The sequence below is a fragment of the Epinephelus fuscoguttatus genome, linkage group LG13, assembly GCF_011397635.1.
Source record: "Epinephelus fuscoguttatus linkage group LG13, E.fuscoguttatus.final_Chr_v1".
NCBI lineage: Eukaryota > Metazoa > Chordata > Actinopteri > Perciformes > Serranidae > Epinephelus > Epinephelus fuscoguttatus.
The window spans coordinates 20,350,071-20,405,841 of NC_064764.1; the positions used below are offsets into that span (position 1 = coordinate 20,350,071).

The 55,771-nt window shown below is 39.8% G+C and overlaps 4 protein-coding genes across 4 annotated transcripts; 1 reads left to right on the top strand and 3 right to left on the bottom strand.

The window, feature by feature from the left end:
* Positions 1 to 8,987: 8,987 nt before the first annotated feature.
* On the top strand, positions 8,988 to 18,665 carry LOC125900011 (polypeptide N-acetylgalactosaminyltransferase 5). Its single transcript, XM_049594746.1, has 10 exons — positions 8,988 to 10,558; positions 10,637 to 10,803; positions 13,344 to 13,463; positions 14,623 to 14,758; positions 14,861 to 14,980; positions 15,071 to 15,188; positions 16,312 to 16,641; positions 16,961 to 17,041; positions 17,451 to 17,603; positions 17,829 to 18,665. The coding sequence occupies exons 1-10, from the start codon at positions 9,474 to 9,476 to the stop codon at positions 17,964 to 17,966; spliced, it is 2,448 nt and encodes an 815-aa protein (XP_049450703.1). The 5' UTR covers positions 8,988 to 9,473; the 3' UTR covers positions 17,967 to 18,665.
* Positions 18,666 to 18,720: 55 nt separating this feature from the next.
* Positions 18,721 to 22,915, bottom strand: LOC125900012 (uncharacterized). The gene is made up of 2 exons (XM_049594747.1): positions 22,168 to 22,915; positions 18,721 to 19,520 (listed from the first exon to the last, which is right to left on the bottom strand). The coding sequence occupies exons 1-2, from the start codon at positions 22,712 to 22,714 to the stop codon at positions 19,183 to 19,185; spliced, it is 885 nt and encodes a 294-aa protein (XP_049450704.1). The 5' UTR covers positions 22,715 to 22,915; the 3' UTR covers positions 18,721 to 19,182.
* A 1,981-nt stretch (positions 22,916 to 24,896) lies between these two features.
* On the bottom strand, positions 24,897 to 28,427 carry LOC125899679 (cytohesin 1 interacting protein). The gene is made up of 8 exons (XM_049594139.1): positions 28,180 to 28,427; positions 27,792 to 27,841; positions 27,585 to 27,639; positions 27,349 to 27,451; positions 27,048 to 27,141; positions 26,860 to 26,926; positions 26,395 to 26,461; positions 24,897 to 26,171 (listed from the first exon to the last, which is right to left on the bottom strand). Exons 1-8 carry the CDS (start codon positions 28,345 to 28,347, stop codon positions 25,702 to 25,704), a joined length of 1,074 nt encoding a protein of 357 aa, XP_049450096.1. The 5' UTR covers positions 28,348 to 28,427; the 3' UTR covers positions 24,897 to 25,701.
* A 3,035-nt stretch (positions 28,428 to 31,462) lies between these two features.
* LOC125899604 (activin receptor type-1C) lies at positions 31,463 to 52,913 on the bottom strand. The gene is made up of 9 exons (XM_049594029.1): positions 52,639 to 52,913; positions 45,467 to 45,697; positions 38,978 to 39,220; positions 38,646 to 38,876; positions 38,377 to 38,544; positions 37,877 to 38,033; positions 36,922 to 37,046; positions 36,562 to 36,692; positions 31,463 to 35,040 (listed from the first exon to the last, which is right to left on the bottom strand). The coding sequence occupies exons 1-9, from the start codon at positions 52,706 to 52,708 to the stop codon at positions 34,915 to 34,917; spliced, it is 1,482 nt and encodes a 493-aa protein (XP_049449986.1). The 5' UTR covers positions 52,709 to 52,913; the 3' UTR covers positions 31,463 to 34,914.
* Between the last annotated feature and the right edge of the window lie 2,858 nt (positions 52,914 to 55,771).

Sequence of the window (55,771 nt, forward strand, 5' to 3'; positions counted from 1 at the left end):
TATCTGAGATTTGTCCTATTTACGGGAGTAGTGAACAACGTTTCTATTGATAAGAACCTTATGGGATAGTAATGATTGTTGCAGGTTATTCAAACCATCAGGTGTAACCAGAGAAAATGAGTTATGGCTGGTGAAAAACTTTAGGGTTTGATTGCAAGACATATGAAAATATAAATTAATAGTCTTAAGTTTCTTTCTTTGGCAAATGACACTGGTATTATTGGAATAATGCTCTTCGAGGTGTCAGGAATCAGGAATTAATAGACTCCATAGGGGCAATCGTTCTGGCCTCCCCGTCATCAGATATTTCGTGATAATGCGCACTTCATTGGGCACTATTCTTCACGATAATATCGGCATGTCATCAGTATAGGCAGATATTGGCTTTAAAATGACCTATTGGAATCAGCCAACATGCTGATGATATTGGAACATCATCTGTATCAGCCAATATTGGCTTTATAATTAACTATTAGCATCAGTCAACCTGCTTTTTCTTTTTTCATTTTGCACAATGAATGAATATTACATACATTGAAAAGCATTCAATTTCATGTCTCCATCTGCTGGTGGGCCATTACGATAAGAGTGTGCATGCATAATATGATGTTAATCTACTACAGAAGAGACTTGATGATCACTTAAATTAGGTGGAGAAAAAAGTGGACATATCAATATCGGTATTGGTTATCAGCCTAATAAGTTGTTACATATCGGCATATCAGATATTGGTAAAAAAAAAAAATTCAATATCATGCATCCCTAGTAAATTGGGTTGACACCTCTGAATGATAAATATGTGAAACTGGCAACTGCGTTCTTCTCGGGATCTAAAGATGTGTTTCTTCGGGAAATGAAGAACATGAACTCTTTAACCTTGAAACTGAAAATGTTTTAAAACATCTATATGGAGTAATGTGCTGCTTCAAGAATTGTATAAGATCAGGAGAGTAATATCAGACAACTTATTAAAAGAGCTCTGTTATGATGATATGAAGTAAAGTATCTCACAACTCCTTCCAGGTAGTTATGTATACTTGTTTTATTCTCCCTGTGTGAAGTTCACAAACCTCAGCTGAACTTTGCTCAAACCATCTTCAGGCCTTTTGCATTTCCTCAGACTAACAGGAGAGTGACAGCTTGTCCACAAACCACGGGCAGCCTTACTAGGAAAAGGAATATCCGCCCCTCTATAGTGATAGAGCAGCTCTGATAGCTCCTTTATTATGGAAAATTATTTTAAACAGCATAAAACGGCAGAGGCTCATTTTTTCCATGTTTCTGCCACTATCACTCCAGCTATTGATAAGATGTCTAAATTTATTGCAGAATAATTCTGCAGGAAAAGAGATAAAAGGTTGCTGAATAAAATATGAGGCGAAGGCTGTAAATTGTAGCAATGCATATCATTTCATTCAAATGTAGGACGCAATTACCATCTGCTACACTCATCAGTCCCCTCCTTTATGACTTAATTATATGTTTAATGCTATCAGATCAAGGAAAGGGCAAAACAGATGAATGAGAGAGAAAGAGAAAAGATTCCGCAACAAGACAAAAGGCAGATGAAAAGTAACATAAAAGGATGGAATTGATTTCATTCACCAGGAAATAGAAAAAGTTAATTTAGATACAATGTTCCCTCATCTCCTGCGCCTTTGTAAGATAATAAGCCCAGCGCGTTGCCAATAGGTCTCATACCAGCCAAACAAAAGAAGTCAAGTTCCTCAAAACTGAAAGACTTCCTGCGTTCATGTTGAGAAGACGGCGAGTTGGGGAATTGTTCAAAGTGTTATATGATCATTGCAATAATTTCAGTCCATGACATCAATGTAGTATCTTCATAAAACTTACAGTTCAGCAGTGGTGAGTCACAGAAGACTATAACCTATTCTCCATTATTTTACTTGTCTTTTAAAAGCAGCTGTGCATTTATATTGTTTTCTATTGTATTTTATATATATTATTATTCATTATCTAGCTTTAATTGAGCACTATAAAACTAAGCGTCTCCTGTTTTAGTGTCTTTGTGTGACTTCATTGCCAGGGTGAAATGAAACTTCACAACACTGAAACTTTTTGTTTGGATGCAAATCGTGTACGGCAGTGTTCACAAAGAAAACTGGGGTTGTCCAAATGGCTGTGGGCTAAAAAGCTAGCCAGTGGGCATCCCAGGTGCCAGCGGGCACTGTCCTAACTGTGTACCTTTGGCCAGAACTCATTATAGGGTGACATTTAGGACTGCTGCTGTCCATGCCAAGTCAGCCCTCTGGATTGAGACAAATTATGTAGTTATTTTTTATGTCAGACATTAAGTCATGTCCAGTGGGAGCCAAATCAGTATCACCTTCATGTCACCTGGAAAAAAAAAATGATAAAGGCTTTGGACACCTTAAACAGGGGCGTTAGTCAACTTGTTTTGTGAAATATTTGGTCGTACAAAACAAGATTGAATTATGATCTGGGTTGCAGATGCTTCAACGGTAATATGAAATGTTAAATTATCAGCTTTTATTATTTTTAATTTAATTACTTATTCTCACAGCATTCATTAAACACTAAATCACAATTCTGTTTAACTGTGAAATCCTAATTCTCTCTGTCTGTCTGCGGATCCAAGAAAAATAGAGATACAGTCACGTCATAAAGGAAATTTTCTACCTGCAGAAGGTGCAGTGGCTTCCTTTGCTCTGTGGCAAATATTTCTTCCACACCTGAAGAAACGCACAAAATAAAAAGAATTAGTTAGCAGCCTAAAATTCGCCGTAAACAAATTACTAAAGCATCACAAGGGTTTATGACACAAAAAATCTCAAGAGGTGCATGCTATGACGTAAAATAATGCCCATATACTTATCACATCATTGATGACTCTTTTTATGATTATCTTGGGTTTTTACACATTATTAGTATCCATAAAACCATATTTCACTGGTGCATGTCAACACTTTAAGCCTATTTTACAGCTACTGGATATATTGCAAAGGGAATAAGGCAACATGAGTCCTTGCTGCAGATTCCTCCATGAAGCCAAATGCTCACCATCTCAACATAGTGCATAACATGAACAGAACTAAAGCTCCATCTTGTGGACTAAAACAAGTACAACAAACAGGCCACCCTGAGAGCTTCTCAGGTTTCTACAATTACAGATTTGGCAGCATATGCTTCCATTAAAGTCCTTGAAATTATAAAATATGTGTAAGATGATGTATAAACAGACAAAAACAAGGTGTTTATTAAGTGTGTAAATGAGTGTGAGTGTAATGATGCAGTATCTGTTTGAGGAACAAGTAAAACTCTGCAGTAAAGCGATGCATAAATATTTTATGGTGCACTCATGTAGCGGGAGAAACATTCTTTATTTGAGGACGCCATAAATACATCAAGCAGGAGACATATAAGCGGCTAAACAGAACAATTAAACACTGATGAAACAGTCACTAAGTGAGCAGTCCGCACTAGCTTGCAGGTACCTCACAAAGCATGAAATGAATCAAAGTTGTTTATTTGCTTTGTATTAGCGGGCAAATTATAGATAATTGCTCATTTGATGTATTCAGAGTAAAGCATTCATATGATGCATATGCTGCAGATATTTTCCACACAAACTTCAAGATGTAACAAACAGAAAAGAAAAAAAATGGGATGTAATTGATTATAAGTTAATTGTGCAAAGGTCTCCCTGATGGGAACCATCTGTCAAAACAAGCTGTACATTCACTAATTCTAATCATAATTAATTAAATGGCTAACAAATTACATACATCATAGTTAGCACAGGGGGGGAAACTACCGCAGGAACTGTTATGAAACAAATTATCTTTAACAATGAAAGAAAATTACATCACATAACTAAATATTATACTCGTTTCCGCAAGCCATATTTCTTAATGAATTCTCTAATTAATTTAATTCACACAATGTGCATAATTTGGAGCTGAAAATGTCAGTGGGTCAGACTTAACCATATTGTTGCTGGCTGTCTATTTCAACGAGTGCCATATTAGCACAACATGACCTCTATGTAAATTACACAGACCAACTGTTGTAATTTTAATTCCAGGGGTCTAATTAACATGTTCTAAAGATATCATACAAGTGCATTTAGCTCATTTTACACATGCCAGCGGTGTCAACGCAAGATTTCCCTTCGACTTAATTCTGTGTAATCCCTTTGATGGGAAACATCAGGACGGTTTATGTTACAGATGTCAATTATGACAGAAAGGCTTTTATATTTTTTTCGTGCCTCTTGTATTAAGCGCTGAACTTTCCAGTCAGGGTGACTCATCACTCTTAAAACTGTGAGCATTTACAGACTCTGTGACTGAGCTCATTCAGAAAGCACTTAGATGTATTTCTAACAGAGGTGCATCTTTCTCCCAATAACTCACTCTATCATACCGAGGTCAACAATCAAAATCAGTAACAGTGATACTCAAAAGATGACTCTGGAGTGGAAAAACAATACCCCCTAGATCAATATAGTGCGGTTAATGATCGTCAGCAGTGAAGAACTGTTGTTTGATTCTTTTCTAGTGGTTTTCAAGTGGAACTGCTCCAATAAAAAATACTATTTCTGTATGAGAACCTGTGAAGGACCATTTGTTTCAGGGTGCAGGGACAGCATTTAGACAGGTCAAAATGCATCACACATTTAAATGTACAGGTATTAAATTAAATATAAATCATTTATGGACTGTGGGTGGACATTTAGCAATAGTTGGAATCTAGCAAGTTTACTTACATGTCATGTTAATACTGTTATTTTGATTGACTTCAGTTTATTGTTTTTATCTCTTTTTTATTTTAGCTATTAGTTTAAGTCCTTATTTATTTTATTTTATTATTTTTTTCTGTCTGATGTTGTTCAGGGAGCTTGGTTTTTAGGATGTTTATTTATTTATTTATTTATTTATTTAGAGGTGGTTCGGTATTGTTGAAAAATTTGGAATTCAATAAACTTAAGTCATAAAATTTATATATATAAATAATCAACTTCACAGTGCACCAGGGCTCCAAATTCTTATTTTCATCACCAATTTATCTGCTGATTATTTTCCTAATTCTTGGTCTGTCAAATGTAAGAAAATGACCTAGTTAAAAATGATAATACAATTTCCAAGTGTCTCAGGTGATGTCTTTAAATTGCTTGTTTTTTCCAACCAACAAATGAAAATTAAAATATGTTCAAACCATGCAAAACAGCAAATCTCCACATGTGAGAAGCTTAAATGAAAACACTTTAAACAATATATCAATTATGAATATGATTTCCTAATCGTCAATTAATCAACTAATCATTCAGCTCCACACTCAGCTCTATACACCTGTGTGTTTGCACATTGTTTCACCTCAGGTTTTGTCACTATAAATGAAATCCTGTGTAACTCCACACTGCTGATGGACTCTCGCTGCTGTATACTCTGTCTCCTCTGTCTCACTGGTGTTTTCTCCTCCAATGCTGTTCCCATTCAGTTTAGAGAAAATACAATCAAATTTACCAAATGATGCCATCACGAGTGCGGATGCAGAAATGGATGAATACATGAATAAATTGCCCAGTGGATGGAACATATAAGCTAACACATGCATTGCAGGGCTCGGGGGCTGTCCTGAGGCCAATCATTTAGCTAACACACTAATGAAAGCGTGTGTAGTGCGGCTAAGGGCAGCCACCATGGGAGGTACCACTCCCCTCCCTCCTCATGTTGGGGAGCGTTAATAGGCTGGATAGAGCCAATGGGACTCCCAGGAGAGGCCTGCTGATGAAGAGGAAAACCTGTCATTGCCTTCGCTAATCACTGCATAATGGCTGCAGTAACACAGGTTTTACAAATGTGATTGTGTATCCTTACACACGTGTGTTCATGTGTGCATTGTGTGTGTGAGTGTGTGAGAAATACTGACATTATAGCATATTGGTAATCTCACTAAAATGTTCAATGGGTAATGTATTATGTTTCTGCTTGGTAGTGTGCATGTTTGTTACCAAAGATGTTTGGTAAAACTGCAATTTTATATGACAAATGTAGGAAAATTATGAAATATGAAAGCATAAAATATGAAAATGTACCTGTTTGTTTTGTTTCCTGTCATTAAAGATCTAAATATCTTAACATACTGACCTTTATGTCTCTATATACAGGAACATAAACTCAAAAACAAATAAATTAAAGTTGAAACAACACTCAGACTGATCAATAAGTTGATTGTTCTGATAACTGATTAATTGCTGAGTCCTTTTTCAATTTCCAGCTTCTCCAGTGTGATGATTTGCTGCTTTTCTCTGATTTATAACCATCATTGTATTGAATATGTGGACTTTCAAGGCTGTGGGTCACAAAACACGTGAATCATATCTTGAAGTATATGTTTGTGGTCATACACATAGGAAGGTAATAAAAGTAGAAGGACACAATAGAAAGAATCCCTATAGACATTCTCTGGACTAGGCCAGCCCAAATGATTATTCACTTCATGGTTGAAACAGTTGCAGCTACGTTTAACCATCTAAGTTGTAATTGTGGCGACTCTGGGTCTCTTAATGTTTTTGCATGTGGTGCACATTGATAAAACTCACCTGCACTGAGTGTGACTGCACACACACATTCCACATCAATCGCAGAGGTAAATCAAGTTGAGCCACATTTAAGGTGTGTGACCTGCATTGTTGACCGTGCAGGTCTGACTGGTTTGAGACACTGGAATCGAAGTATTAACTTGTGACGTCAGAGCTTTTCTAAACACAGTGTGCACACACACACACACACACACACACACACACACACACACACACACACACACACCATTGACTCAAGAATTTCATACCCGGCCCTATCAGTCACTGTCAGGCTGCACATTCAGCTTTAAATATAGCTTCCAGTTTGACGCCGGTGGCTTTACTTTCTGCCGACGTAATGTCAAGTTTTTAAAACTAACGAGTTAAGAAGTCGCTTCCGGTTTAGACCTACACAGTAAAGTTGTCATTATAGAGACAGGGACACAAAACACTTGCTCTGAAGGTCTCACTGCCTTTATCATTAGGATCCCCCATCTTAATAAAAACATTAAAAGTAGCCATTATAAACGGAAACCTTTTCTCCTATAAACCGGTACAAAACAGGCACAAATCAGTGCAGAAAAATTCACTAGGATGCAAGAAATTTAATGTTTGATGCACAAAATTTCTTGGAGACAAACCCCCAGAACATTTCATGTGCCCCCCAAATTTGAAAGACATACCAACACCCATAGTAGAGATTATCAGTGTTGTGGAAAGTTTAGATATCTGCATTAGCATGGCAACCAGCAGACTCTCAAGAAGGACCATGTGATTTGCAGTGTAGTTTACTAAACTACTAGCCTAGATATGTCACAATGAGAGGTCATTCAGCTACAACCAAACTACATCACAGGATCACAATCTAAATCTGGAATTACATATTGTTACATGATGATATAACTACTTCGCAAAGTGAAGGTGAGTTTGATTTGGGACTATGGCAGGGCAGTCGTCACCTTGGCAGCCTGAGTATGTTTCAAAGAGAGGAGCAGTTATTGGGGTGTAAATTTGGGGAGGAAATTCGTGGTATTTATTCACAGACATCTTGGTTGCAAACCAGAGGTGATTTTAATCAAATATCAGGTGGTCATTAAATGACAAGCCTGACCAGTGAGCTGTAGTATTGTACTGTACTGCATGGCAAAAAAAAAAAGTAATTATTAAACTACAGAAAAACTACATGACCCAAAGTAGTTAACTACTAAGCAAATACTAACTAACTGAACTACATGTAGCCTAACTACTCCTCAACACTGATGAGTTGGTCAGAAGCTCCTGACCAAGTTAAAGGTCCCATGTTATGCCCATTTTCAGGTTCATACTTGTATTTCTGGTTTCTACTAGAATATGTTAGCATGATGTAATGTTTAGCAAGCACATTTTTTTCATACCATCTGCCTGAGTATATCTTTGTTCACCCTCTGTCTGAAATGCTCCAATTTAGCATCTGTCTCTTTGAGCCACCCTTCCCAGTCTGCTCTCTCTTGTCAGTATTTTCAGGTTTTCTACATCTGCATGCTTGGCATCTAGGCACCGTCACTGTAGCCAGAGAATAACTGTAATGTCACGGTGGCAGCAGTTGCAGCTAGTTGCTAGCAGTCTTAGCGGCTCGTTTAAAGGCACAGTTTCTGATTAAAGACTGCGAGCATTTCTCTTCTAATTGAGCATTTTGATACAATCACAGTATTTATGTATCACCTATACCTGCTTTATAATTTTTTTTTAAAAGAAATTGGACTTTTAATAATGTAGCACCTTTAGTTTATAGTAAATGGTAAATGGATTGCACTTGTAAAGCACTTTTCTAGTCTTCCAACCACTCAAAGCTCTTTAACACTACATGTGACATTCACCCATTCACACACAGTCACACACTGGTGGCTGAGGCTACCGTACAAGCTCTCACACACCGATGAAACTGCCATCAGGAGCAATTTGGGGTTCAGTATCTTGCCCAAGGGAGTAATATAAAGTGACCTTGAGACCTCAACTCACTGTAACTTCAGAAAACACAAACAAAGTAAGGAAACATCTTCACTAGTTTCACAGCACATACACAACATTTAGGATAAATAGACTCCCGCAAATAGAGAAAACACAAGTAGTAGCATAGATGAAAACATAAAGCATAAATAGGACACATTAAAAAGGGATGAATATGGCTGAGACACAGTTGTTGTTGCTGCCAATTTGACTCATAAAGATATTGAGTGGGGTCAAAAATAAGCTTAATTTAATTTCGTTTTTTATTTTATTTATTTATTTATTTATTATTTTGTGGGACAAGAAGTGTGTGCTACTTTGAGTGTTGCATATTTCAGATTTGCTACTCCCTGTTTTAATGGCTGCATGTTGAACGCTTTATTTTGGAGGGTAGACACCACACTTCCGGTACCGCTCTAGCTTTTTCCGGCTAGCTTGCCGTTAGCTCCGCGTAGGCCGAGATTGTCCTGCCAATCTGTCCAATCAGAGTTTACTGACAGGGTGGAAGTTGATGGTCGCTACGTCCTCATACAAAACCGTGTGTCAGTCAAAGTTGTGGCGTGGAGACTCGAACAACCCGACAACTTTAGCTAACTTTCTTTTAGTGACGAAGAAGTTTTTGCGGCACGGACACAATGTCCCCCAACGGTTGGAGGTGAATGGAGTGACACGGTATGAGAAAATAACCTCACATTGTACCTTTGTGCTCGGCTACAGTTGTGTCCGACACTGCTGTAATCCATGAATGGCAACACCGACTACCGCTTCTGCTTCGTGTAATATTTCTAGCATGCCACGCAGGCAGCTAACTTCTCCAAAGACAAGAAAACTTTGCCCACAGCTCAGAAGTGGCCCACACAGTATGATACTTTGACGTTTTGTATGTTTTCGCGTGGATTTCCTTTTTTTAAAAAAGCCGAGAATGATGAAGGTGAGGAGATACTTGAGGGGGAGTGGGAGGGTACTCGCGTTTGTGTTCATAGCCTCTGTCATTTGGCTGCTGCTCGACATGGCAGCACTCAAGTTATCAATAAACGATGTGAACAGTCAGCTGCTGAAGGAGAAAGTGATAAGAGAGAGGGAGATTTTTAAACAGCAGCAGTTCAGGGTGACCCAGGGGATGAGAAGGGGGTTCAAGCACCCAGTTCAGAGGGTGGACTTTGATGTTACACATGCTGGGAAAGGACCACTTAGCTCAAGCGTCAAACTGGCCCAAGTATACAGACATGGAGGTAAGATACAGAATCAAATTTTAGAGGATAACAAAGTGGACTCTTTTCATAACCAAGGAGATGACCACCCTAAACCTGCTGCTAATGAACATAAAGATGGACCTGCCTTACAGCATGTCACACCAAAGCAGGATGTTCCTGCACAGAAAAAAGCCGTAAACCTGGATGTGAATGGGACAAAAGTAGAGAAAAGTAGAGCTATGGATGGCTCTATTAAAGTGGTGTTACCTGTAGTAGTGCCTAATGCAACTCTAGTGCCTCCTGGTGCTCAGGAAAACGAACATGCTCCCCTGCCACCCGTCAACACGGGAGACATTGTACAAAACGCTCAGGACAAAGCTGATTCAAAAGGCAAGGATGACCCTGAGAGCAAGACTGGGACAAAAGTGAGTCAGCTTCCACACCCTGGTAACACAACATCTAAACCTCAAATCAAGGATGCAGAACAAAAGGTTTTAGATAATAAAACAGAGGAGAAACATGACCTAAAGGCAGCGAAGGAAACCCCCAAACCTGCAATCAAGCTCCAAGCAGCAGAGGGCTCCAAGGATAACGCCACTGCCGTCAGAAAACCAGGTGTCCACAAAGTGCTCGCTCTGGATGTGACGAACGCACCCAGAGATGCCAACGCAGTGGGCCAGTTTGGTCAGGCAGCAGTTGTGGCCTTTAACGAAGATATTGAAGTGAAGAAGAGATGGGACGAAGGGCATTTTAATGTCTACCTGAGTGACAAGATCCCGGTCGACCGTGCCATCCCAGACACCAGGCCTGATATGTGAGTCCTGTTCTGCATATTTTATCTCTCTAAGTGCTTTGACTACCAAACTGAGTTGCTTTTGCTGTGATGTTCCAGGTGTGCGCAGAGCCTGGTCCATGATAACCTGCCCTCCACCAGTGTGATTTTCTGTTTTGTGGATGAAGTGTGGTCCACGCTGCTTCGCTCTGTGCACAGTGTGCTCAACAGATCGCCACCACACCTCCTTGAAGAGATCATTCTGGTGGATGATTTCAGCACCAAAGGTAATAATGCTTCACCGGTAGAGTGTGTTACCTTGAATGGGTCTCCTCAGGGGGACAAAAATTGACTACTGCAACAACTAGAGCACCAGAGAACTGATAAAAATGATAACACAGAGCACTAGGCTTTTATTATCAGAGGTGTGTTATTCCTTCTGGCTGGTCTGCGGTGCACAGTGTGCCAAAAAGAGATATATTTACAGGCATTATGTACAGAGTTGTGCTCAAGTTGATACACTTGTTTGTTTATGGCCTAAAACTGAATATATTCAGTATTAATAATCACAATGTGTCTAATGATTAGGCATTATTTTTCTGACTATATTAATTGCTGCTGCCTCTTAAAAATGTCTCTGACTGAAGGTCTGTTACATAAAAATGTTGATGCTTTTGTTTAGTTGCTTTATCATATTTTAATTAATGCACACTTGGTAAACATTGTGTGACTTAAGACCTCTCCCTGACACTTCTACTATGTTGTCAAAGTTAATGCTTTAATAACGAGTTAAAGCAAATTCCTTTTAATGCCACTAATTTTTTAAGCGCGATTGTCGCATGCACCTTTTTATGATTATGACCCTCGGCCCACCCCGTCGTTTGGGAAACAGGGAAGCGATGCAGCAGTAACGTTGTGGATAGCAAGCAGAAACAAACTGTGGACAGAATTGGACAAAGAAAGTGGTTTTTGAATGGGAAGTTTAGCTTCAAAGCCAGATGGTTCCCTCAGCGAGACCAAAGTTATTTTCATTGACAGTCAATGTGAATTTAGTTACCAGCAGAGCACTTCGAGCTGCTTAAAAAACAGGGGATGTTTAGTTAACCTTAACAAGTGTAACGTTACATTCGGATCAATATGTCCATCTGTTGTTGCTTGTTGGACCTGAGTTTGCCATGATATGTTTTCAGCATATTTTCAAGCATGCATCACCTTTGAGGTTAATCTGGAGAATATTCTGGACAGCATATATCATTGTTTTGGATTGTTGCAATAATAATAAACACACATTTGCGTAAAGCAAGCATATTTGTCCACTCCCACGTCAATAAGAGTATTAAAAACTTAAAAAATATCCCTTTAATGTACATTAATTTGCAATTAATCACGAGTTAACAAGGGACAATGATGCAATTAATCGCAATTAAACATTTTAATGGATTGACAGCCCTGGTATACTTATTTTGTTTTGAGGCAAAATTGATAACAATATACAAAATGTTAGCATTATTATTATTTCACATAAACCCATACATTTCTTACTTTGAGAACACACATGCAGCGAAGTGTAGACCAGTGTAAGTTTCATTGAAGTTCATTAGTATCAAAAAATATAGCACAATTCTGGCGTGTTGGAGATCTGGAGATGGTATAAAACAAATGTTACTAAAAACTATCCCGTATCTTACTATATAACGATGGAAACTATGTCTGTGGGTGTGTCTGTTCCATGTTTTTCTCCTCACTGACCTGGTCAATCCATGTGAAATTTGGCACAGTGGTAGAGGGTCATGGGAGGATGCGAATGAAGCAATATTACATCAGTTGGCCAAAGGGGGGGCGCTATAGCAACCAATTGAAATTGCAAACTTTGATTGGGCATATCTCATGCCCCGTATGTCGTAGAGACATGAAACTTTGCACAGAGATGCCTCTCCTCGTGAGGAACAAATTTGCCTCAAGAATCCATAACTTCCGGTTATATAGATTTTCCGCCATTTTGAATTTTTTGAAAAGCACCAACTGGGTGGCTCTATAACAACAGAAAATGCTTAAAAATGGCTAAAATGTGACCAATCGCTGTGGCTCCCCCTGTGGCCGAATGTTTGTTTGTTTGTTTTTTAATTTTTGGTATGACTAAGGCATGGTATGGTATGCTGTACATAATCACGGAAACTGTCAGTGTGTCATTCTGTCAGTCAGTCATTGTGTCTGTCCCACGTTTTTCTATTCACTGACGTGGTCAGTCTATGTGAAACTTCACATAGGCATTGAGGATTGGCATAGGTAGAAGGTGACAAAGCTACCAATGGGTATGGACTAGTTTGTAGCTATTTAAGACAAAGGAGTTGTGACAAAACACACTGAGCGAGACATTTTACAGCTGATGATAAACTTGACCACACTCTCTGATGGACAAGCTGTTTATTTATGACACTATTTCAAAATTACTGTAAACAACAATATTTGGTATTTGTGTACTGCAGTTTGATGTCACTTATCAGCCGACTTATGTGCCAATGCTGATGTGTCTTTGATAAGATGATCAGATCAGGGAGCCAATTTATGAGTCAGGCTCTATTTAATGCACCCAGAACAGCCCTCAGCTGTTTGACTGCTCGTGACATGTTGGAGCTTTTACGTAATACGCAGCAGCTAACATTTTAATGCAAATTATTTCAGTTAATATGCCAATAGAAAGTGACTCAAAAAGCCTTTAGCTGTTATTAAAGATCTGCCCATTATTTGGTGTCTGGCTTTTCAAGCTGTATGCGCTTTTGTCTGCTGTCAGTGTTGTAAAATCATGTGTAATATTTTCTTCCAACAGACTATCTGAAGGAGCAGTTAGATACATACATGTCCCAGTTTCCCAAAGTGCGAATCATCCGCCTGAAGGAGCGGCAGGGCCTGATCAGGGCCAGGCTGGCCGGAGCCGCTGTAGCCAAAGGTAACCTTTAATGTATAATTTATATATATATGCACATATGTAGAGAGGGGATGGAGGCATGGATGAAGGGTGTTTACATGAATGTGTCAAATCATGCGGTCAGACACAAGCATGTCTTTTGGGGAATGGCTAAATGTAATTGCTGCTCCTGTGTTTATTTGACATCTCCCAGTGAGTCATTTTCTCCCATTATCCAAACTGCAGTGTTGCTTCATAATTGTGTGCAAGTTTTGAAAGAACACTGCTGTAATTTGAGGTGTGTGTGTGTTGTCTTGCTGCACAGGATTATAACTGTATGGAGTATTGTATCATGCTCATCGATATGACATGGATAGAAGTACAGTTTAGAAAAATGACATACTGTTTATATAGGCCATGTTTATTCAGCACTGAGCTAATCAGATAAGCAGAAGCATGTAAACAGATCAAGTCTGGAGCTGTAAATGTCCTTTTAACACTCATGTAAAGTAAGTTAATCTTGGTTGAGGGATTATGATACTGTTTAATGGGGGGTTAAAAATGTTGTGGGTTTTAGATAATGTGATTAAAAGAGCAACGTTTTGAGGTGAACATCCATTTGCTGTAAAGTTAGAACAGCTTTTCTCAGTCAGTCAAAAATGCCCACATTGAGAGTCAAGTCTTCGCTTTCTACTTTAATGAATAACATATTTGTCTACGATAAACTCTTCTCTGTCCGTGAAACCTGAGACAGACGCAGGCAAATGGATTTTAAATAGGTCAAAAGTACACAAAGTCTGTGACCCAGCCTCTGTATCTTGCAAAGCCAAACCGCTTGTGGATTTGATTCACCTCCATTTGCATCACAGCACACGTATTAGTAGATATGTGCATGCACTGACACATAAGAATCAAAGTTCATCTATGGGATAATAGTCTCGTATCAAATGCAGCACTGAAACATTAGAGCAGGTCCTACTGAGTTGCACTGCACATTATTTACCAGTAGAAACCAACACAAACACGCACCTGCTCTCCTGGGTATTTGCCATGTACTCCTTATGCGTGTTATTTATATATTTAAATGAGCAACTGCATTTCAGAGAGCTCTGGGCTGCTACGCAGGTTACACTGTTAAAATGTAGTTGTGGTTATTTGTTTAACCACAGCAGGATGTTTGCTTTGCTTTTACACACTGTAGGTGAGGTACTCACCTTCCTTGACTCCCACATTGAGTGTAACGTGGGCTGGCTGGAGCCGCTGCTTGAGAGAGTTTATCTGGATCGCAAGAAGGTGCCCTGCCCAGTTATTGAAGTCATCAGTGATAAGGACATGAGGTGACACACTCAACAAGCAGTACATGTGATGTCATCATGTTTTCTACTATAATATAGTGGGAAAAGTAATTCTGATGTTCGGTTCTGGCTCTTTCTCCTCAGTTATATGCTGGTTGACAACTTCCAAAGAGGTATTTTCAAATGGCCTTTGGTGTTTGGCTGGAGCGCACTGTCAGACGAGTACATTAAGAAGAACAACATGAGCATCTCAGATCCCATAAAGTACTAAAACAGTTCATTTTCATATTCATATTTTCATATGATTTTATATTACTTCTACGGCATTTTAATTTATTGATTTTTATCTTACAGATGTCCAGTTATGGCCGGAGGCCTGTTCTCCATAGACAAAAAATACTTCTATGAGCTTGGTGCCTATGATTCTGGCCTGGACGTATGGGGTGGGGAGAACATGGAGATTTCTTTTAAGGTATAACACACATCTAGTTGACCTTCCTAAGCCCCTTTTCACTCTTTGATCCAATAACAGTTGAGCAAGCACCCAGCAGAACCTTAGTCAACTCTCCCCTTTCCTGTTACATTTACAGTCAAAATACATGAGGCAATGATGGGATGTGTCAAGTAGGGGGAGGGGAGTGAGGTTTTTTACCTGCTACACAGAGTCCGCTCTTGCAGCATGTAGCTGCTGCCAGCTTCATTGTGCGTAGAGTGAGTTTTGCCAAGTGGGAATGGGATGGGATTAATGGGATCACTGATTTGATTTATATATTTTAATTTGAAATGTAAAAATACCCGCAAGGATGCACTGCTGCGTCACATTGCCTTTGGTACAATAAGGTATTCATTATAATCACTTTTACACAGACTGTACTCGTTTTTTATTCAGTTGTATGTAGTTTCACCTGTCGGAGGAAAGCAGAGCCGCATGAAAGGGAAAAAAAAAACTAGAACAGCCATGTAAAAATAGCGTTGAGCAGCACCCATGGGATAAAGGGCAACTTCCATGGTCAGTGCAGCAGCTTCAGTTGATTATAATGGTCACGCTCCGCTGCAGGCCTGCAGATGTCTTGTGCCACGTGTTTTGGCCGTGGGATATCCTATGTGTTAGGTGCGTCTCTGTTGAAAAGAAAACCAAATTGTGAAGATAGTTAAAAGATGTGGCTGGAGGGCATGTATAAGCGACACTCTACAAATAACTTGTTTATAACAATGGTCGCATCTTAAGTAAGCTGATGTTAGCAAAACACAAGCTAAGAAGCTAGCTAACGTAAAGCTACATCAAAAGGAGTTACCCTAATGTCACATCACTAACATCAGCCAGGTTTGCTTCGTCCTTATTTCTGCGGTAACGTTAAAGAGATTTGGAAGAAGACCAGTACTGTAGGTAGCACAGTGGTGCAGTGGTTAGCATTGTCGCTTCACAGCAACTGGTGTTGCCAAGTGTCTTATTGTCAAGCTTATCCGACCCCACTCAGGGGAGTGGGACTTTGAATCAGTCAATTAATACAGGAATATTGTCAACAGGTGTTCGGAAACTCCCCTGAACATCTCTCACATGACTCACATGGTCCTGTATTTTGCCATTTGAACAGATCTGGATGTGTGGAGGGGAAATAGAGATTATCCCCTGCTCTCGAGTGGGACACATCTTCCGTGGACAGAATCCTTACAAGTTCCCCAAAGACAGGCAGAAGACAGTGGAGCGTAACCTAGCGAGGGTGGCAGAGGTCTGGCTGGACGAGTACAAGGACCTCTTCTACGGCCACGGCTACCACCACCTGCTGGATAAAAAGACCATTAACATCGGCAACCTCACTGAGCAGATTGAGCTGAGGAAGAGGCTCAAATGCAAGAGCTTCAAGTGGTACCTGGAGAACGTGTATCCAGAAATGAATGCTCCTTTAGCTAAAGCCGAAGGCCTGGTATGTACATGAATAAGCTTTGTTTGCATTTCACTAAAGGATCTTTTAAAAGTGAACGCTTGTTTGCTTTCCCTCTATGAAGCTATTGTTATCTCTGCTGAGAAGCTCTTAACAGAATCGGCTCAAACACAGACTGTGATTGTGCTCCTTTGGAACAAAGAATAGCTGTCCATTAAAGCTTGTGACAGCTTTCTATCGGGATTCATTGACGGACAGCAACAAGGCTCATTGTCATGTGTGACTCGAATGAGCACCCAAATGTTTGCATTGCTGTTTTTTCTCTCTAGTAAAATTCTTATCATCTAATTTGTCCTTGTAGGTTTTTAATCGTGGTTTAAGAAAATGCCTCAGTCTGCAGAAAGGCTCCTTGTCGTTTGAGACGTGTGATCTCAGCAAGCAGGTGGGTATTTTATTTCACAGATTATTTGACTGAAAATAAACAGCAAGTGTTTAGTTTTTCACAGGAAAAAATGCAGATAATGAGGAATTTTGGCCTTTGTTGTAATTATGGGTGGGGGCACAATAGAGATATATATCCAGGAATAGACCCAAATCAGGAGGAATGCAATCAAATTCAAGACAGGAATGACGCCACAATAAACAAGGGTGAAGTCCATGACGGGACCAGGCCTTTCTAAATGTGGTCTTTTTGGATTCAGAGCAGCCCCGCTGAGCCATCCTTCAAAATCTGTCAGTTTTCATGGAGCATAATTACACCCTTGTCACCCTCCCGTCTCTGTCTCTGTCTCTCTCTCTCTCTGTCTCTCTCTCTCTCTCTCTCTCTCTCTCTCTCTCTCTCTCGTATTCAGAGTCAGCACTTTAATTACACCTGGATGAGGCACGTTCGCCAGCAAGATCTATGTGTCGCTCCCCACGGCAAGGGCGACGGCTTCATTTTACAATTATGTGACAACACCAAGCCCGAACACCGTTGGTTTCACAAATCCTCCAACTCCGCTCTGGTAGGTTGACTTTGGGCGTGCTGCTTGTTTTGGGTAGTGTCTTTATTTTCCTTTCCTTTCTCAGCTCTATCATTTTAGACGCTCTCAGTCTCTGTATTTAAAACAACAGGACACGCCTGCTTCAAAAAGTTGCTCTCAGCTGGGAGTTAATGAAGTACAATCAAAGAGTGCTTGGAGGCCAACGCTTTGTTTGCTAATCATGTTTCCTGTTTTGTCTTTGTGAAGGCGGAGCACCTCATAGCAGAGTACATTTCCAACCACATGTGCCTGGAGGCGGGGCCTCAGGGCGACACTCTCCACCTCAATCCGTGTGAAACCAGAAACGCCTTCCAAAAGTGGCAGTTCACACACTACCACGCTTAGTGATGAGACTGAAACGTGTCAAACATGCACTATAGAGACCTTTAGTGGCTTCACACTACAGCACGGTCTGCGGTCCAGACTCAGCACACGACTGTCCGGAGGAGGTGGGAAGCACTTTGGTGACAGTGACGTGTGGTGTAACGCACAGGGTGTGGGGATGTGCAATGCTTCTCTTTGTATCATATCAGCATGGACTGACCTTGAGTTTTAAGTGCCAGAGGAAAGAGAGTGTCTTCTCTCTGTTTAGGAAGATTTGGACCGGAGTTTGCTAAAGGGATTCAGGTGAACGTCTGCGCAAGAACACTCCAAATTGAGAGCAACATATCGTCTCACTGCCAAAGATTAACTGTGCCTCTTAGATATGAAACGTAAAAAAGTGATTTTTCCTTTTTGTTTTTTCTCTGCTGGGACCGAATCATAAGTTAAATTGCATGTAATGTACATTGTATACATTTGTATTAAACATATCACATATTTTCGGTGAGACATCTGTTGTAGGTGTCACATATTTTTACGTTTGAAGAGGCACATGGGTGAAACAGCTGCTTCAATGATTTTAAATGCTGCATAATTTAGGTGTAGGTGTTGTACAGACTGTCTCCTTTGTATGATTTTTTTTCTTGACACTAGAGGGAAGTGTTTGCTCGGAACATAAAATAAACCTGTGCTGTGATATCATGATTTTGTGGCCTGTTATCAAATACATTTTCTTAAGAAAATAAAAATAAAATGACAGATAAAGATTTAATACCATGTTTTTCTTTATTGTTTTTGTCCTTATCCACCAGTCATTGGGACATGTTAGTATGTGTGTTCAGTAAATCACCTGAAAACACTGAAGCTCTAATACCAAACAGCGTCATAGTTATTATAGGATTATAAAGCCCTGAGCGTCTTATTTGTGTAATCTGCTGCTCAAATACCTGCCTTACATAACAAGATGCTTTCATCCTCAGACAATCAAATGAAAAACATGAAGTACATCCTAGACGTGGGATGGTTTTTAGGCATCGCTCTCCAATCAGATGCTACACAGAAGATATAAATGGCACTCTTCATTTGAAAGACTTTATGAAATCTGGAGTTACATCAGAGATTTTCCAATACCATGTACAAGATTTTAGAACAAATAAATATGTAAACTGTAGACGTGCAATCAGCTTCCTGTATGCTCTTTTTTGTGTTACGGTAGTTTTTATTTTCCTTTTAAACCATCCTACAAATTCATAATCATGTGCTCAAATGCCTCTATCTTCTGGCGGGTGTTGCCTCTGCGGATCCTGCGGTAGGACACGGTGCTGTATTTGGAGGAAGAGAGGTGGTTGAAGGATTTCTGGGAGCTGGCGCTGCCACTGGATTTCTTCGGCAGAGGCAGAGTGGAGTAGCCTGGATTGGGCTTTTGATGAAACCCCACGGGGACATGGAAGTTGTGGTCCTGCTCTGGCTTGTGGTCCACCTGAAGCTGCCTGTTACCTGGTATCTGGAGTTCAGCACTGGACATCTGCTCTGGGACGAGGTTGGGTGTCACTTCTTTCTTCTCAGCTGGTAGATTTGCTAAAGAGAAAAGGAAGGGATAAATCTGTTTTGTATTCTGTAAACATCAGAGGTATGGACTCAAGTCACAAATTTGATGACTTTAGACTTGACATGACAAAATCCAAGAAGAGTGCAACTTGACTTGGACTTTAACACCAGTGTCTCATGACTGCACTTGAACTTTAGCCTTTTGACTTGAAAAATACTCAATACCTTCCCAAACCCAAAGATCTTATTTAAAATGTGTGCCTCATATCAATTAATTTACCTTCATTTCATAAATCATCTCATTTTAATGTTGATCTTTTTATTTCCTTTAGATGTAAAACACAAGGCAATATACAATATCACTTTAACTTTTTGAAACCTAGGAAGAAGGCAACAAGCAACGAAAGAAGAAATGACCCCAAATAATTGCAAGAAATAAGTAAAAATATACTGATGATAATTCTGTACCATAATTTTAAATATGTAATAATAATTACAAATAACAAAATCTATTATTTTCTTGCAACTGGCTGTGGGACATTGCTTACCAAGTTGCTCATTGTCTTTTTTTTTCCCATGTTTTTGAAAGAAACTGCACCAGTTTGCTTAGGGCTCAAAGGTTTAAATACTTAAGAAAGGTGCCTGAAAGCTGCACAAGAAAAGAGATGTCACTTCAGGTTTCAAAGGGTTAAAGGAAGCATATTCTCACATGAAATTTCTTATACGTTTGGGCAGATGTAGACACTTTTCAAATATAAAATATGATGAATACAACAAGACAGGACAGAAATTTACAAAATTTGTGCTGTTGTGTTATTGATTAATGGTCTACATGCTACCAAGGTGCAGCACCAGAACTTCTCCTCTCTTATAACTAACTTCAGTTGGACATCCCTTGTTTTAACAAAACTTGTTTTAGCAAATAAATAATTTTAGAAAGCATTCGTGATTTTTGTAAATGTACTATCTCTCTGTTGTTAAAATGACATTACATTTAGTGAAGAGTGCATTATGACTTGTTTAAGAATTGAAACTCAGTTTAGGACTTGGGACTTGTCAGTCATGACTTGGAGCTTGACTTGAGACTTGAGTGCGAGGACTTGAATCTTACTTGTGACTTGCAAAACAATGACTTTGTCCCACCTCTGCTTAAAACCAAAATAACTCCCTCTTGATCAATCAATTTTCCTGCACAATAACAGGTGCAGAGCGGACGAGTGGTTTCTGAGGCTCCAGCCCTGAATGATTTAAAGCCCAGAAACTGGGCAAAATGTTCCTCTGTTGGCCTACTATTCATTTAATAGAAGACCACATTTACTTGGCATTGTTGGGGATCCTTGATTTGCAATTAGAGCAGCCCATATTATTAGCATAGATTCAAATGAAGCATGTTTGTCAACTAAACATTCATTCTGTAAACTCTACTCCAGCATAGTATAACAACAGTAGGTTCAAAGATTAGTTATCTCTTTAAACAGATACCTGCATATGTATGCTGAATCTGTAGGTGACGGGAAAGATTTTGGTATCATAAGTTTTCTGGGTTCTGTTTGCAGTCCAAGTAATATTGACCAGTCACATTTGAACAGCAGGTGAACAGTCCGCCTGGAGAGGTGAGATGCATTGGCTGAAATGCAATCTCGGAACTCATTGGCTATCGTTGACTGGCTATTGATGACAAGCTTCCTTAAATGTATCTGCATTCATATGCAGATATCTGTTTATTGGGATTAGCCAAAATGACCAGAGCACTGAAGAGGAAATCTTGGTTTGGATATCTGGCTACACCTCATCAGCCCAAAATATTGGCCCTTACCTCTAGATGCTTTATCATCATCAGACTGATAGCTTATGGGTCCCTATATAATATGAGCTACCTGAAAAAATACAGTATCATCAGACAATTTTTGCATCTGTTTAGGTGGCATGTGTAAAGTTAATCATTTTCAATACTCGTTATGGTTTTAGAGTGGTGGAGACAGTTGAACAACAATTAGATACAGAACAGGATGTAGGCTCTACAGGATGTTTTTTTTCCTTGGTAACTATCATATATTTTCCTAAATGATGTACAGATTTTGAGGAATTCTGTTATTTCAAATGTCTTGGAAAAAAGCGTTCATATAGCTGCTGTAAATGGGGAAAAAAATCTCTCTCGGACCCCCCTAGATTTGGGCAGAGCCCTGAAAGTTTACAACACCTGACTCCGCCCCTGATGGACTTTATCCCTTCCAGGTATAGTGGTCACTACAGTGGACAGCTATTTAAAAGCCAATGGAAATACATGGACATACACTGACATACACTGCCACCCACTGGCCAGGTGTTGTCAGTGCAACACAAGTCCCTCAAAACGAATGAGGGAGAGGGGAGGTAGGTACAGAAGGGAGGAGTAGAAAGAGAGGGGAGAAGCTCAGGAGTCATAAGCAAAGTTCAATGTTTTTGCATGGCATTGAGCAGTATTAGAATTTGTTAAAAAAAAATGTGAACACACTAGTTTAACAGCATTAAAATATATTTGTATAATTTCATGTGATATATATGTGGAAAAACACCTTGAAAAATGTTTTGAGAAATGAACTTTACGATTGTTTTCATGCACAAAGAGGAATAACAACACTTAAGAAAAAGAATCATGTGGAAAAAATGTTAGCGTTTGCTTCTGCCCTGCACTCACCTTTTGCTGCTGATATATTCTGCTGTGTTTGCATGTCAGCAGCTGGGCAGTTTAGTGATTCTCCACATGCACTCACAGACGTCTCTGGAGTTATAGCCTGTGCCCCTGGATCTGCAGGATCTGACTGATCCTCAGGCTCAGTTTTAGGCCTCTGGAGCTCTTCCTCTTCTTGTTCAGTCACAGGAACCTGCTGAGTCACTTCTGTCTCCAACTCTGTGACTTCTTCCTCAGTAATGGATTCTTCTTCTCCCACTGTATCATCCTCATCAGCTGCCACACTGTTGACAAGATGCTCACGCTCGTTGGCACCAAATCCGCAAGATGTGTTTGATTTTCTGTCCTGGTGAGCTTGCTCCTCGTCACTGTAGAACACCGAGTCATCTCCCTCCTCCATTAGCCACATATCTCTCTCTTCAGGTTCCTCTGGGGTCTGGAGAGCCTCTTGAGTGATCCCATCAATGATCTCCAGCACCTGGGATGCCAGTGCATCTTCGTCTATTGTGGGCCTCGGGTTCCTTGGAGGCATTGTGGTCGTCTCCATCTCCATCTGCCTGTTTTTCTTTCTCCTGTGATACTGAATATAGTCAAGCTTCAATGCTCTTAGTTGTTTTTTGCAAACTGAATTAAAGTTTAAGCAACTTCAGACTTCTCATCGTCACATCGTCTGCTCCAGTGTGTTACCAGAATACTACTTATCCTACACTGTCAGAGTGAAGACAGAATCCATCCTGCGCTTCAGTCAGCAGTGTCAGGTCAAGCTCTCTAGTGTGCTCTCTAGTGCTAGTACCATGTAATTCTGTGTGCGTGTTGAATCACAGAAGAACAGGGGTTTTGTTTTGGCCCCAACAAAGACTCTTTGTGACTCTGGCATCTGTATATGAAGTGATTGTACTCATTCTGTGATAATCTCTGCTGGGTGACCACCTTCATTCTGTTACGTCGTGAGTCTGGATTAACATTCTCCTATAGGTTTTTCTTCACGGTATTTCATCGATTGAGCCAACAGTGGTTTTGCACATGTGCAGAAGCTAAGCCCTGTTCATGTCTTGAGTTTTAAGTGAACATAAATACCAATGCATCTTAAGTAAAATGCTGATATAACAGTTTGGAAGCTTACAGCATTATCAACACACATCAGCACTGTTCGAGCTACAAAGAGGTATCACTCTCCAGTATTTCACAAAAATACAAAGAGTTGTAAAGATTTGTGGATTTTTCTTTCCCCATTACTCATGTCAGGACCCCTTAGATTTATCCTGTGATGCTTTGGAGGGGCCTGACTCCTAGGTTGGAGGCCACAAGACTGAACTACATAACTGTGTATGAAGTAGTTTAAGATTGATCCATCTAAAAAAGCTACACCAGTAAAAACCCTGCTAACACGCTGATGCTTGATAGTGACAATCTAATAATGTGACATAGGACTAATTTTACAGCAGAACCACCTTTTTTTGCATCTTCAGCACCTTTTGCTGGTTGATAATACTTCTGTTCTTTTACTTAAATAGGATTTTGAATGCAGGACCTTTATTTTACGTGTTGTTTTAGTACCATTACTTAATTAAAGGATGTGAATTCTATGGAAGCCCTGAGGGGCAAGTGAGACAAAAAATCTGGCGATCCATTGTCTAAGTCTTAGCTAAATTGTTTTCTCTGTCTCACAGTCTTTGTACATGGGGCACCCACTCCACCAGGTGAGCCAGTGGGCGCCCAAAGAACTTCGTTTTTCATCGGTTATAACACAGTTTTGGTGACCTTTTTTATGTGTTTGTGCTCATTCTGGCCACAAGAGGCTGAAATGCACCACTACCCTATATTCTAAAAAGATACATATATTGTGTGCTAGCAAGTTGGCGTGTGTTTAGAGTGCATGGAGAAATTAAAACTGGAAAAACTAAACCTGGAAAAGAGACGTGACAGCCTTCAGAACACAGGGTGCACGTCAGCCTCTTGTGGCTGAAAGGAGTATTACAACAAGAAATACAGAGAGAAATTATTCCGACAAAAAATAAAATGATAATAATAATGATGTAGCAAACTGTCAAACAACTCTCCCACCTGTTTCACCGATTTTATTTATTTATTGTAAGGAAAGTCAGACAAATTATCCTGGCAAAACCTTGACCTGTTCTTAAGTCATGAACACAGTTTAGATCAGACACAGGAAATTGGTCAACGTGTTTTTTTCTTACTGCATTTGCCTCTCAGTGCTTCCATGTAACACTGTCTACATGCAAAACAACTTTTCATAATAATTCTTTTCATAAGAAGCACTGAACCATTTTATTTCCTGTTTCATAGCACAAAACAGTAAAAAAGAGGTGGTGATCTTTTTTACAATGATTTCTCTCCACTCTTTCAGTTTTGCTACTTTAAAATAAAATCGTTTTTGTGAATGTTATCATCGAGTGAGGGAAAACAGTTTACTTTATTATAATGTGCTAATGTGATGATGCCCCTCTGTAGCTCTCTCTCTGCAGCAGTGACAGCAGCAGCAGGAAACCAAAGAAGTGAGGCTTATTACAGGAAACGTGTGAGGTTTCTATTCTCAAGTGTTGTAGCTTTATATTTACAAGCTAGTGTGCATTACCCAAAATAATATTGTGTGTAAACCTTCATCATAAACAGAAATCCTCAGTGTAGCTCACTCTGACGTGAGTGTGTAACTTTAGAATGAGTGTGTGTTATTACCTGGTGTCTAAGAGAAAACACAGCAAGGGTTTGTAAGACTTCACAAGTTTATTATCATTTTTTTAAGCTTTTTTATACAGATTTTCCTGATTTGATATCAAAAAATAAATCATGACATTCTCCCAAAAAGCTGTGTTTTCATGCTGCTGAAATTGAAAAAACACATTTAAGCACTTTCACAATTTACAAGAAACAGTGTCAGTGATTCTGAACCAACACCGAAAGTTGCAGACGGCCTGAAAATAATGATGGAAATGAAAACGGTTAAGTAGTACCTCCTTTGCCCACATCCTGTTTTGAACTGAGCAGACATCTATACTGAGTAGAGCTTTGGTTTTAGTTTTCAGCACCTGAATGTGACAGAGGTACTCTTTAAATGTCTACCTGACCTGAAAAATGAATGGTTGTTGTGTGTTTTAGGTCACGAAGGTCTAAAAACACAAGGTGCTACACGAATACAGCTACTGCAGGTCAGACTATTCTCATTAATGCTCATCCCACTATGATTATGGCATGGGAAAATGTCAGTTTTAATTCAAGCTAGTAGGATGCATAATCTCATCTATGTACATTACAATCTTGTTTGCATACATTCATTCAAACAGAGGAAGATTGTTTTCGTAATGCTTTTGTGCCGGCACCAGTCTGAGCCAAGCAGTGAGCCAGGCTCACCTCTGAGGCTGAGGACCTTCTTGGGTAAACTTTGACCTTGACAAATGCCAAGTGCCAACATGTCCATTGTCTCTGTGTTTCCATGAAGGCCAAAAGGGTTTACCCAACCTTAAGTGTGGGTATCATTATAGAGTCATTTTCTTTCTGCAACAAAAGCATGTGAACAAGTCACTAAGTGTTTGTTCCCGTCTCCTCCTCTTCAACTGATCGCTGGAGTCCAGGAATTAACTTCAGGATGTGTTTACGAACGCCGCCTCTCCTGCTCTTACGGGGCAGGGTACCGAACAAGGAGGAGATCCTTGTTTCCTCCCAGGAAGGAGAGAGGGAGCTGCTGCTGCCTGCCAAACTGGAGCTGCTGGAGCGGCAGAGGGATTGGTGATGACGACTGGAGCTGGAGGAGAACCCACAGTCCTGTGAGGGGAAATCTCTGGAGAAGAAGCAGCCGTCATCCGTGGTGCTGGCTGCACTGCAGGGGCTGGGAGAGCACAGATCCCCAAACACACTGGCCTGGTCACTGTCATCTGTCATCACGCTCCTGTAGCTACTGTCACTAGAAAAACGCCGGCCACAGCGGCCTGAGGAGGAGTTCAGACTTACTGAGGAGCCCATTGAGAGGTGGAGGCTGCTGTTGTTCAAGTTACCTGAAAACACAACAGAGTCCCTGTTAGAGAAATGCTGCAGCTGGCGAGAAATTTGCAACAGGAAGTTTGTCAGTCTGTGTTCATTACTCTGGGGAACTCCTTTTATCTGATTTATTGAAGTTTACACTTGAATTCACAACATGAACAGTGCCGCTTTAGAAGCATGACAATGGCTGTGAGAAAGGAAGTGCTGTGGTCTGACAGCTGAGCAAAACCCTCTCACCTCGCACTAGCCGCTTTTCCTGTAATGAGAGGGCTTGCAGCTCCACCAACTTCTCACGAAGCGTTTGCTGTATGGGCAAGAAACAACATGATTTAACTTCCAGTAAAATTCTTATAGTGTATACATTCATACATATGTTCTGATGAAAGCCTGAAAAGCTCAAAGTGAAATACTGCATAGTCCTTGTGTGGACATCTCTTCTATCAGCTCATACATTCAGAACATTTATCTACAGAGTATGAGAGCACACATTTCTACTGCTGTGTGGGTTCAGTTGTGAAATATTTGAGTATGATCTGATTCACACAGTAGGTCAGCCTGTAATTAACAACTGCGTGGCAGTTATGCTCTTTCATTACAAATAGCTGGGTTTGTGTGGTTTTGTAAAGTTGTCTGTAGGCTGCAACATAACCACAGAGCTGCTGTATCTCAACAACAAACATGGGCAGGGTTAAAGAGACACACCTTGAGCTGGTTCATCCTCTTCTCCAGCTCTATCTGCTTCACTATGTTTCCACATACAGTCTCCATCCTGAAATCACATAATAACACATAATTACACACTTTCAACACCCTTCATTTGTACTGCTATGCAGCTGATTTATCCTCTGCTGTGCTTCGTTGTACAACCAGTTTTAATTCATTTTACTCACTTTAGAGTGTTGGTTGATTCTTTAATCAGATCCAGGATGTGCTGATGAGACGACCCCTCAATGCTGACCCCGTTGATAGTGACGATAATGTCTCCTGCAATAAATGAGGATGCAAAAAAGAGGAACTTGATCAATTACGAGAACTCACCATGGCGCTGCGTGGTATTATTGCATCAGTATGGGTGTGTGCGTGTATAAAAAAGTGATGTATCTGTCAATCTATGTGCACCAGAAAGGCATGATAAGGTCTGCTGGTTTCGTGTGTGTGTGTGAAAGCCTGTGCAGGGCGTAGGTGGTTCACCTGCGGTCAGACCAGCACTCTCAGCAGCGCTTTCCTCCTGCACTTGGCGCACAAACGTGCACATCTCCACTGCAGAACTGTCCTTCAGCTGCAGGCCATAGGTCTGCAACAAGAGACCATTTGTTAGGAAAACAATACCTTTCCACAAAAAGATCCTCTTAAACTTGAAGTGAGCATGAAAATTGCTCCAGAATCAGACATTGAAAGGGATTTTAATAATTATAAAAGGTGATTACCTGAATTTCAAAACCAAATGTTTCATTGTCTTGTTTTTCCAGTACAATTGTGGTCCTGTGCAAAAAAAGAAAAGCAAAAAAACTTCATTTTTTCTGACTTTAATTGTCTTTTAATACAAAATCTATTGCAAAAACATAAAAAATGCAATAAATTTGAAATGTAGGAAGGCTGAAGTTGAACTGCACATCAGATTTTGATGTATTTACCTTTGTGGGTCGGCGTAATCAACCAGTGAGTTGGTGCGGCTTGGTTTGGGCTGCAAAAGAAGAATTGCAGAGTTCCTCTTTAAAAACAATATAATAAATTCACGGTTTAAACCTCTCCTGGAACTAAAGAGGTCAGTCACTGTTAGAACATGCTGATCCTACAGTGCTTAATAACTCAAAAGATTAAAATTGTTAAAAGGCTTTTAGACCAGCTGCAGGGAGCTGCTGTACTTAGTTGGTGGTAAATCAGTAAACTGCTTCTCATTATAAAACAGTACTGTGTGAGAAAAATCTCAGCTCCAATCAAGTTTCTATGACAGAGTTTGCAGAAGTGTGTGTGTTTACATGTTATTTTCCAAATATATGTCAACTTGGCCTATTGTCTCACCTTGCAAACTCTGGGCAGAGAGCCTGTGTTGTGCCGGTGTCGATCATTGTTTCCCCTCAGTGAGCGTCTGTACCACAGGGAGCATTTCTTCCTCAGAGTATTATCCAGAATGTAACTCTCTTGGCTTCCCTGGCGTGGAAGTCCATTGAAATTCATGGTGGACTGCATGGTAGAGTAGTCCTCAAAGCACCATCATGTCCTGCTGCAGCAACTCTTCAGTGATTGTGTGGCCCTGCCCCGCTGTGCAGCCAAAATGTGTCAAAGCGGAAATCCACGTCATGTGATGGTTGTGGTGGACCCACATCTGCATCACATACCTAATTTCCTGTTCGTGTCTTTTGACTTCTTTCTTGAGAAGGGATGGTCTGCTGTTTTGAGAAGCAAAGGCTGGAGTTTTTCTCTTTTTATTCCCCCTCAAACAGTCCCTTTCCCTTTTTGCAGTCTAAGCGATTCGATTTATGGTCTGTCAGAAATCAGTAATGCATGAGAAACCGCCACCTCACGCCTCCACCGGCACCTGCTCCCAGCCTCTCTCACTCTCAGTTTCTCAATGGGCTTAGCCTCAGTCTAAGCCTGAGTCCTGTGTTCTGCCAAGCAGGGAGACTTGTCTTATGAGGACAGACAAAAGGCTGATTTAGCTCGGGGCCAGTGTCACGCTCCCCAAACAGACAGCATGGGTCATTGGATCGAAGGCATCAGACATGGTTGTGTTCAAAAGGGAGATCACACACACACAGGCCGGCAGCCGGGGAGACAATGGCTGATGGCTAAAGAAAACTAAACCACAGTGCACAAGCCTTCTCCCACCACCACACCCATGCCTACAAAAGGTGCACTGTTTAATCTGCAGGGAGGGAGTATCATCTTTCACTGTGCACAGCAACTGCACTTCTTTGGTGACCAGAATATCAGAGAACATTGTCTTTTCACTTTGAGCCTTCATACTGTATATATGAACCCTGTTGAAACACTCCTTTATGAGCAGATTGCCTCACAGCAATCCCCTCTGCTCCACTGACCCTCAGCACCGCCGTTGGCCAACCGACCACGGGACCGTCTGGAACACAGATATCCCATTTCACCAGGACATTGCAAATTTCTCTACGTTGAAAGCATGCACGCTTCTTCTGCTTGAGGAAAGTGAGGAGGACAACAGAAAAGCATTGGATGCACGATCATCAATGATTTTGTAATACATGAGGAAACAGAATGCAAATTTCTGCTCAAGTTTTTAGACTAGATTTATATTTTTTGAACAGTTAAGTGACTAATGGAGACTATTTTTGAAATTGGTCCAGTATTGAGCGGGATCAAGCTGGAATGTAATGGCTTGTGGCACTTGTGCACCATCATTTATGTCCATTTAAAGTGCTTCTTTTTTCCACTACACAGAGAAGGACCTTTCTGTTAAAAAGTAAGATCTGTTTTGCTTAACCAGAAACAGCCTTGAAGTTGCCAAACGCACCAGACTCCATTCAAATAAATTTTAGCTTGTTTAGAGCCAGAATATTTTCACATCTAACTGGGTGAATTAAGGGTTTACTTCAACCAAACGAGAGCTGGTGATTATTAGAACAGTAAAAAGACTAACCAAGATGGTGTTTGTGAGTACTGTTTTGTTTCTGTTGACTTTGATGAAGTGTGTTTTAAAATGATAAAATTACTGTTTATTTAAATGGAGTCTGGTGGGTTTGGTGATAGAGGTTTCAAGGTTGTGCCTGATTAAACAAACAGGATCCTAATCTTTAACAAAAAGGTCTTTCTCTGCAGGGATCATTTCCATTATGTTGTCAAATACAATACGAGTGTGTCAGTGGCAATAACAAGAACTTTAAGTGGACGGAAATTGATGGTGCAAACATGTCACAAGTGGCTTAAAAGAGAAAAGAGCAATGCTTCTTTGTACACATCTTTCTTTTGAGAGCATGTGGTTTAAACAACAAGCCAGAAAAGTTTCAGTTGCACTGGGAGGGAATATTTGATATCCCATTGCCATGGAGACAGGTATCTGATCTAATGTATAAAGCTGTTATAGATTCCAATTCACAATATTTTCAGTTAAAAATTCTATACAAAATACTGCAGATGAGAAAAATGCTTTGTGGTTGGGGTATGGAGTATGGAAACTGTTGTTGCTGCAAATCTGAAACTGAAGATATGTTGCATTTATTTTGGTTCTGTCCTCACATGGCAACTTTTGGTACAACTATCAAAAGATTGCTTGCATCAAGTTCGATTTTTTTGACCATGTGTCCTCAAGCAATAATGCTCTGTGAATGAAGAAATGGTTGTCCCAGCATTTTAAATACTATTATATCATTAGTAGAGAGATTTATTTTTGAATCAAGAGGAAAACAGCGGTTAACATTCCCATTTTCTTTCCTTTTTTTTTTTTTAAAAAAAAAAAAAAAAATTCTTTATGTTCAAAGGCATTATTGCTATAAGGCAGGGGCAGTTAGTCGAGTATGAAAAAAGATGGAATAGATTAAGGCCAAGTTTAGAAGAAGGATGATTATGACATCATTAATTAGCTGTTTTCGGTTGCTTGTTTTTGTTGTTGATTTGTTTGTTTTTTCCTTCCTTTTACTACCATATGTTCATGTCAGTGGTTTATATGTTCTAGTGTTGTTGTGTAATTTGTATTTGTTTTGTTTACATAAAAATACCACAAGTGTTTACACTGCAGCCTGTTTTGCTCAATGCTAGGCCAATTAGAAAAATTGTTGTTCCCATTAGTCACTTAGACACAAAAATGTGAAATGTGAAAATAGAGTCCAGGTTGAAAAATACAGAAGTTACCCTTTCATATGAAGAAATGTGAGTCCATCTTTTAAGTAGTTAAAATAAAAGCTAAAATAATTTTGTGACATTTTGCGCACTCTTTTTTAAGTGTCCCATAAACCCTTTGTGGGTTACACTGTGACAGACAACACAGTAAAAATCCGTTAAAGCAACTCGAGCACAGTGTTGCGGTGTTGACTCATCTGTGTAGTGCTGATGGCCTCAGAGTTACATTTTTATTTCCTCTGTCTAACGGACTCATCATAAACGGTGTATACAAATAGAGCAGTAGAACAGAAAGCGCAGATGAGTCACGTCAGTTCAGATAAAAGAGTGATGAGGAAGATAAAAAGGACCTGTTTCAGATAAGTTGCTCTGGGAAATTCTGTCCTTGGTGCAGTAATGTGCACAGCTCTGCACAATCAGAGCTTTCAAAATCATAACTGCAATGTGAGACATATATATATATATGTATATATATCATGAAAACAAAGCCATTAACTCCATGAAAAACAGTTTATTGACCCACTGATATCACGTATTTCTATATAGAATAAATAGTGCAAGAGAAAAGATACAATGCAGTGGCATGAAATCTGAGCATCAACACAAAACAGTTTCACATGAATCAAAAGTATTCATCTAAATAACTGGATGGTTTGAAAATCAAAAAAGCAGGTCTCATTTCATGAAAGCTGCATCACATTAGTTTATATTTAGCAATTTCATATACAAGATATATAAAAAAAGACACCAGTCAGAAATTGCACATGGTGGTCACTCCTCTTTGGAATGACTGATAAGTCTTTTATATGCTCAACTATGAGTCGTGTCGCCTGTCTGATTCTCAGAGAAGCAGATATGACACAATAGACAAAATATAAGCTCAGTTCAGCATCCAACATTAGATAAAAAAAACAAATTTATATTACAAGTATTTTCAATGGGTGCAGGCAGAGCTGGACACTTTAATACTGCATTTTTAATACTTCATATCTGCGTTCTGCGACGTCGAGTGATTCCATGATTGAAGTCGACTAATCATTTCAGAGAAAGACGATAATGAAGACGTGTACATAAACTGATATTTGTCAAGAGACAAGCAACAGGCTACTGTACATAGCTTATTTATAAGAGGCAACACAGCTGATGCTACATATCAACCAGTAATCATGACACCATCATAACAGGAGAACACTTATCATCGTATATGAGTCAACACTGAGCAGCTACATGGACGTATGTACCTGGAACTGAAAGCTATGATGGAGGGGAAACACAGATAGAGTTTCTCCACAGCACTACAATGATTAACCAGATTCACAGCTTTAAATACAGGATCACTTCACATGATATGAAACACACACACACACGTGCACACACAGGCACACCTTTGCACATGGTGTACTTGTGTGCACTTTCCCTAATCCTGTTATGACAAGGCTTTACAGGCCTCATCACACAGTGGCATTGGTAATCATATGTGCACTCATCACCCTGACTGTGCTCTGTAAGTACTACCAATGACAATTTGTCTTGTTTTATTTTTTTTAATTGGCTTTATCAAGATCTTCACGAAGATCTGATCTGAGTTTTGCTTTGTCAAATCATCTGGCACATTGGGAAACCCCATATAAAACAGCATTGAGCGTGTAAAATGGAGTGTTTTCTAACATATACTGTACGTAACTGTTAGACTCCCCCGTTAAAAAAAATACTGATGAGCCAATGTTTACAATACTGAAGTTTGGACTTGTGCATTAGGGCAGCTAAAATATTATAATTTGAATAACATGCTTCCAGTGTGAATAAATATATTCCAGAAATATAAAATGTAACTTTTCACATTCATGAATGAGCTTTTGTTTTTCAACAAACTTCCATTCACCTGTCAGAGAGCAGCTCTTTTCAGCAACTGAAGCTTTACATGTGCAAAATTTATAGCAGGAGCTTATAGCTGTACTTCTCTTTATGTAAAGGATGAGACAAAGAAAAGTCTGTAGCTACTCTACTGATCTCATGAGGCTGTTAAAATATGAGGAGACAACTTTATAATTTAAATGTAATTCTTATAACTAGTTGGTCTCAATGTTTAGGGTTTGGCCTGAGGGTGGCGTTAAAGAAAAGGTAGAGTTTTTAACTTAATTGAAAAGGGGGGGAAAGACTTGGTTTGTCAGGCTAAACTCTTATCAGTGTCAGCTCAGCCTCAGTTAAACTTAAAGGGCCAATTCACCCTAAAATCAAGAATACACATTTTTCCTCTTACCGTAGTGCTGTTTATCAGTCTAGATTGTTTTGGTGTGAGTTGCCGAGTGTTGGAGGTATCAGCCGTAGAGATGTGTACCTTCTCTCAAGTATAATGGAGCTAGATGGCACAGATGGCACAGTTTGTGGTGTTCAAAGCGACAAAACAACACATTTGAAAAACTCAACAGCAATGTCTCTTTGCGGTAAACCATGACCAGGGGTCTCATTTGTAAACATTGCATATGCACGAACTGAGGCCTGAAAGAGGCGTATGCAACTTCCCATGCAAAAGTTGTGATATACAAAAAAGAAACTTGATGGGAGAAAATTTGACCCATGCTTATGAACATTTTGGAGACGGGAAATTTATAAGGGACCCCTGGTTACTCAAGACAATCCATAGACCTTGTTGTGAGCAGTTTCATGTAGGAACTATTGTCTTTCTAACAAACTTCAAACATCGACAGTATCACCGTGCAGAAGGAAGAGTGCATCCAGTGCTAGCTCGCCTAGCACCACTGAGCTATGTCAAAGCACATCAGAGGAGGATGCCATTAATGGTTACATCTCACACTGTCACACAAGCTCGAGTAGATGCACGTTTCCCTTGGAAGAAAGAAACTAGTTCCTAATCTGCTCACAACAAGGTCTGTAGATCATCTTGAGTAACTGGGTCATGATTTCTGGAAAGAGACATTGCTGTTGAGTTTGGGTTTTTTAATTTTTTTTTTTGTCACTTTGAGCACCACAAGCCGACTGCCATCTAGTTCCATTTTATTCGAAAGCAGGCAGACATGTCTACGACTGATACCTCCAACACTCTGCAACTCATACCAAAACATTTTAGACTGATAAACAGCACTACAGGTAAGAGGGGAAATACGTGTTTTTGATTTTGTGGTGAACTGTCACTTTGAAGTCAGGGGATCTTTAGAGTTATGAGGGTTCATCCTCTGAGGAGCAGGAATGTTTGTACCAAATGTCATTCTGATCCATTCAGTAGGTGTCAATGTATTTGGACCAACAGAACCAGCGGACCAGCTGTCATTGGTCAGCACTAAATCACGGTGACAACCCACTTGGATATATTCAGCTAAAGGATGTACAGTTTGTACCTGTCAGTGGTACAGTAACCTTTCCACTGAGCTTTCAACAAACCATTAATCTACAATAGCTCTGTAATCACTATTCAAAAGCACTTTTAACGCTTATAAATTCAGATTATCAGGGACAGTCTGTAAGTGTGCCATGTAAAAGCAGCCAGAACCATTTTTTTCAGTATCCTTTTGTGATTGTCAGTAAGCACACTAACTACCCAGCAATACTGTGTTTGCTACAAGATATGGCACAAAAACATCACAATGTGCAACTTCAAGCTTTGGGCACTTAAATGTCTGAGGTAGCAAAATAATCTGTATATACATTATACATTGTCTTATTTCATATGGCTCTTCCTACCAGCTGTTTGGTTCTTTTTTTTATTAGGTGCCTATGTGCAAAGCAGCCACAGACACCCCCTACAATACTTTGGCACCAACAACAACCTGAAGTTGCTCTCTGAGGGTGAACAGTGTGGCTGCATCCTGCAGAGGGCAGCCTCAGGCCGTTAGAGAGAACAGTTTCTCCCAGTTAGCTCCCAGCATCTCTCAGTCCATCGTGTTGCACCAGTGCCAGCACCAGCGCTGATCTGCAGTGCAACAAATCAAACTAATCTTTGACGTCTTTGATGACGGACAGCTGAGACACAGTTTTCTTGACCCGCAGAGCGGTGAGTCGAGCGGCAGGGTTGGCGTACCAGCACTCTCTCATCAGTTTGCCCATCACACGCAGAGCCTGGGGTATCAACAAGGAGACAGGTTTGTTTATATGAAATGTCACTTTATTACCTAACCATAACTCTAACATAAACATCATGAGCTTCAGGTATATGTTCTTTGAATCCCCCATTGGTAGTTATCAGAAAAGACAAAATCTGGGGTCATTGGGGGTCACAGGACATTGCCTTCGTACATGGGACACCTGGTCTACCCACTAAGCCACCAGGCACCTGTAGTTCATTTCTTTCTAAACTAACACATCTCAAAACAGTTCACAGGCGTTTCAGTTCAGTAGTATGTTCAGTCTGTTTCCTGTAAGTTCAGCACAAACTTGGCTGACACTGTTAACAATCTTAAAAGCTCAGGGATCACCGATCTGCAACAAATTTATTGTGTGTTAAGCTTTTGCAGTCTTCCATTAAGCCTTTTTTTTTTTTTTTTTTTTTCAAGAAATAACATGCTGGACAACTGAGCTGATCACACAACATTACTGACTGGTGAGAGGAGTTCCAATTCTTAAAGGAGTACCTCAGCCACAAAATGTCCATTTGTTTATCAGTTAATTTCCCAGCATTCTCTTGAATTTGTAAAGAAAACTTTGTTTTTCTTGCATTCCTCCACGGGGACAAAAAAATCTAAAAATGGAGAAAATTATTGATGAACTTAAGTCAGCAGTCAACATTTGGTTGTGCAGCCCATATGGGTTGTAACTGAGCTGAAAAATGGGCTCTATATGAGACTGTCCATGGGTCCCATGATGGGCCTATCCCAATTGCTCACATGGGGTTTACCCAAGTGGCCCCACATGGCTTATGCTAAGGCTACCTGGGTACCAAAATGGGCATATTATCCTGGGCCAATTTGGGTACATCCACACGTGCGCATTTGGCATGAGGCCACACAGCTCCTGCAGTATAATCCAAGTCTCATTTATACAGTCATATGCTCAGTACTTCCCAAACATATGCATTTTTGCTACAACCTTACTATTTAAAAGACTTCTGTATATGAGTAATGCACCTGTGGTTTGAGTTCAGCTCATGCATTACACCGAGCAGAATTCAAATGCACATTCAAATGCGTGATTTGTATAAATTTGTAAGCAGATGTTCTGATATCGTTCTGCTATTGTTAAACTTCAACTCCAATTTTATAAAGATTTTTTTTTCCATTTTTGGAATCTTTGTCCACAGCTTAACACAGGGTGAGTAACTGATATACAAATGTTCATTTTATAAGTGAAGTATTCCTTTAAAGGGACTTATTCAGTCAGTGAAAATGATGATTCATGTGTATCCGGTTTAGTTTGTTAATACATTCACTGAACACCTCTGCTGCCAAAAGTACTTGTGGTGTAATAAACCATATTTCTCCTCTAAGCAAATGGCATGTAAGGTCTATTTTTGTTTTGCATCTGACTTTTACAGCTCCATACACACACTTGTGATGAGTGTATCAGAGTTAGTATCACTAGTATCATGGTGTCAGTCATAACTATCTTACATGATGATACATCAGATACATTATCTCGTCTCACCTCACAGCTCTGCCACTGGTTGGGAACGTTGGGTCTGAGTTTCTGCTCACACACCACCTTCCTCATGTCCTCTATGGTCGGATCAGAAGGCACCAGGTCGTAATAAGGCAGCTGGAAATCTTCATGTAGTCCTGTGATAAAGGTGGATATTTTGTTTATCATACTTTTCCTCACCCACATAAATAACACACAGTCTGATGACGTACAGTGACTTAATTCTGTGCAACGAACAAATTGACATGACACATATGCACTGACTGTTATTGGCACAATTACAGTCTCATTAGAGGTGTCATGCATGTGATATTAGTGCCATAGTGTGTTCACTGACTGTATAACTGTGTGTGTTGTTTAAAGTACCCCTGACAGAGCATCTTCGGGCCAGTTCCCAGAACACCAGGCCCAGCGAGTAGATATCCGCCCTCTTGAATGACTCAAAGTTGTTCATATTGATCGTCTCGTCCAGGATTTCTGGGGCCATGTACCTGCAGAGGACAAAATGATTAAGACCTAATGAAATAAAAAAAAAGCCTAGTAGTTCTTTCCGTAAGCAATTTGTGTGGGGGGTTTGTTGTCCCGTGTTGTCTGAATTGAAAATAAAAAATACAGGAAAAACAAGCTCAGTTCGTCACTGTCAGTGAAAAGAGGTTTAAACATTATGCTTCCGGGAACCTGACAAACAAATACATCATCTATAAAAACAAAACTGACAGCACTCACTGGTGATTTATGCTGTTTAGCTCCAGGGTACTTTACAATTTGAATCTTGTGAGCTTTTCATAGTACCACTGGGAGTCGCCAAAGTCTAGGAATTTAATCCTACACATACAGGGTTTAAGTTTGGTCTATAGATAAACACACATGTTCATATATGACATGTTGTAGGTTGTATCACACCTGCATCAGTCCTGTTTGCTGTCTAATACAAACTAACTTGAGGTTTCGTGACTTTTGTCTAGCATTTTTCCCAACAGACCTCCAAGAACACTCATTATATCATTACTGCACTGTGTACACACCCACCCAGCTAACTGTTAACAAACAGCAGTGGGACTAAATGTGCATGACACAGTGGAAACCTACTGAGTTTTTGATTTTGGATTCTGCTTTTCTTGCATAAAACAGTGGGCTGGCTCACTCTGTGTTGGGAGGCTATGACTAGTTTCCACCAAAAACCTTTAAATTCAGAGGCTGACAGTAAAAACTCCATGAAAAATCTAGCACATTAATTGAATTTGACCAGGTTTAAAGGCATTTCAGTTTCATTTATGACTGTTTTGTGTGAGTTAATTGTGTGTCATAAGGTCAGTCCAACCTTTTGGTCCCCACTCTGTGGTTGGATGGTATGTCGATGGCGTTGGTGCTGGAGTCGTGTTTCACGGCCAAACCTAAATCTGCGATGACTGCCGTGCCATTCTTCTTCACCAGGACATTTTTAGATTTTAGGTCTCTGTGAGCGATGGCAGGTTTCCCTAGAACCAAGAAGGCCACAAATAAGGTTTTAAACTTCATATATATATATAACAAATACTTTTCATCTTTACAGTGATGTGTTAAAATCAGGACAATCTTGCAGGATTAAAGGAATACTTAACTCCCCAAATGATCACTAGTGTATCAGTTACTCACCCTATGTTACATTTAACTTGTAAAGAAAACGTATTATTCTCACATGCCTATACAATAACCGAAGAAAAATTGAAATATGTCTTAAAGAATTCAAGTTAAAGGGGTCCACGTTTAATTTTTTGAATCCCACAGTATGAGGTTAATGCCAAAGAATTCAGGCTCTTCATTTACTTAATGCAGCCTTACCCTGTGTCCCAATGATTTCCATGTGCAGATGTGCCAGCCCACTGGCTATGGACAGAGCCAGGACGATCATCCCTTCCAAAGAGACTGTGTACCTGTTCAGGTAGTCGTACAGGGAGCCGTGTTCATGGTACTCTGACACCAACCAGAGCTGAGTCCATGAGCCATTATCTGCAGCACACAGCAAATATTCCTGTCACATGTTGGCACATTTATGTCATAACTGTGATGTGAACTTGATTCACTCTGGATAGTATTTCTGAATGTGATACCTTTGTTGTCAGCCGCAATGAAGCCCAAGATGTTCTCGTGTCTGAGCATGATTGTCTGATAAATCTCTGCTTCACGAAACCATGACCTCTCATCCCTGGAGGAGAAGATCTTTACTGCCACATCCTCTCCTCGCCACTTGCCCCGCCACACCTCCCCAAATCGGCCTTTCCCAATGGTCTCCTGCAGAACGATAGTTCGAGCTATAGTCCGCTGGACCAGCAGTGGCAGACCTGCAAGATGCCAGCAAGATGGTAAGCTGACATTCATGTGTAGCTATTCCATTTTACTTGTTGATCATATCGGTTAAATCGGCTGACGGCGTCTCTCTTACCTGATCCAGAGCCTGAGGTGCTCATGTCATAGATGAGGTCTTTGAGACATTTGTCAGGTGACATCAGCATCTGGTCATCCAGAGGCTCCTCTGGGTCCTGCTTGTGGGCTCTACTGTAGGCACAGCGGTGGCCCTGCACAATAAACACACCCAGCAGGATCCCCACACACAACAAGCAGGAGGGCACCAGGATCACCACGGCGAGCTGCAGCCTGCTCCAGCCGGGTTCTTCCAAAGGCCTCTCTGTGATAACACAAACACACACTCAATGTTAGCACATGTTTGTTCCCTCAAATTGAACTCTTGAGACAAAGACTCTATAGAGTGAGAGAGAATGTGTACTATGTTATAAATCATTGAGCTCACTATTATTGTTGCACCCTCTAGTGGTCATAATTGATTATTGTGTGTTGTGTACATTACAGTGCATGAGATATTATAGGTGAACTAGGGGCCAGGGCCACCCATTACGGGCCCAGCAACTTTGGAGGGGCCCATGACAGCCAGCAATAATCATGTTCATCCTAAATATCAGCAATGACAATCAAATATTATTTTTAATTTAAGTATGCGCTTTTACTTAATAAAACAAGTAAAAGAAACACTGCAATAATTGTTGCTTTAGTAAAATGTTGACTGTTTCAGGATCAAAAAAATAGATATAAAGAAATAAATAAATGGTATGAGTTTATTCTTTTTTTTGTATGCAACTGTTGGAAAAACAATTGCTGCGCTCCCATGGATTTAGGCAGACAGTAGACGGCAGACGGACAATAAACAACTTCTGAACGGCACAAGAAACACAGTCAAATGGAATGGCAGGAGGGTTAATGCATATCAAATGCGCCCATCTGTGTTTTCACCTTGTGTGAGAGAGCTATGTAACACCCAGTTGTAAATTCCATTGCAGAGGACAGCAAGAAGTTAAAATATTTTAACTCTGAATGCCAACACCAACCACTGTTACCGTTGCCAGTATTCTCTGCTGGCCTCATTTTACTGTTCTGCTCTCGTCCACTAAAACAATATCTGCTTCACCGTCTAAAGTAGATCTGGGGAGGGCCCATTCACTGGACATTTTCAGGGGCCCAGCCTGTCAGTGATGTTTAACTACTGCTGTGATATGCCGATGTTCTACATTTCAGAGAAACACTTCTCTGACCTTAACTCAAGCTCAGCAAAATTAAACCATCACCCCTGTTGACAGTCTTAAAATTTACAGAGATAAAAATTCTGTATTTGGCAGATGCAAAGTTCTGTCTGCCAAAAAATACATTTTTCCAGAGCACCAGAAAATTTCATCACCGCCCATAAATGTCATTAATCAAAAGCAATAAGGAGACAGAGGCAGAAGCTTTTACAGCCATTAAAACTCCAAAAAGTAAAACTTAAAATGCTTTTTATAAATTCTAACAACAAGCTTTTTCATTTAAAATAAGTGGCTGGTCAACAACAGGTGTACTATGGGAATAAACTGTGGGTTTGGAAAAAAAAACCAATGTAACCCGGCTTTTCTATCTCTGACCTTCATTGTGTCTGTGGGTGGACAGAGGAGACCTGGACACAAACAATAATAGCAGAGCTGGTGGGTGCTGTGATAATATGAGATTTAAACACATGCTGACAACATAATGCACAGAGAACACTGTAACAGCATTGTAGCACACAAAAACCTTTCAGTTTCCCCAGATCTATAATTTAACTCTTTAGTATTAAATTATAGGTATGGGGAGTTTTGTACTAAAATTAACTTTGGATGGTACCAACGTTATTTGGCCGACTTAGACTGCTGTGACCTCATATAACAGGAACTCATAACTCTTTCACATAAACAATACAGACTTGAGAAACCCAAAACTAATCCATGTTTCTTCAGCCTTTTCATCTTCCCAAATCCCCAAAGCATGAAATGTCCTCACTAGGCGTCCCTCAAATATGCAACATCTGCAAATGGCCCAATGTGCAAAGCAACACGTCATGAACTAAACCACAGTTTCCTAAGACATCTTTAGCCTTTTACCTAAATACATATCCTGCAACGTGTCCAACTGGAGCTCCACAGACATGGTGCAAAACAAGACTTTACTCTCCTCTGGCCCAGTGGCAAAAGACCCTCTACAAACTGTGACTGTTTGTTGGATCTTAGGTGACTGTGTGGGTCAAGGAGGTAATCTCAGTAGTCACTTCTCTTTTTAAACTGTCTGACACAAGATCTAAGGCAGGGGTGTCAAACTTATTGTAGGTCATGGGCCACATGCAGCCCAGTTTGATGTCAAGTGGACCAGACCAGTAAAACCATTGCATAAGCACCTATAAATAACAACACCCTTTCTTTTACTGCGTAGATCTACATCCTGAAAAAGTTAATTCATTCAGGAAAGTGATGATGAACAGCCTGAGTTGCCCTCAGAAAAATAAGTGTAGCTTCAGTAATGTCTCATTTTTTCACATTCAGTCAGTCTGGTCACTGATTTCCACTCCTGTGTATTAATGCTGGCATCACCAAACTAAAGGGGAAGCCATTGAGGAGACAGGTTAAGTTACCTCTGCCTTACAAACCATTTCAGTGATCAATATCTTTAAATATGACCACAGTAAGTATTCATTGTTTTTTAAAAGAACTGTTCTTATCAGGAGAAAAGCCTCTGAAGCAGCATTTTGAAGGAAAGAGGAAGAGGAGAGGGAATGACATGCAGCAAAGTGCTATGGGTTGGAAGTGAACCCGTGGCCACTGTGGCAAGGACACAGCCTTTACACATGGGATGCCTGCTCTCACAGGTGAGCTAGTGGGCACCCCAGGAAAGCCATTTACTGTTTAACTTGCACTGAAAACCGGCACCTGTTTCTTGAGTTAACGCAGGCAACTACTTGCAAAGTGCTGGTCTGCAACGTTCTAAAAACCTGCCAGTTCACACCAGTGTAACAACATGAGACAGTGTATCATCTCAAATGCAACAACTCCCTGTACTTCTGCTCTGAGTTCCAGTTTTCCAGGCTTATTTTGTGGCTGAATATAATTTGTATCTTCTTAAAATATGAATGAGGATAGTGATAGTGAGACACTGGCTACAGTGGGATTTGTGGTAGTGATGGAATGGCGAAAAACATAAACAAAACCAGCATCAGATGGACTCGATTTATAATGAATACACCACAATAATAGGAATAACCAGTGCCAATTAATCAGTCAATGAGAATGTGTGTATGTGTGGAGGAGCATAAACACATACAGTGAGCAGCAGCAGTGACCAACCGCCTGACACCGGCACACCGTGAGGACAGAAACAAAGGGATCGGCGGGGATGACTGGCTGTAGAAACAGGTTACACGCTTTACGTTCTAAAACCAGCTGTCGGCGATTTCACCAACTGAGATGCAGGTGACATCATCAGCTGGCTTGAGTCAAGCTTAGACTGGCCACTACACGCCGCTGCAACTTTTCTCTGCAACATTCTGAAACAGTTCCATCTTGTCGCGAATCTTTGGTCAGAGCTGGGCTTTAGCCTTCACATTAATTGTGCAAAGTCATCCAGTGGGCCAGATTGGACTCTAGTGGGCTAGTTCTGGACCGTGGGCCATATGTTTTATGACCCCTGATCTAAGCAAGTGTTTGGAAATTTGGAATTGAGGAATAAGGTGTTGAAGGACAATAGACTAAACTGAAATTACAGCTACACAAAACCACTAACCCCTGCCTATAACTTAAAATTTATAACTGCAAATGCATTCTTCCCATCTACTACTTCCTCTCCTGTACAGGAGTCACAGCAGGAGCACTAACAAACATAAAGTCTTTGTGTAAAGACAATAAACACCACTCTGGATGAGCTCACATGCTGATATTTAGCAGAGCAGTGGAACAGATTGATTCTGGTATCCTCATTCACAGTCGACACCATCACAGCCTCGGGGTGCTGCCCTGACCCAGCTCATCAACAGTCCGCAGCACTTTACACTTTAAATCGCCCTGGATCACCTCTACAGTTGAGTCGGACTGCTGCCTGACAGTGCCACCTAACATTTAGTTTTCTGAGGTTTTTCTTTCATTGTTATGTTAAAAAATTAAGAACAGTCTAATGTTTATGTCACACTGTGACCAAGAGTAAATATTGTCAAAAGTTTAAAAATGCAAGACAGAGAAATTTAGTCCGTTCTGCTCTTGAATATAGCCACAAAATACAATGGTGTTTCCCTTTAGTATAATGAGTTTGCTGTACTGTCACTGAAGGCAAAATCACCCAAAAAATGTATCTTTAAAAGTTTGTCTGCAAAGTAGAGCTGAAACAGTGATTCATCGACTAGCTGATCAACAGATAATTAATCGGCAACAGTTTTGATAATCAGTTCATCATCCAAAATTAATATTCATCCCATATGATGTATGATTATAAACTAAATATCTTTGGGTTTTGGACTGTTGCTTGAACAAAACAAGGCATCTAAAGACCTAACCTCAGCCTGTGGGATAAAGAGACAATTTCACTCTTTTCTGATAATTCATATGAAGCTTAATAAATTAACTGAGGGAAAATAAATAGTATATTAATCGACAATGAAAATAATTGGCCAGGAAGGTGTATTCATGAGCAATCAAATGCACACACTTAAGTAAATATTAATGTAATAATGATGTTTTAAAGCTTAACATACAATCATCATTCCTTCTACATCTGTTTTTTTTTTCTTATTTTCTGAGTTTGGGACATTTATAGGTGTGTATCCCGGCAGCGCTCAGGTGAGCTCAGGGCTTTATAAAAAGGTAGCAACAAAGTGCCAGACTATAAGCAGCAGTCATCAGAGAGACACAGCACCGAAAACACCGAACAGGAGTGAATCAAAAATCAATCCATGGACTCTAGAATGTACTGAATTCAGCTGCCAGGCTTTTAACCAGAACCAAGAGACACATCACTTTAATTTTAGCCTCTTTACGCTGGCTCCCACTATGTTTTAGAATAGATTTTAAGATTTTACTGATTACTTTTAAGGCTCTTCATGGACTCTCTCCCAGCTATGTCTCCGACCTCTTAGTGCCACACACGCCAGGACGTACTCTGAGGTCCTTGGGCAGAGATCTTTTGTCTGTTCCAGAGGCCCGGCTGAAAACTAAAGGGAACAGAGGGCCCCGAGGCTCTGAAGAAGCCTGAGGTCGGCCTAGTCAGTGATCTCTTATAAGTCCCTTCTTAAAACCTAATTTTATCGGAGAGCCTTTCCTGAATTTTACTTAAGTTTAAGTTCATTTAAACTGTTTTAATTTCCTCAGTTTTTATACACTAAAGCATTTTTATCAGTTTTTTTAAAAAAGTTGTTTTGTCTGTTTTAATTATTGACATGTAAAGCATTTTGTAACTGTTTTGAAAAGCGCTTTATAAATAAAGATTATTAGATATTATTATTATAATCTGGGCTTTGCTTTTACACTCACTTCCACTTGAAAGCACAACATAAAACACCTTTAAAGCTGCACTGATCAATACTTTCATGAGTCAAATGATTATGTATATTGTGTAAAGGTTATTGCTTGTGGTGCACAGATAATTATCACTCTGCAGTTCTCCTAAGCTCATGGGTGCCTATTCACATTTTTCAGCTTGTTGTTTTGGTTTTACGGCTGGCAACTTTATTGATGATTTTGGTTTAACCGTTCCCGAAATTCCTTATCTAACGGCTGCAGGCTGCGGTTTTCAGCAATAAAAACAATGCACATGACCTCCTGTTCACCAAAACAGCACACAAACAAAGTCAGAGACTAACTGGTGGATGTACTGGAGCATTTAGCCACTCAAAGAGAGATATTTTTCTCAGGAGAAACCAACGACATACTGTAGCTGCGAGGTGAGTGACTATTGGACTTCTGTCAGTGTGTATTTAGCTCAGTATGAGGTTATACCCCAAACTTGCCAAATAAAACTAATTAATGCAGCTTTAACAAATCTGATTTATATTCTTTATGAATGATCCAAGTTACACAGGCCTATACAGTGTTTAATATGTTGGGGATTGATTTTGAATTTTACAAATAAACAGTAAAAAACAATACATTAAACATGAGTGTATGTATTGCGGCAGCGTAACACAGTAAAACCACGATGAACCCTGATGCTTACTGTATTTTTGACCTCCCAGTGTTTTCCACTAAGTTGTCTATCCACAGGTGTAAGTAATCCCCTCTGCTTAAAGGCCAACTTCCATCCAGCACACCCATGAGAGGCTTTTAACTTGCTGTAGGACTAGATGCCTGACAGAGTATTTATTTATAAATCAGTGGAGGGAGGGGGAGGATCGCTAACCGCCGTCCTTTTGCCTCTGCCAGATTTGTTATGTCACAGGATCTAGTAGGATCAGCATCCACCTCGTCTAGCCGGGGCCAGAATGAGTGGGAAATCCCACACTGATTTGAGTGTTGTTGCTGTCGAATGAATACTGTAACTACTGAGCAATGTCACATTGTCTGTGCATCTGTGTCTGAACGCATCACTTTGGTTGTACCTGGGTGAAGATGCAGAGTCTCATTGTTACAGAAGTCAGTGAAGCAGCAGTTCCTCTTGGAGACATTTCGGGAGCTGTAGCAGAAGACCTGGCCCTTCATCTCAGAGGGCGACAGGCAGGACTTGACCGTCTCCTCCTTCCCGTCAATCAGCATCACAGAGTTCCAGCAGGCGCCGTCTGCGGTCGTCTCACAGGTGTGGTTGGCGCAAAGCTGACACACGCACCTCAGACCTGAAACATATTAACATCATTCAAGATGGTTGGATAACTCTTTTCTCCACAGACACTTCTAGACAACTCTTAAAGGATTGATTTGTGAAATCACTGAGGGGGGAAAAGGACCCTAGACAAACAGTTTAATTTCCAGACAGCCATGGCAAGTGGTCTTTAACTCTTTAGAAGCAGGATGCTCCTGTTATGTAAGCAGGCCCATGCTCTTAAAGGTCTGGAGGTGGAAGAACCAACGTAATGCCTCTTAGTTTAACACCCAGATAATCTTGTGTTCCTCTTGGAGCTGCTGTCATGCTTTGTTTGATAAGACTGTGGGTGATTGATAAGCAAGCTTACACTGCCTGCTCACTGGAAAAACCTGAAAATAAACCGTAAGAATATCATACGTCATTCAATTAAACAATTTGTAATATATGGAGGAACTCAAATTTATAACTGCACTTTGCAAAATAAGGTAAGTAAATGTCTCCACAGTGTCCAGGTATAAATAACATTATAAAATTGTAAACATATTTATCATAAACTTCACTGACAGTAATTCTTTTAACATTTTGAGGTATTTTTAAAATTTTGACCACAGACCATATTAAAGGTCCAGTGTGTAGGATTTAGTGGGATCTAGTGATAAGGTTGCACAACTGAAATTAATACCATTTTCCAAGCGTGTAGAAACACTACAGTGGCTGACACGAAAACATGAATGGCCCTATATAGAGCCAGTCATTGTTTTGTCCATTCTGGGTTACTGTAGAAACAAAATGGCGGGCTCCATAGGAGAGGACCCATGTATGTAGATATAAGTTGGTTACAAAGTTCCGAAAACACAGTGATTTTTATTTTTAGGTGATTATAAACTAATAAAAGCATAATATGAATATTATATACCATGTCTGCCAATACATAAAACACCAAATTCTACATCCTTGACCTTTAAGTAACCTCTTTGTGTGTTTAGTTTGTTCTGGAAACAAAAACCTTAAGTTTGATTGTTATTTGTCGGTTTATATACACTCAATCTAATGCAATCCAATACAACAGCTCTGATATGAATTTCACTTTCATGATGTTCCATGAAAATGGTGTGGGCAAAATATTACAGATACCTTTTAATATAATGCAGTCCAGCACAACAACAACACCCACTACAAACCGCAAAACAAAGATAAAGTAAAATCATACCTTCTCTGCCAGTTTCAACAAAACTTTAAAATGTATCAGCTTGTAAAAGCAGCCTGAGGGAAGAGTTTCAAACTCCAATTGAAGAGGGTGGTTTGTGCAGTCTAATTTAGATTTGGCCTTGTGGAGAACCTGCTGGTTAAAGAGAGCCAGATTGCATTACTTTGTACAGGTGTACCAATTAACAGGACAAGCAAATGTACATTTTTATGAAAAGGGTGGACAGTGAATTTTATGTCCTGTGTGCAGTTAGTGGTCTGCGTGCCAGCTCAGCCATGTAGCAACAAAATGATTCCCTAAAGATATTACTGTCAGGAGGAGGAGTATGCTGCTTCTTTATACCAAGGAATTCCTGTCAGTTTCACATCACCTGTATTTGTTATGTATGAACAAATGTGAGGATTGCTTCAGGTAATATATGTGGTAAAGAACTCTCTGGCTGACATGAAACTATAAAATCTGGATACAGGGCATCCCTTACACGTTTTGAGAGGGACTCTTTCTGGCCCACTGTAAACCTCCATGCATTACTCTGACATGATTGTATTTTAAATTGATGCTGTGTGTAGTGTGAAGCCCATCTGACCAATACTCAACAAGTCATTGTGAGTAGCAATAATTATGGTAGTAAATTAATAATGAAATAATAGCCACCATTATCTACTGGTTTGTGGACTCCCATTTTTAAGCCATGAGTTTGCCATTTTGGCTGTCACCATCTTGGATGTTTGAGGCCAGAAGTGACCTGAAGTGACCATATTTGGACATATTTAAATGGGTAAGTTATGTAAAAATTCACCCCCGTACAGTTTTCATAAACAGGAAAATTAGCCGTTGAGACCAAATGTTTTTGTAGCCAATTTTTCAGCCCTGGACGCATGTGCATAATAGTGCATGTGAGTCCCTGCGTATGAATTCCACTGGTGTTATTTTTTTCCCAAAAGTGTTTTGTCTGACCCGACACGCGCTTGGGAAGAAAACTGTGCATTCCACTGGCTAGCTAATACCAGCCTTAGTACTAGACACCACTTGCTGGGAGAAAATGTTCGCAATGTACATTTCTGCAAGCCACAAAGATGTTACATTTGCACATTTCGTATGTACCATATAAACATTCCTATGATGATATAATATATAAGCTGTTTACACTGGGAGGGGATGGTGGATGGCGTGTCACCTAGGCAAGACACCTCCCAAGCTGCGGACCACTGTTCGAAACCAACAAACAACAACATAAAATGTGTTTTAGCCACTGTTGGTCGCGTTTTCACCAGTGCTGTGGCACTGAATCTGGGTGCTTTTAGCAGCACCCTGTGGCACTATTTGTAGCACCAAGCCCGGTGTTTTAAACTGACACATTGCTGTGTTTTTCAGCGGTGTTTGAGCAACCAAACATTGGGGTTTTAAACCAATCATAACCAAGTGGTTTTTGTGCTTAAACCTAATCACACCTTCACCGCAGTGTTGTTGAGATACGTCAAGTTTCAGCGTATCCAATACAAAATAATAAACAAATGTAATGTTTTGGTGGTTTGCAGAAATGTTAAATACTCACATTTATTCTACCGATTGGGTTGGGTAATGCCATTCAGACCCATTATAGCAGGGCATGGTCACCATGAAAGTGCAATACCAAACCTCCTATTCCCCCCAGGTTAACACCGTCAGCTCTGTCAACACTATTGCCGTTGTTACCTATGTTCACACTGTTAATTGTTTGTGCTGTGAGCACCATTAACTGCTAGCCGCTGGCTCAGCCACTTCTCTGCTGACAGTTGTGTACAGACAATCCCTCACACAGATTCAGATGCTCTGAATGTCTTACAGCTCCTTTTAGGTTTTTAAGGAGGCAACTCCAAAACAGCAAACCCTGAACTTGGGAAATATTTCTGCTAAACCTCGTACTATTTCTGAACACTACAGACAATCAGTGTTGAAAAGGCATAATCAGAGTTATCTATGAACTGTGTGAGGATTTTCTTCCCAAGAGAAAAAACCCCCACATTATTAAATATTTTCCAGACCTTGATAAGAAAAAACATTAAACTAAATACACATTTCACAACTGAAAGAATTTGATCAAGATGATGATGTCAAGGTCAAGGTTCATGCTATGAACACAAGTGACTTTTTCTTTTGTTACTGGGGTTAGAATTAACATGTTTGTTGTCCAATTCAATCAGTAATAAGATTTATCTTTTTTATGTATCCTTTGATTTCAAATGAGATCTGAAGATTCCTAGTTCTTCAGAGTTGCTAGACAACTCAGTAAGAAGGACATATTGTTAAGGACATAAGATACAGCTATGTGTCATCCATGTGGCAGTTATTAAAAAAAAGCTTGAAACAAGGCTAATGTTATAAAAAGAGAACAGAGGGGGACCAAGGATTGATCCCTGAGGCGCACCGCTATTTTCATATTGAACTGAAATGAAGAAAAACATTTAAAGGTTGCCCCTGAAATACCCAGCCGGTGTCAACAAAGATGAGTGATTAATATTTCAAAAGAAAAGGCTGGCATTGTGCTACGTTTTTCTTAAAATTGACAAATCCAATGAAAAAAACAAAAAAAACAAAAAAATATGAGCAATGTGTTAGTCCATCTCTCAATATCATCTGACTTCCATATTTCCCTGGAGAACTGAATGCAATTTGTTTCACTTTATACTAAGTACTATATGTGGAGAGAATAATAATGAATTCTTCCTTTACCTTAAGGCACTCTAAGTGCACTCATACCTACAAAATATATGTAATTGTTTACAAATGGGGCAGATACATATAGCTTTCATTTATAAATTGATGTGACTCATAAAGGAATAAACAGTGCATTCTTGGGGACTATTTTCAGCCACAGATTATATCAGCAACTATTTTCAGCACCAAGATGTTGTATGATTGATTTAAGATAAAGAACAGTGTTTACTGTAATGAAGGAACATGTCACCCAGCTTAGCAGTGCATTGTGTATTTCAGCAGGATAAAGTCATCATGACTTTTGGTATTTTAATTTATTGACACTTAGAAAAATAGTGAATATACAACCTCATATTTTAAGGTACTTTTTAAAGGATCCTCCAGTAGTAAGACAGGCATCTTGAAAAAATCAGCCGCCAACAAAAGAGATCAGGAGTTCAGTTCCTGACAGGAATATGACAAAAATGTCTCTAAAATAACACCTGGGAGTTGCTTGGCAACAACTTTCTCAAGGACAATGATTATTTAAGTTTGAATCTACTCTCTGTAAATCAGACATAACAAGGCTGATCTTTTTTAAAGCTGTTTTTAAGCAGATGACTGACTGACTGACTGACTGAGCACTGGTGAGTTTAATGTGTTGAATGGTGTCTTGGATCCTGTATATCTTGCAGGGACGTAATATATTACAATTTTTCCCCAGTGTTTATTGTTATTAGCAAGAAAATGACTGGTTTGGTTTGAAAACCAAAACTGGACTGAATTTGTAAAACAAAAAATACTGAAAAAAATTGCTCAAAACAATGCTGTGCTCCTAAAACATAACAATCACCAAAAATCAAATATCGTTTGCTTAAAAAATGCAGGAACAAAACTCCAGCAAAAAGTATAATGACTGCCTTTTTCAACACAATATATCAAATTAATTTCATGATGAAAAATAAAATTAAGACAGTGTTTTAGTCTGTTTACTGCTCCACATCTTACCTGTCATTTACATCACTTCATAGATCTTAAGTCACATCAGATCTACTGAAATATTTTCCATAAATAAGACATCTGGTGTGATAGGCGACTTCATATTGATTATGGATTAAAACATTTTGAACTGCATATTTTAACAAAGTATCTGAGCTGTAACAAACAAAGCATTTATGTATGTATGTATGTATGTAGTGTAGTGTTTGGTTGTGGGTGAGCTGTGTGTAGGTGTATGTTATGTATATACATATATAGGTCTGGGCATCTATATTCATTTGCATCCATTACAGTGCCTTAATGTGACTCCATATGTGTGCTGTTTGTGGGTCTGTCATGTTATTTTTACATCTTACTGACCAGTCCATATAAATATAGTGTTTTGTTTCTATTACCTTTACTCACTACTGTACAGCTGATGGTATTTCTACACCTCTTTGGCTCAAATAATTATATAGACGATCATGAATAGAAATACAGGACTATAGTGCTGAGAGGATTGTACTTGAAGAACCTTTAATCACAGAGATCCTCAGCATGAATTGATTGTTATATAAAGTGCCACTCGAGCTTCATATTGCAAATAAAGCTATTATATAGAGAGACAGAGTGCAGCAACCTTCATTTGAGCTCTGTATTTTTAATGGATCTACATTATGCAGCCTGTTACCTGAAGTTGGGGCATCTTAGAGAGAAAAACACTCTGCTGATTTGCTGAATTTGTGTGTTCAATTACATTTAACAAAATAAAATGCACACGTGGGCTTCTATTATTGACTGTGAAGAAAACAAGAAATGCCAGGTGACTGACAGAGCCTGCGAAACATTTATCTCTTCCACTATTAACCCACCTCCCTGCTGGCCTATTGGAACAGCTCCAAAACACCTTCCTGTCAAACATGCACATGTTCCACTTTTCTCAAGTTAATGTTTATGTCCTGGTCTAAGCCTGGGCAATTAGTAGCCAACAACAAAGGGAAAAGGTCCGCACACTGCAGCCATTGCTGTCTTTAACTATATAAGACAGACAAGTGTTCAGTCACACACCCATTTATCAGGACACACACCAGGACAAACACAGACAGCAGTAGGTAAGAGTCAGGTATGGCACGTGAGTGGGAGGAGGTAAATGTGAGTGTATCAATTTGGGTGGCAACTAATGATTATTTTCATTATTATTATCATTAATCGTCCAGACTATAAAGAATAAGGAAATTATGAAACATGCAAATCACATCCTGCTTCAAATTGCCCAGCTCAAACGCCAAAAAATATTCACTTAACTATCATATATGACAAGAAAAGGCTGCAAATCCTCACACTTATGAAATTGAAACCTGAGAATGATTAATATTTTTTCTTCGTTTGTCACTTGAATGAATTTAGTCAAACAAATTGTTGTTCTATTATAAAACAACTTTCATTTTTGATACACAAACAGGTAAGAGTTTCCAAAAAAGACTATCCAGATCTCAATAAGACGTGCAAATGAAACAATCCTGGTGTATTAAACTAATAAATCTGAAGCATAAAACTGACAGCCTGAATGTTTCGCTTAAATCACAGGTCTGCCAAACTATTTTGCCCAAGCACTCTGTGTTTTAATTTCTATTTAAAGCTATTTGGGACAAAACACATAGTCTATATAAAGTTAGGTGTTCAGTTACATGTGACTGGAAAAACAAGTTGCTTATAGGAGCTCTTTATTTTATTTAAATACCTGTTTTTTGCATTCACACTTTTATAACAGCAGAAATTGAGCCTAATAAAAATAAATTATATGTATTTTTTGTATTTTTTTTAATTACATAGGTGTGTTTTGATTGAACATTTACAGGTATAAAAATGGTGTCTTCAAAGTTAAATAAACTTAATTCATAGTGGTTGGAGACATAACAGCTTTCTGAGGACACAATATGGGCGATTTTTAAAGTCAGCTTAATTATTTATCCTAGTTAGACAACAATTTATCTGAAAATCACTTTAATAACTCCCATAAAACCTTGAAATAATGTACTTTACTGAATGAATGCATGCATGTGATTAACGTAATGCAAACTGTGTAAGTGAGGATCTGTCAGCTACTGTACCTGCAGTCAGCTGGGCGACAGACAGAAAGATCAACGCCGCTTGAAAGCTCTGCTTCCCGGGACGAATCATGGCAAGAGCCGCATCTGCTCCGTCTCCTTAACGTACCGTGTACACAGCTACTCTACAGAAAAACACAACATTATTCATTGCGGTAAAGTCCGTCGGCCATGCAACCGCGCACAAATCGCCACAGTAAATCGCGGGGAGGAAACTGTAAAACGCAGTGAGAGGTTTGCTCCGCCTCTGTTGACTGGAATTTAAGAGGATTAGCGCTGCAGACCTCTGATAAAGACATGTGAATGAGAGCCAGAGAGAAAGTGTGTTGCACATCCATTTAACTGCTGCAGGTCCAGTGAAACACCACCTCCTGTCTGCATGCTGAACACAGACATTTCTTCAATGCACGGAGGTGTGTGAATCCTTACTGGGAAAGGAAACCAGGTCAAGCAAATCACACTGAATATGTTAATGTAATCCTGAATTTATATAAGGACACTATAAAAAATACAAAGTAAAAAAATCATCACACATCACCAACACAATATGAACATGAGTGATTGTTTTAGGAAGTGCACTGACTCTTCTTTAACTGCATGTGTACATACCAATGTGCCAGTAAAAGGTCTGTATTGACATGCGGGTTTATGAACCTGCTTGTGGGCCCTGAGCCAAAGATAATTGCTGTTGTGCTGCTATTGTGTAACATATCTCCTCTAAATGCACATCAAGTACAGTGCACACAGCAGATTATAGTTGGCAGCCTTATGGTACACCCAACCAGTACTCCTACATGGTGGAGCAGTACCTGCTGTGAGTTTTCTGGGTCAGTTAGTTTCTCATAACTTGACTAAACACAACTTCATGTGGAGGTAAGCACCATGTGAGTGCAATTTAAACTAAAAATAATGAAGGTCTTAAATCTAGATGTTCACTCAGGGCCCCTCTGCTAAACAGGGCCGCAAGATTAGGTAATAAAGCAGGACCTACCTGTTTTGGTTGTGTGTGTGAGAGGTGCAACTTTCCCAGGTATACTGGCACTTAATTAAACTACCAAAACCAGTCCACAAGTTTGTGGCCCCTGAGGGACTGGCAGTTGTCTGCTTGGCCTGGTTGGTAATCCGGTCTATGTTGCACCCCTGTGGCCATTACATTTCCTCTCCCTGGATGTGAGCTGAATTCAGGTCAGCAGAACTGGAGAAACCAGCCTGGACAGATACCACTGCTAACATCCAGTCCACACAGGCGGAGAGTAAACACTGTCAGTTAGTCTGCGCTGTACATTAAACGCGGTGCAAAGGTTACAACTCAACGCTCCTGTGTGCAAGAAGTTATTTACTGCGGGCCATATGTGACTGAGTTGTGTTCCTGCTGCTTGGGCTCCATAGCAACAGCAGGTGCCAGTGTCACTAAGGAGAGTGAATGAGTGAGCTGACTTTACATGAGCAAAACAAGCACATAATGTACTTTTTACTATATATTCACAGTTAAGTTATGCACTGTTGTAAATCCAGGGACCTCCACTCTATTGTGGGTTCTGCAAACAACTAGTACTGTAGTCTCTTCTCCTACTGTACCAATTGTGATTGTTGAAGCGTTAAAGAAGTTAGCCATGCAAATACAATTTTGGCAGGCAATCATCAACAGATTACCACTCTCCCTCCCAGCTGTAAGTACACAGAAGTAAACAGCATGTATATAAACCCAGTACAGAACCTGAGGGATATTCAGTGGGATTTTGAAACTGGTGGAGTCAAACCTCTGTGCTCCGTGGGTGCAGGGTGGATCAAATGACACTGAATATAAAGACAGACTGCGTAGAAGGTCTGACAGCTGTTGCTACATGCAAGCAGGGCGTCTCAGCACTGTCAGACATCCACTGTTAGTGTTTCTATCATCTGGCCCATAACTCCTGTGGCATATTAATCAGTCTGAGAAGCATCAGGGGCGCAGATTCTATTTGACATCTGCCAAGATATCTGCTGTGCACACAGGTTCACTTTACAGCTGGCAAGGAAAACGCCCGGACTTTCGACCTTTTGCAAATGAATATAAATTAATTTGTTGCATTATTAGTGTAGATGTCGAGCTTTTTGTGACACGGAAATAGATTATTGTGAGAAATAAATGTCTGTTAGTGAATAAATCCACAGTAAACTAACATTTTACAAAAACAGAGACAGTCACTGGAATATGAAAGTTGGGTTTTAGCTGCAAAGCTGGCGGCTGCAATAGTCAAAAGACTTGGTGGAAAGGTGTAGCATAAGCCAAGGAAGAACCATTACATTTTGGCAAGGATCTGAATACCAGGGCAGATACACTAATTATTTTTCACTTTTGATAAGACTGTGTGATGGAGCATTTGACCTTGGTGGAGGTTTAAGCTCTGAGTGCCATTTGAGTTTAGAAAGGTAAATGACTTGGCCCATGGAATATACTGTAGTTTCCTATTGTGCTTATAAAGCACAAGAGAACAGTTAGATGGGAAACAGATTCAGTTTGACTACCACCATGGATGGTACAGATGAAACACAAAAAATAAAGGACCAGAATTACTGGATATTGGAGATACTGAATGAACAGATTCACTACTAGTCACAACTGTAACTAACTAAACAGGAAGATCAAAATTAAAATAAGCAGAGAAAATAAAAATGTTCTCAGTAACACAAAGTAAAACAAGACGAGTCAACAGCCATGCTAAAATTCTTGTGAGGCTGCACTAACCTTAAAAACAAACTGCAGCTGAGAATGATGAGAAAGTCAGTAGCTCTGCAGGTATTTGATCACAAACATAGACTGAATAAAAATAATGAACATAGCCACAGTAACGTCATCCATTGGTTTGTGGACTCTAGCTCTGGTTTGTGTGAAGTGATTCCCTCTTGTCCATATTTGGATGAGAGGGTGGAGCTGTGAAGGAGCTAGGGGTAGATGTGACTCACAGACTTTGGTGACACCTTGCAGACAGCCTGTCACTCAAAGAGGCTGCTCCCTTAATTAGAAAGGATGACATATATAATATTCACCCCCTGTACAGCTGTCATGAATGTTAAAATTAGCTACACAGACTAAAACTGCTTTATGCATCAGGCTGTAAACATGTTTATGTAAAGTTCTGCACTTGAACATGGG

Bases quoted from the DNA above. Each gene is read 5' to 3' on its own strand.
- LOC125899679 (XM_049594139.1), bottom strand. From the start codon at position 28,347: ATGCAGTCCACCATGAATTTCAATGGACTTCCACGCCAGGGAAGCCAA. The intron at 26,927-27,047 runs GTGAGTAAAATG...ATGTGATTTCAG, and splicing joins GAATCAACCAACACTCTAAA to GATGGAGACTGTATGTGGAA. The intron at 26,462-26,859 runs GTGTGTCTCTTT...TTGCCCATACAG, and splicing joins AGAGGATGAACCAGCTCAAG to CAAACGCTTCGTGAGAAGTT.
- LOC125900011 (XM_049594746.1), top strand. From the start codon at position 9,474: ATGATGAAGGTGAGGAGATACTTGAGGGGGAGTGGGAGGGTACTCGCG. The intron at 13,464-14,622 runs GTAACCTTTAAT...TACACACTGTAG, and splicing joins CGGAGCCGCTGTAGCCAAAG to GTGAGGTACTCACCTTCCTT. The intron at 14,981-15,070 runs GTACTAAAACAG...TTTATCTTACAG, and splicing joins AGCATCTCAGATCCCATAAA to ATGTCCAGTTATGGCCGGAG.
- LOC125900012 (XM_049594747.1), bottom strand. From the start codon at position 22,714: ATGGAGATGGAGACGACCACAATGCCTCCAAGGAACCCGAGGCCCACA. The intron at 19,521-22,167 runs GTGAGTGCAGGG...TTTTCTCTTTAG, and splicing joins GAATATATCAGCAGCAAAAG to CAAATCTACCAGCTGAGAAG.
- LOC125899604 (XM_049594029.1), bottom strand. From the start codon at position 52,708: ATGATTCGTCCCGGGAAGCAGAGCTTTCAAGCGGCGTTGATCTTTCTG. The intron at 38,877-38,977 runs GTAAGAGAGACG...GGCATCTTGCAG, and splicing joins CACCTCAGGCTCTGGATCAG to GTCTGCCACTGCTGGTCCAG. The intron at 38,034-38,376 runs GTAAGGCTGCAT...TCTTGGTTCTAG, and splicing joins GGAAATCATTGGGACACAGG to GGAAACCTGCCATCGCTCAC.